This window comes from Solea senegalensis, linkage group LG1 (assembly GCF_019176455.1).
Source record: "Solea senegalensis isolate Sse05_10M linkage group LG1, IFAPA_SoseM_1, whole genome shotgun sequence".
Classification (NCBI taxonomy): domain Eukaryota; kingdom Metazoa; phylum Chordata; class Actinopteri; order Pleuronectiformes; family Soleidae; genus Solea; species Solea senegalensis.
The window spans coordinates 4223996-4283240 of record NC_058021.1 but is presented as its reverse complement, the minus strand read 5'-3'; the positions used below and the strand labels follow the sequence as shown (position 1 = coordinate 4283240).

The following is a 59245-nucleotide window of genomic DNA, read 5'->3' as shown; positions in this document are numbered from 1 at the left end:
TGAACCAAATTGGACTGTGGGCACTAAACATCTGCATAACGGTCCCTACTTCCCAGATGGCACCTCTCGCAAATTGGAAAGGGTATATAGTAGCCCCATGGTTCTCAAACTGTAGTACATGTACCATCAGTGGCACACAAGCTGTCTTTGGTGGTAGTTTGTCTTTTTGAGGACAAGGTTGATACACAGGGACAGTCAAAGACAGAGAGATTGACTCTGGTCATTTAATGAGAGCTGTGATGAAGCAATAAAGTCTCAACTCTTACCCAGCCAGTATTCTCATGATGGTTCTCCAAATCCAGTTCTGTACTGGTCCCATCCACGTTTAAAATCCACAGTGCCGTCTTTTCTTCTCTGCATCACCTGCAATAGATTTCTGTGTGGAGGTGGAAGTTCTCCAATCTAATCCATCACCAGCAGGAGCATAATCAATCATTATTTTTTGGTGATAGGTGATGACACTGATATAAGGTGAGATCGTCACAGTTCCTTCTGACCTACCTACCTACTTATATATCCATCTATCTACCTACCTGTCTGTCTGTCTACCAACCAACCACATTTGGAGAAACTCCTTCATGGATTTGTTGACATATCCACCACATTCACAAGATTGGAGCAGCAAAGATCAGTCTCCACACACTTTCCCTCTACATTGACATTACAAAATGTCAATCAATGTCAGCAAACGATGTTTTTTTTTGTTTCGTTTTTTCTTAGGATGGGTGTATATCTTGCTGTTGCATGAGTGCTGCCTACTTTTGTCCACTAGATGATGCTGTACTTCTATGTGCGCACATACTCCGCTGGTCAGCAGATTGTCGCTGATAAGTTACTTTAATTTTCAAAGAATGAGCATCTGATTTAAAATATTTACAGTATTCGATTCTATTGGGTACCTTAAAGAAATCACATGACTATATTTCACATATGGACCAATAATTACCCTAAATGTGTCATTGTGGTGGTGTCACAATGCCATTTAAATAATGTTTCCAACAATGTATGTAAATGTGTATAATAAATATGAGCAGGGCTCCAAAGCAACAGAATGAGTTTGTGAAAAATATTTAATCAAAAGCCACAAACTAGAGACGTACGCTTATTGGCTCTCTAACCCGTCAATCAAACGTGGGCGGGGTCGGTGGAAGAGGGCTGTGGGAGCGAAAAGACGACAGAGCTGTCAAACACCAACAACCGTCAGAAATAGTATCCCGGCCAGTACGAAACACATAGGGGAGCTTTTCTATGCGAACATGGACAACTTTTCTGTCAGAATTTAACTGTATGGGAACGCGCACTTTTCCATCGTCGCGACTGAAAACTTCTTGTGTGTGTTAGTAGTAGTAGTCTCATGCTAATGTCTGTCACCGTTAGCTCTTGGCTTGGGTCGAGTTTGTTGACAAACTAGCCTCTCGGCTAGTCGCGGAGCTAGCTGCTGCAAACTTTGTCGCTCTGTCGTTACCCTCTCTGGTTTGCGATAAATACTTTCTGACACAAGTATGGGAACCAACTGTTTTTGCACACGTCGCTTTGAAACGAAAGCAGGTAGGTGCAAAACTTTAACTAATAAGTCTTATCACCAAGTGTTTTTGTGATTGTTTTTAATACCCAGTATTGTGTGTAATATGTTACCATAAAGATACCAATTCATCATACTCTTTCTTGTTCATATGACTTGCACAGAGCTCTTTTGGCAGCATTGTCCGTAGTGTTCATGCTTAGTTTTTTCCAACGGTGTCCGCACTATGGACTTGTTCATTACTTAAACCCTTGAAGAATGACAGGTATGCAAAGGCTCACATATCATGGCAGTTTATCAGGTTTAGACGCTCAGATAAGAGGCTATTCATTTTTATTGAACGTGACCTTGCTCAAATACTTGACAGAGATTTGTCTTTTTTTCTAGCTCATAGGAGAAACATGATTATTTAATATATTTGTAACAGTTAGCAGAAACAACGATTAGATATAGTCATACATTTTTACAGGATGTTAAGAGAATATGTGAATAGTTATGGGTTGTTCATTCTTTTCTTCATTCAAACACACAACCAAGTGATTGCCCCTCAAACACATTTACACCCCATTTAATACTGTTGCACTTCAAAAGGCACTCCAAGATTTGCTCAACCTATCATTACAACATCACTTAAGTTTTTGATTTATTGTTGACATTTTCTATTAGTCTGTAATCCACTGGGACACAGCTGGAGAGTGTTCAGGCCCCCGATCTGCTGGTAAAACATTTGGCCTGAAGCTGCTCTGGAGATGTCCCATCTGTTTTGGAGTAGCAACAGGCCACATTTTAAAGACCAAAAAAAAGACCGCCTTTTAAAATTTCACCCTTTTCCATGTGTAGTCTCTTTAGTGTGGTGTGTTAAATACATGCCTTTTGGACATGTAGGCAACGCAGTGTAGTTACAAAATAAATATAGAAACGAACGCTGGTGGCTTGCCCTCATATTTTTTCTTCTAATCATTTGTCTCAGAAAATTGCCACAACATATAAATATAACTGTAGGACTATGTGATATAATTTTATTTTCAATGGTTTAAATAAATTTTATAGTGTGGCCAACGTTTTTATCCTTTATCCTTGTAATTGGGCTGTTTGTTGTCAGTGAATCATGGTGAATCGTGTCTATTTTTCTTTTTTACAGCAGAAGTGGGTGTAAAAATTCTTTTTGGTGGTTAGTACACTGGTTTAGACTGGAAGTATCATTCCAAATGAACACTGGTTAACGTTTGACTCACCCACAGCATCTTTCTAGAATAATGAAGTTCCTTTAGATTTGCATGACTGAAATTTTAGTGTAGGAAGTTTATGTTTAGTTGGCATCAGCTGCTCTGAACACTGATGTGGGTGCATGGGAACAGATGCTTGTATATTTGAATCAATGGTGAATTTTACTCACTGGCCTATTATTGACTCCGCACATGCCAAACAAATAAGTTGATGAAATGTGATGTGTCTCAGTTCTTTCTCAGTCTTGCAATGTTTTGGGACAGGAACGTTAACTTTGTAGTACCAGCATTTCAGCAAGGCAGAAAATGAAGTGGCTTCAGAGAGAAAGAAGAAATAGGAGGAAGAAAAGCCTTTTAAGGATGTTGCTGGGACAGAGAAAGATCTCAGTAACTTGCAAAGGGTCTACTGTCTATGATGTAATACTAACAGAACAAATCAGAATCTGGCTGTGTCAACTCAGCTCTGTTTTTAGGATCCAAACTTATTTAGAACTCTTCTGGGCCAAAAATGGACTTTTGTTTCTCTTTAATTTTAATTAAAATGTACCTGTTTTATATCAACCTCAATTCATGGATTAGCCACAATTTCCCATGTCCTGTGTACACACTCTAAAAATGTCTGCTCACTTACAATAAATATGACTGAATTACATTACTCTCAGTGAAAACGATGGCACGTTTTGTTGCATTAAAAGCAGTACTGTGACGAATGAGTCAAAAATAAATTATGGTTGCGCTTGTCTTTACTACCAGCTTTGTCAAAGGTCATCTCTCTTCACTCATTCTACAGCATCCATTACTTTATTACCTTCCATGCTTAGTCTTAGAGGCTAATTACTTAATTAAATGCACAGGCTTAATCAATTCAAAATTGATGGGGGATTTTCTGCTGAGGGTCAAGGAATGTGTTTTTCAATCTATTTTTATCTACTTTATTGCCTTCCATCAGTATTTGCAAGATATATCTATAACCAGACCCTCAGCATTCCCTCTAGCCTCAAGCACTCCTAAACGTTAGATATGAAAGCCACATTGTTTACAAGTATAAAGACCTTTAACCACAGACTTCCTTTCCTGTTCCCCTTTGTACCCTGCTGATTTTGTTTTGGATGGCAGAAAGGTCCGGGACCTGAGCTATTCTTTGGCTAATCTCCAATATTTGGACAATCGGCCCCTATTACAGCCATTATATTTGGGTCTGTTGAGCAATAATGATTTGTCTCATCCATCCTAATGCAAGAGCTGGTCTGTCACAGCTGCTTTAAAATACCTAAACCTTTCTCCTACAGCATAGGTGTGTGGCATGAATATTAATTGACTTTTCACATCTTAATCTCAAACTAATGAAACATTTTTCATCCATTTTCCTAGGTCTCCAAGGATTTACCACACATTTGTCAAATATGTGAAGTCCCCCTCATCCTGGTGGACTCTACTTACAATCAGTGAGGAACTGGTCCAGTGGGAAACGGGTTAGTTACCGGGAGTGCTCTAAAGAAAAGCCAGAGTCTATGCGTGTGACATATTCCCACTCAGGACACAAACTAAGTAAATTCTGTGCTGTCGTGGAACGATTGGCACCATTAAAACTGTCTAGTCCTCTTGTCATGTGGGTGCATTACAGACAAAAGCTCATATCACCCTCACTGGTATCACCATCTTTCACATCACCATGGATCGGAATAAAAGAAATTCCATCGCTGGGTTCCCTACACGACCTGAACGCCTCAATGAGGACAGAGATACTGTCGGAGGGGTAGGGGTGTGCGAGGTGGGCATGGGCCCGACATCACAGGTCAGTCTTTGTTTTTTAATTTTTAACAGTTAATTTAAATTAAAATTGTGTTTAAATTTAGAGAGATTGTTAGATTATTAGAGATTGGATTATGGGTTTGTGGCTGTGTTGTCCAAGTTTCTCCATCAACCATTTTACCGTTTCCCCATCTGTCTGTGCTGTGCAAATTACAAAATGAAAGGGCAGCAGCACTAATGAACAGTAATGGCTGAACAAATGCTAATGGTTGGATTTGAAGGGTTGAGTGGTTTGCTGGGTTGCCTAACACACAAAAAGTTAATCTGTCTCTTATTTAATTTGTTGTCCTCACGTTGTCATCTGTGCTGTTAAGTATGTGCTTATTTCTGTCTGTCAAGACCGAAAGAATGTACGCTGGTACAAATCAGTCTTCATATCTATTGTTTAGTCCTTTAGACTTTGTCCCACTTACATGCAACACTATCTGTCTGACTCGATCTTATTTTGCTGCACAAACGAGCAAATTATAGCAGTGGTCCTTGAGCATACACTGTGATTTGGTGTGTTTTTACTAGTCTGTGCATATCTTTGTCAGGTGGGCAGGGTGTGGCCATCATCCTACAGAGCCCTTATTAGTGCCTTCTCCCGTCTGACACGCCTTGATGACTTCACCTGTGAGTGGATTGGCTCTGGATTCTTCTCTGATGTCTTTAAGGTGGGTGGAGATCTGTTATTACTTTCCTTTTTATGGACCCTTAAGATATTTTTTTCCTCTTGACTTTGGCTTCAGTCTGTTGTTTGCCTTCTTATCTTGTTTGACTTCTTCTGCCTCTTAATGTGTCTAGACTTGTACTCATTTGACCTGAGGATTTATATCTTTTTCCCTTGTACGTGACAAGAAATTGTGCTTTTGTTGAATGCCTTTTATGCCTGGTTCAGGATAAGCATAAACTTGTTAAGCATGCCTCTCATACACGTGTAGTGAATAAGCTAACCCCCAAAGTAATTTTAGATTTGATTTGACTTATTAAGTTGATTCACTCAAGACGTTTTCCTGGACATTTTAGGTCAAGTTAGTTTCAGCTGGTTCAAAGACATGAATTAAGTATGGGGTTGTTCACCCTGTTACTCAGTCCCCTCCCCCTACATGCATGTGAATGGGACTCACACCAGCGCATTTGGCACCATTAGAGTAGTTTTGCCAGATTAATCCCTCTTCGTCAACATCGATCAGCAAAGAAATAACATTTTCTCATTAGGAATATTATCAAGGGCATCATGACAGCATGGAATCTGTACATGGCCTGTTGTAACCGAGTTGTTGTGTGGGCTACTCCTTTCAGTTAAGCTCCTCTTTTGCTAAATAAATGACACTGACTAATACTGACTAATATTTTTAAGTGGTTTTGGTGTAACTTGTTGTGATAGGAAGACGCTTTCAATAATTAGCACCACAGTTAAATGCAGGGCTGACCTGTTGTTAAAGGGTGAAAGATCCAGTGTTTAACATTAAGGAGGGTTTTTTCGGCAGAAATTCTCATTTCTATAAATTCAGTATACTTGCTTACACATTTACAAACATTTGTTTGGTCTTCATAGACTTAGAAGAAGACTTTTCTTGTAGTTTAGGCAAAGGTCTTGCTTTACCGAGGGGCTGCGGTTTGCATAAATATGTTTAGACAGCACTTAAACACAGAAGAACAACATCATGTGAAGGCCACTGAAGATTTGTGACGCATTGGGGAAAGGAAGGGTTTGTTACAATCTACGTTCTCACCATCATTAATGGTACACACTGGACCTTTAAAAAACAGAATGAAATTGTGGATTAAGGTGTTATTTTGTGCATGTGGTATTTTGATAAATAATGGCTTAGAGTATTTTGAAGACATCAACCTGGGCTAAATCCTGTTATATTTTGTATGTCTTTATATTTTTCACGTCACTGTGTATTTTGGAATTTGAATATAACCTTCACTCATTGGATTCATGAACTGGAGTGACTTTCCTTCTCTATAGTGCCTCTCTTTCAGGCTGTAACTTTTGGGCTTATTGATGTAATGTTGATGCATTGGGTCTGACAGCTACTGTTGGGTGTTTTGCATTTGGTTTGGAAGATCTGAAAGGTCTGTGTTGGAAGCCAATGAAGGCATTTTTAAATTCACATTTACTCTCTGGAAAGCACCCCACTGTGGAGATTCGTCATCCACTGCAGAAGAGTGAACTACAGACCATAAAAAGTACATAAAAAGCAACCTGCGGTTTCAGTTATTGATATCCACATTTACTACATTAGACAAAATGCTTAAAAAAAGTGTTGCTCTATGTCTTGTCTGAAGGCTAAAATATAAGCAAATTATTCTCAGTGTTTATTCAAAGTGGAATCTAATAGACATATAAACATTTCCAGCTTCCTACATGAACGCTGTCACTTAACCACGATTCATCTCGCTCTCTTGTAGCGTAGAGGAGATGGTGGCATAGTGATGAAGAGCACAGTGAGGTTCAAAGGCATGGAAGAGGTGAAGGAGGAGAGAAAAAAGCCTCTGATGGTTGAAAGGTATAAATATGGGGGTTAAGTGGAGGCTTTTGCAGGTTATTGAGTATAAGGGATGGTGGCAGACAGGGGCTGTAGTAGAGTTCTGAGGAGGAGTAGAGGGAGATGGGGGTTTAAAGGTCAAGGAAAAAATGGGGGTTATGATTTCTAGAAAAGTGCAGAGGTGAAATGACATGTTCCATAGGAGGGTCTGCAGGGGTGGAGAGGGAACAAGTGAGTAAGATGCAAGAGAGAGATATTACTGCTACTGTGGAGTGTGATTTGGGGATGATGGTTTGCTGGAGGACACAGTGTTAGGGGGAGAAAGAGGGGGATCAGGAATAAACCTAATGGGGGATGTGAAGACATGGGGGGTTGGAGGAGGATAGACGGATGTGGGGGAGGAGGCCTTCAGGGGAGTGGCCATCTGTTGTTTCTGCTGTCCTGTGGTGGAGACTGTCGGCTCTCGCAGCCAGGCCCCTTCCTTTGAACTTGAACAGAGAGATTTTTGTCTCTGTATGTATGAGATGCAGAGACACTGGTGTCCCCCTAAATGAAAAAACACACTCCACCGTCCTTTATAATTATTATACAATGTATACTGTAGTTATTGTTGATACATGAATATACCACTTCTGCCCTATGGCATCATATTTTACTGATTTTCATCAATACCTCCTATATACCCCATACTGACTAGTCCCAGCTGTCAATTCTCTTTGCTGCTGTAAGTAATATTACCCTCCACTGTGTCACCACTGTGCCGTGGCTGTCATGATGGGAGATGGTCATGTGAACAATGGCTCTCCATTGTTAGCGGATGATGAAAAGCTTCCCTCTGTTATAGTTGATATGATTGACAGGCTACCATATTCCCATAGAAGGATGATTCTTGTCTGAATTGATCTCAGAGAGATTGAAAATGTATAACATTAGAATCATCTGTCATCATATTTTTTTCTCAAATGACGCATAGACATGTTCTTGTATTCCATAACTAAGCATATCACTATTGCACATTTACAGCATTGAAACCATGTTATGTATGTATGTGATATAGTGATCATATTGTATAAATGAGACCGTATGTCTCCTACTGATGTGACAGTCAGCATTCTGAAGGATTCCTTGTCTGAAGCTGTCGATCATGTTTGAATAGACTCTCCTTGCTAAAGGTTAATTACCTTCACTCAGGTCCAAATACGTGTAAGCATTTAAAGGTTTTGGAAATCTTTCTAAATACACTTTAGTTTGCTCTTTTTATGGACTGGAAAAAAACTGCGTCATGATCTATATGTGTTACTTCTGTCAGGAAGTGACTAAACAAGTGTAGGATGGTAGATTATTCTGCAGCAGCTTGTGCTACTTACTGTGGTTTGCGTGTTTATATTTCCTATTTGCATGAGTATCTTCAGAGGAAGTCAAATAGCTGATAGTTTTGTATTGAGTTGTGGCCTCTCTGAAACATGAAGTGAGAAGGTCACCTTTTTATTAAGAGGTGATGGGGCATTAAGAAAAAAAATCCACGTAGGGCTCTTGGTTTTTGTAACTCATTTAAAAGAATAAATAAAAATAAAGCCCCAATACAGAGATTGAGAACGAACAGCTCCTATGAAAATCATAAAATCTTTGAATTTCAGTTCACCCCTAAACACATATTACAACTTGTTCCTACTTAAATGTGTATTATCTAGTATATTTCAGGGTTATGTAGGGCATACATAATACAGGGTATTTTTTCAGTATATTTGCCACCCTTTTCCTACACAGCACCTAAGTTCTACTTTGATTAAACTTCTCCTTTTGCTGCAAGGGACTATGTCAGTTGGAGTTTTGCAAGTCACACATAATTGACGCAATGTGCTCCCTGGCCAACTGGAAATTTGCTCCAAGTCAGCGATGAATCCAGTCACCACAGCCAATCAGAGACAGGGAAGAGGATAGTGGCTGAAACCCCAAAGATGTGCTCATCCCAAATTTGACACAAATGTTTCTGTGTGATGTTACTACATACAAAGTCAATGGGAAGATGCCAGTAGATGAGAATTTCATGTCAAGCCTTGGCTGGCGGTGCAAATTGAAAGAATCCCTGTTAATCCAATCCAGTCCAATCCAATCAACTTTATTTGTAAAGCACTTTAAAGCAACAGTGAACCAGTGCTTACACAAGGTGATAAGATACATCTAAAACGACTAAAATAAATTAAAAGATATAAAGACATTAATACAAATTATTAAAAACAAATCAAATCAAATAAATAAACAAATAAAAAATAAAATTAAATGGAAATAACATCAACAATTTAAAAAGTATCAAAGGCCACTGAAAACAGGTGAGTTTTAAGAAGAGATTTAAAAACAGGCAGGGAAGACACAATCCCCTCTGAGCTGTTAATCACAAATTGTGTGTGTTTTTCGAAAGCCAGTTGGTGTTGGATGTAGATTCAGCTGCATGTCACTATCACTATATTTTCCATAGTTAGCATTAGCCACTAGGTGAGTACTCACGGTTTGTGGTTCATTCATGTATAGCGAATAATTGAACACAAATGGCGCATATAACTTGAAAAATTGCTTTCCATTATGTGTGAGCACACCGCTGGTTTATCAGAGAAGAAGATAAAGAGCCATGACACACTGTAGGTCACACACAGCACTATGTCCAGTGGCTGGTCTGTAGACATAAAATGGGGCTAAAATAGGCCTGGTATCACAAGTCAGTGGCGCCTCCTGGTGCAGGATCATGTAGCATGTGGTCTCTGTCGCTGGTCACTAATGTAGTGTGAGCTCAAAGCAACTGCAAAAGCTCCTGATCACATAACAGCATGTGCTATGTGGAGGGGAATGGACAGTGGTCCACTGACGTTTGAAAGTGACTGTGAAAGGGACAGACAAATGGATAATCAATGGACAGACGAAGGGATACCGATCAATAGATGGACTAATGGGTGGATGGGTGATGATGGATGGGGATTCTGCTGCCATCAGTGTCAGACCGACATCTCAGTGCACAATAACACAACATTGATTGTGCAGTTATGGACTGACACATTAAATATCATGGATGGTCGGCTATGACTGACCTAATTTTTCCACTTCTTTTTATATTCTGTCTTTCTATTCTTCTTCTTTGTGCTTGAGTCACACACTTATTAGCTGTGTTTTTAATTTAATTTAATTTTTAATGATGTATCTGTTGTTACGCAAGCTGAAAAATCTTTGCATCCAGTTAAATATAGTTTTTTTTAAGTACACTTCAGACATTGCAATTAACCATTGTTCAGTTGCATTGGAATGTATTTGCAGCATGTTGAAATGTGCCATCATTTGTGTGCTTTACAGGTACATCATCGCGTGTCCGACCAAGTTATGGCTCTGAAAATGAACAAGCTCAGTAGCAACAGAGCCAACATGCTGAGAGAGGTTCAACTCATGAACCGGCTTTCACATCCAAATGTACTCAGGTTGGTAACGGAATTATTGCTTTGTTCAAAGGGGTTAAATATGAAAACTGAAGTCTGACGTAGATAATATGTGTTAACCTGTTAGGAAAACCACCACACACTAGCTTGACGTAGGTGTTCTTAACTATTGCATTATCAGATATAACATGAGCTATTTTGTATAACCTGATTAGCCCTGTTTCTCTATATACTTTTTAATAGTCTGCAAGGCCAGTTATGTGTTTGTGTATTCACTGGCATATGATTTAATAATGAAATGCTAAGAATAATTCAGAATAAGATCACTATCTTAAACTCACAATGGGCTTATTTTAAGGTTTAAGGTCACTCTGGAACTTCTCGTAATAAAGAGTATTTTGCATTTGTAACATTGCATATTAGTTATTTCCTGGGACACATAGTTCTTTGGTGATATGTTAGATTTATTCTCTCACAATAATCTCACTGCTTTAACCTCTTCTCTCACTTGAGTCTCCTTTCACTTTACAAGTCTGTGGTTGTGACCTGTTTCCTCTTGGGTTGGTGAGAAACTGTGTCAAACACACAGCCTATTAACAATGGATTTTCTAGACTGCCAGCTCCCGTTAAGGCTGGAGTAGATGCCTAGTGGCCAGAAAGCAAGGAGAACTCTTTCTGACTCAGGGGAACAGTTGAAGGCTTTGAACACTGACATCATTATTTTTATTTTTCGGGCTGTCAAACAAATAAAAATAATGTAATTACATGAATACTGAAGCTTGTATTAAATATTTTATTTATTTAAATTCAGATACTATTGTTTAATAGCATCTTTAAGTTTAATCATAGATTCTTTCCCTGGCAACAGATGGAACTTGTCTGCACTTACACTCCTATATTCATTTGCAGGCCATTGGTTTAGTTTTGCAATCAGTGCCTGTGTGCCTTTCTAGTTTTTTTTCTAGTGTTTTTATCACTACTTCATGAGCTGTTAATTAGAGGTGAGACTTAATGCTGCATAAAGATCATATCTTATCACGATACCCAACGCAGTGATTCTGATATTTGTTCAACCGATGTTCGTGCAGTAGAGGAATTTTGTATTTATTTAATATATTGCAGACATGCATAAGGAGTGCGCACAGGCTTCAGTTTCTAGAGCAGTGTTTCATCCAGTTAATGCAAATAACATATCTGGTCTCTCTCTAAATGTTTGTCTTACACTGTCGATGTATGTTCAAACAGTACCATCACCTTGTTACACTTTAATTTGTCTCATTAGCCACATGAAAACCTGCCTTGTTCTCTCGTGGCTTTATAGGATACATTTCTCTGCCACATTCTATGGCATCATTCATCTTGTTTTATTTTATTTTAATGTTGTATTCCATTTGAATTGATTTCATTGCTACTTATTCCAGGTGTTTAACACTTTGTTGATTTTTCCTCTCTGTAAAAAAAACAAAAAAATGAGAGGGAGTGTTTTCTTTTGAACATACACATACATGCAGAAATACCTAACACACACACACACACGCACACATACATGCACAGTTTGTTTTACAATGCCATCTTTGTTGAGCACGCCTCAAGGGTTGTGTGTCTGTCTGTGTGTTAACAAGCAGGCACTGAGGGGGTCATTGTTAGCTAAAATCCAACAAGGACCCATAAAGTTGACCTTTTCATTGCCTCTAGAATTATGAGGGTGTCAGTGCTGCTTGTGTATGAAGTTGGTTTATATGTCTCTCTGTGCACATGCACACATACATCGTTTTCCTTCTGGTTGAAGGAGAGAACATGAGTCAAAGCTCAATCAAAGTGTAAATAAAAATTGACTAGGGAAAACAAAGTATTTTTTTTTCCCATTTCAAAAAAGTTGATAGTGTAAAGATAGCTTTAAAAATGAAATAAATGCATGGTAGAGAATCGTGCACACAGAAGTGATTGCAGTGAATGAAATGCTGTGTTTTTGGAAAGACTGTAGAAATTCATAGACAAGGTGGAAGGAGAAAAGGGGGGTGAAGCAACTGGGCTGCCATTATCCTCCTGTTTACTGACAGTCCCACAGTAATCACTTGTCTGGTCTTGCTCATAGGAATTTTTTTATGTTTTTCCTCTTGAACTTTCCTTCATCCCCTCCCTGTTCTTCATAAACGAGTTTAGTCAAGATGTTTCTACACCGTTTAAATTTAAATGGCTCTATAGAACAGGCGATTGAGCCAAAGAAAATACTGTACATACTGTGTGTAAAGAGGTTTCTCTTGATTCCAAAGACCTGTCTGTGTGTCCGCCTCCATATGCTGATGTAATCCTTTTTTATGGAAATCAACAAATGTCCTATCGTATTTAACAACTCCTTCATTTTGCATATCTTTTGTGCTCCTGTAGGTTCAAGGGAGTGTGTGTCCACGAGGGCCAGCTTCATGCTCTGACGGAGGTACATCACAGACACAGACACACACCATTTCACATTAAAGCTTCTCACAATGACATGTGAGAACGTAGTGTTTCTGCTGATGATGAAAGGTGGTTCCTGCTATTTTTGGGTGAACATCACATCATGTTTAAACACAACAGGGTTGCTCGCCACTCTGTAATTGTGGCAAACCAAAACTGAGTGATGTTGTGTTTACACAATAACACTTAGGCTGTGTATGTCTGTGTGAGGGAGACAGAGGAATGGGGAATTTGATATAAGCGGTTAATAAAATTCCCCGGAGGTGCTTAATGTCACAGCAATACACCATTAGGGTTTCAGTGAGCAATACTTTCTACTTGCACATAGTCTATATTTATCCTACGTATGTGTAACTGTGTATTTGTTTTTGTGTCATTGTGTGTTAGGGAGGCATGGAGAAGTCACTGGTTTGTGATAGCCATTAATAACTCATGGAAATGCTTTACAAACATTTGCTAAAATGCCACTTGCACACTATTCAAATAAGGTCAGGCTTCAGTCACAGAGAAATGAGAGGAACATTAGGTTGAATTTAATGTTATTTAGAATTAACTCATCACTGATAACAGTAAAAACACCTGTATGATTTATTATTGTAGCTGTTCAGTTGAGTTAGGTATTGTTTGAATTTCATCATTTTTGATTTTGCCCAGTTTGCCTGTATTTATGTTCACTAACATAAATATATTGTTATCTTTAGCACAAACTAAACATCTACATTCCATTTTCTGAACATTATTATGATTGTGTGTCATATTTGTTAGTAACCCAAAAAAGTAAGTGTACAGTATAATTCATGTTTCTTCGATCAGCACATAACTTCACTTGAATGCTGCTTGGATTTGCCCAATTAAACCTGTACCAGGACTGATCTAATCAGCATAAAATGGTTCAGTCCAATATTGAGGAGTAAAAATGCTATCCTTACAGTTTTGTATAAAAGATCGATGAACGTACGACATGTATAGATGGATAAAAAACATGTTTTTTTGCATCTTCTTGCCTCGTATGACAGTTGAACGTTTTTCTACTTTTTAACTGCTGGGGAAACAAAATATGTGAATAATTAACTGTATACTAATAATTAGTATAATACTAAAATGCTAGATATTTTCCAGTACATAATCTACCTATCCCTTCTAGCATGGCTGTCAAAGGTATCAAGGGTCCACTGTACCCTTTATATAATAAAATGGAGGTTTAAATAACAAAGGTCCACAAAGCCATGTTCCTTTCCTTGCAAGAATATTTACTCAAAGGCGTAAAGCCAACGGTTAACTACTTTAACTGTTACAAATTACACTGTCTTTACACTTTATTCAGAAATGACATAAAAGTAAGCTGATACCCTCTGCCACAGAGAGTCATTTCTATATCCTGATGTCTCTCAATGCATTCACACATATACTACACAAAAACATGCATTCATGACATACAGTATACTTGTGCATGCATGCACTACAAAGGTTCAACCAGCATCTTAAAATGCATGTCTGTAAACACACTTTCATTGGAAAACACATAACACACAATTCATCCTTCTTAGAAGAAAGAGCACTCTGTTAAACACAGTTAAGATCCTTCACGGCGCACACATGTGTACATGATTACACTGCACAGTCAATGTGCTTATTGTAGCTCTGCCAACAAAGACAAACACCAAGTCTGCAGTTTCAGAAGAGAAGACAGCTCAAGAAATGCACACACACACACACACAAGCGCATATTGTGCGACACACACACATAAATATACATAGGTGCACACTGCGGTTGGTCTTGTTTTCATGCTGCGGGGTAAACAGATCCTGTTGTGTCGTGTCAGGACCTAAAGTGAATGCTCTGACCCTGGTACCAGGCTCTTGCTGTTTTGTTACCTGACCCCCACCATGAGGCCGTGTTCAGAGGAAACGGAGAATGAAGTTATTGCTTGCCCGCGAGCTACCTTAAAGAAATTCACTCTCTCCTTTGCACACACACACATGCAGACACACGCACAAGTCCAAATACTACACAAAAACAAGAATTATGACCTATCCTGCCACTAAATCTGAACACAATTTCCAGAAACATTATAAAATGTATTATATTTTAATGCAAAGTACAGAACGGTTGGATTTTTTGTAATATGTTATAATATTTTACAAGACGTATTTACTAGATTCATACTATTACGATAAGTTTAAATATTGGAGCTGATTGGTTTAGATAATTACTGATTATTATTTATTATCAGCCTAATATTATTTTATTCACACTTTAAATGTACTATACTATAAACAGAAATATTACATAGACATACAGTCATATAGTCCACACCATTGCTGGTAAGTATTTCTTGTGAGCATTGTTCTTTAAAGATTAAGGAAGATTTAACAAAAATAACAAACAAAAACAGAATAGTACATCTCACATCAGTTTACCCTGTTGCTAAACTAATAACAGTACAATCATAATTGGGATTTATGTTTTTATTTTGTGTTTTAATGTCCTTAACACAGCTGTCTAAAGATGTGTAATGAACTTCCATGGAATCTAAGTTGTATAACGTAGTATTGTTATGTTGATAGCAGTTGTATAGGTCAATGACCACATGACTCATTTGTTTTTTTTGTTAAGTGTTGTTATGAAAATACTGAAGCTTGTGTGTTCTCTATTCTTTGTGTTTCCATATGAAGTTATTTAGAGATGTTCAAGAGTTAGGAAATAGAGATGTTCTTTTTCTGCCAAATATCAATTTAATGCTGCTGCAATCATAATGTGCTAATAGTGAGTCATGACCCATGTTAGGATCTTCCTGATGTTTGAAGCTGCTCTCGGCAGCAAACAAAGATCCTTTTGTTTTGAGTCGTTTTAGGGTTTTAACCTGAAACACAGACAGTCAAGCAGAGCCATGTCCAGATTACAACAACCGTATGTTTTTCATTTCCTCTGCACTCCACATTATACACAATCATGGTGAGGTGCTGCTATGGTTAAAACATGTGCTATGTCAAGTAATCACTGCATTATGTCAGTACCTCCAAGAATAGGATCAGGCAAATTCCACAAGAAATGCCATCTCTAAATAAGAGGCTTTCCCCCCTAAATGTGACTCCTATTCAGTTACTTTTAATTTGACAGCAGTTACATGCTTCCTGTAAAGTCTAAAACCATGTAAGATGCATTTTGAACCAGCACATGCCGTATGTGCTGCATATTCATAGTCGGTGTGTGAGTAAAGGCAGCTCCATCTCGATCTTAAATAACATGATAATGGAAGAAAACAGGTTTGAATTGTCTCCAGTTTAGTTGTATCCATATTTTCCCAAAACCCCACTGAGCAGAGAACAGATGTTGACCCCTGTAGCTACCGAGGAATTTGTTGGACAAATGCTGTAATCCTCAGACATCATGAATATATGAGCGTGTTTGTGTGTGAGTGTGTGCGCGCGCACGATAGAACATTTAAAGGTAACAGACTGTAGACTCTGCCTTTTTAAGGGAATGGATTTTAATATGTACGGCACATGCACAGTTACAAAATAGCTTTTTTAATCAAAAACATTGCTTCGTCTCTTAATTCATGAGTCTTCAAGCTTTTGTAAACTAAAAAAATAATAGCGTTAAACCTTTATTCTGTTATGGATAATTGACTGTGAATGGTTACAGAGCTATTAAGCTATTATTCTAAAATTAATTAATTAATTAATACATATACAGGAAAACAATTAGGAAAATCAAAGATATGTAGATGATATGGATAATGTGGATGATAAAACATTTATCATTAAATACATTATATCAGTGCAAAGTTTTTAATTTATCAAATTAGAATTAAATTAGAACAATAAACACAAAGATAAAAAAATCACAAAATTAAAGGCAAGCTAAAAAGATGACATTTTAATGTCTTTCTTAAAAAGGTAATACAGTCAGTACCTTTTAGATGTTATAACATCTTTCTTTGGAGGATGAAGAGGAAAAAGAGTGACGTCCTCCTCTCATAGTCATCCCCCCCTTTGGCCTAATTCTGTGCCTGTCGGTCAAACGAATAATCAAAGCTAACCCTGACAATCTAGTCCCATCCAATCTAGTCCCATCATGGACAACCACTGTTGTCCATGATGTGTGACATGGGATTGGGATTAGTGTGTCTGTGTGCCTGCATGCATGCAGCAAGGTCAGATAAGTTCTTCTGGATCAAAGCTGACAGGTACAGTGAAGGACCCTGGCCATTGAGCTGATTTGCCCATCTGGCTGCCCACTCTTCAGGGGGCAACACTCGTTGCAGCTCTAACTGAGATTAAACATCTCACATTTAATCTGATGTAACCCCAGTTCACTGATACAGTATACAGTGTTTGACTTGCACATTTAACCATTTTGCTCTCTTAAACTGTCCATGCTTTATGTTTTGAATACGGTTTGAACCGTCAATGTTTGTCAAGCACTAACTTCTTGTGCCACAGGTCCAACATTTTTCCCCTAATACATTAGTGTATTGTGTTCATTAAACATGTTCATTAAATTGTGTGTCAATCTTCCTCTCTGTGCAGTACATCAATGGTGGAAACCTGGAGCAGCTTCTTGACAGCAACATACACCTGAGTTGGCCCACCAGGGTGAAAATGGCCTATGAGATTGCCTGCGGTCTGGCCTATCTGCACTCAAAAGGTGTATTCCACCGAGACCTCACCTCCAAGGTGAGCTACTGATTCAGTAATTTACTATGGTCCCACTCCCAGGATGAATGAAGCAACTTATGTCTGTAAAACTAATAATATTATAGATTTACAGTGTCTTGACACATTTGTCTGTCCTTCACCTGCTAACCTCTCTGCAAAGAACAAAGTGTCACTGCTGTCAGACGTGATCATCTGTACCACGCGGCTTCTAGTTTTCCAACTTGACCCAGAGCCATGTTGGCATGGAGTAAGCAGGGAAAAACAGGGACAGTATGTACTCTACTGTAAACCCATACAAGCTTATAGGTGCTTGTCTGCACAAGGAAACAAAAGTTTTTCTAAGTAAACTAGATGTTCACAGGGTTGAATAATATTGTCATAGCTTTGCGAGGTAAGTTCCTCAAAATAATTTAAAGTACAAGAAATGTTTGCACTGGACTGTATTCTTGTATCATAAGTACAGTATGTCAACAAGACTGATAATGTGTATATACTGTATGTATATTGCATATCACATTCAACTTTGGGCTGCCAAATGTTATGTGTTATGTAACTTTGTACAAACCATGTCAGCAGCGCACGTAGTGTTTTGTGCAGTGATGTATCAGTACTGCTCAAACTTGAACAATGCTAACGGCAGATGTTATGCAGTGTGAAGAGGAAGAGTACAAACCTTGTAGAAATACGCATCAATGTTTGCTGTTGGTTCCTGTATTCTGTGTTTGTACACGGAACAGCGATGTACAGTCAACTAATGTTGAACACTTAAATCCAAGTTTGACTAGGAAGTAGAAGTTTGAATGATATTAAACCACAACATGTTTTTTTAGTACCCAAGTGTTGCAACTTCCTTAACTACTGTATATTATGTTTTACTAAACGTAATGTTTGTTTTTTTTCTGTATTCACAGAACTGCCTCATCAAATGTGACGACAACAGCTACACAGCAGTGGTCGGAGACTTTGGCCTGGCAGAAAAGATCCCCACCACTGTGTAAGGAGTCTTAGATTGATTGCTGCTCTACATAAACATACACAGCCGTAGTTGTAATCCAGAGAGAGGCTTCTTACTGTGTTGAAACTGTGGGGAATTATCTTTTTAGCCTCTTTTGGTTCTCTGTTTTTTATGGTTAAATCACAGCTGCCCTCGTGGGCAGCCATTTTCTACAAAACCCTGCACTACCTGCCAATCACAGAACAACACACATACTGTTAGTAAGTGGCTGATGAACAGAGTCATGCACGTCACAGATATTAAAGCCCCAGATACTTTTCTCATGAAGTCAGAGCAGAGAGGAGAGTGAACAACACATGAGTAAAAGCTGATGATGTTCTTTGTCTGCTTGTTTTATAACCACAGAATGATGTGTTATTTATTTTTGCAATAATAAGTTAATTATGCAGTGATGTGGTGGGAGTTGTGTAGTTACTTCACCCCCCGGAGTGGGAGTGAAGTATTGTTTTTGGTGGCTCTGTCTGTCTGTGTGTCTGTGTGTGTGTGTGTGCGCGCTTCCACACTTGCTTGCAATATGAGCAAAAGAGGCTTGTAGAATTTGTGATAGACACACACACGTTGTCCAAGAATTTAGACTCTGACATGGATTCGATTGCCTTGTTGTTAGATTGGTTTGATGTTTTTTTCTGCTCCCTCCTTGTCACAAATTATTGTTATCATTACCACACGTCATTATGCTTCATTATTCTCCCTACAAAACAAATAAACAAGTACAATAGCAGATAAATTATAACTCAAATACTCTGCCAAGCTATACGGTGTTACATGAGGAAAGCCTGTATTAAACTTTCATCCATCCATCTTCTACCACTTTATCCTCCACCAGAGGGTCGTGGGGGGTGCTGTGCCAATCTCAGCTGACATAGGGTGATAGGCGGGGTATATCCTGGACAGTTCACCAGTCCATCGCAGGGCCAACACACATCAAGACAAACAACCATTCACTCTCACACCTATGGTCAATTTAGAGTGTCCAATTGACCTAATCCCCATATTGCATGTTTTTGGACTGTGGGAGGAACCTGGAGAACCCGGAGAAAACCCACGCACACACGGGGAGAACATGCAAACTCCATGCCGAAAGGCCCTCGTTCTAACCGTGGCTCAAACCGTGGCAATAGTGCTAACCACTACACCAACCGTGTGGCCCATATGAAACTTTACATTTATTTTTATTATTATTTTATATATAATTATTATTTTTACATACATTTTCCTTTTACCTTCACATTTTTGTAGCTTTCTGGTGTAGGGTTATTTATAAACACACAGATCAGGTGTTGACATAATTTACATTATGATTTTCTGCTGTAATCTTTTCACAAGTTCAAAGTTCTATCAAAAAGAGGTTTGTCTTCAGGACATTGTGATGCATCTGTGTCAGATGTAAGATGAAAAATGCACGTAACATATCACATATTTTCCTTGTATGTCAGACGTTCTGAAGGTCACCTCTTCTATGGACACACAGGTTACATATTCATGCTCTGATCCAGTGTCACCCAATCTATATCCAAACACAGCTAAAAGCTGCAGAACTGAATGGATTAGAGGGAACATATTTCTTTTGAAAACAAACTTTCAACAAGAGACTGCGTCATTTTTGGCTTGGTACAACTCAGAATTGCAATTACATGTTTACTATAGGGTAACATGGAGCAAGAGGGATATTTCGTGGGGAAAGTCGGGGTAAAGTTGGCTTCCTTTTCTGTATTTGTTTGTTTACATTGTTGTTCTGTATCAGCTTTCTTTTTTTCTCAGTCTGTGGGGTTACTTGTATTGACATTACAAAGGCTTGAAATGGGCACAAGTAGTTTGTTTTTAACAGAGTTAAGTAACAGGGAGGTAATCTAAAGCCTAAACATGTGTTGTTGCTTTTTTTCCCCTCTGACTGCTCTACATTTTCATCAACACACAACATGGACAGGGTCAGGTCAGGTTTTTTTTTTCGTGATGTCAGAAGAGGATTATTTCAAAACAACTTCTCGCCAGAAACATATTTACACACAATTGATGCTGAGTGTGCTTTGACCTTCCTTCAAGCTAGAGACGCACTCTGTGCTGAGTGATTTTACATCAACCAGTAGTGGGGAGTGAGGTCAATATTTTGAATACTCTGGCACAGATGACTTCCTCATTTAGTGTTTGTGATCTGGTTTAAATGTTCCCTATGTATATGTGTTGTGTTCAGTGCAGAACGGGAGAAGCTCTCTGTTGTTGGTTCTCCTTTCTGGATGGCTCCAGAGGTGCTCAGAAATGAACCATACAATGAGAAGGTAAGTTTACAGGCTTTTTGACCTCTGACCTTTGCAACAGTTACTACCAAGTAGTGTTATTAGTTGAGATGGAGTGGTCACAACATAAAACTTTATCAGAATTTTGATTCAACTTAAAGCTGGGGTAGCCAACATGTTTTTGGCATTATTGATCAGTAATTCCACAACAGCTTATCCAAAATAAGGTAATCAGGTGACCTGAGAGAGAACTACTCTGTTTCCACGCTTGGGTGGAATCTGAGCCATAACAGGAACTTTTGTCCAATGACCGCCAAGGTAGTTTAGAGAGAGTGGACACTCCTATTGGCTGATTTATTCAGCAGTTGTGTGCACACATTCCCTTGGTGTACTGCACCAAGCAACGTATATAAAAAAAAAAGGAGAATGAATCAAAACAGTGAGCAGTATTTAAACCTCTGAGACAACTGGATCCAGACTCAAACATAAAATTATCTTTTTTATGAAAGTTTGGAAACTGGAATATTGTATTACAGATGAGAAAATAAAGACAGTTTAGCGACAAGTTCAAACTTTCCAATAAGCAAAACAAATCAAAAACAGACTGTTCATCATTATTGAAAACTTAGAACAATCCAAAAAGAAAGTTAAGGTGAAACATCTTCAACTTAACTCAAGCAGGTCCATTTGCCTACAGCCAGATCCTGAATATGACTATGACCTGTATGAATGAAAACTTTTGCACACAAAATCCAGTTACATAATTCATGGTTGTTTCTCTGTTTGTATGTCAATTCATGTGTCTCTCTGTTTTCAGGCTGATGTCTTCTCTTATGGAATAGTCGTGTGTGAGATCATCGCAAGAGTCCAGGCAGACCCAGACTTTCTACCCCGCACAGAGGTGGCTGCTCATCTGACCTCACTGTTACCCTGTCACCTTATAAAACTGTTTTCAATACATCCACACATTTGCTTGCTTTGGATATGTGTTGATCTCTCACTATCTGATAATCTGGGAAACATTCACATGACTCAAAGTGTGCTGAAAGCGAGTGTTGATATATTCAATGTACCTTATCTCCCGTCTGTATCTTTATCTCTTATCTCTGTGAGGCAGACATGAAGTATTTCATGGGGAAGTGATACAGTACCTCAAAATAATTTATATGTACTTAATTGTGGATTATCTTTAACTCACCGCATGTTGTTTTATTAGCAGCCAAAACCTTTTGTTGTGGGAAATGTGTAAATGTCTGGTCTGCTTAAATTAAAGTGGGGGTAACATTCACAGACTAACCTTGGATGCATTGCCTGCCATGGAGACCAAAGTGTCAATTCAAAAACACGATAACTGTTAGATAGGATCATCCCCCCTGCATTGTTGTGTGGATTGTGCCTTTAACCAGGCTTAGGAGCGAATCCAAGCATAGGAATTGAGTCTGTGGTTGTTAGTCCACATGGCAGTCAGCGGGATCATGTCAGAGGGATTAGTTAAATATGAAGCTTGCTTTGGCATCAGAAAAACACACTGTCCAAATTCTGATGGAGCTCTGTCCTGAGTGGTAAATAAGAATTTCCTGTTGAACTTTTTAACGATTTAAACCCTCTCTCCCTTCTGAGCAGAACTTTGGCTTGGACTACCACATGTTCCAGCACATGGTTGGAGACTGTCCACCTGACTTCCTCCAGCTGGCTTTCAACTGCTGCAATGTGAGTCCACCACTCTCCTGTACTGTATGTTACCATGCTTGATTTATCCATTCATCCATTATCTATGCTGTTTGTCCTCTGAGAGTTGCAGCAATATTTGGGTCCAGTTCTAGTTGGGTTTGGTTCTGCAAGCGGTGCCAGCCTGTGAGCTTGTATAGTATTATTTTAGGGCTTACCACAGCAGATCACTTGATTTTTTTTTTTACAGTGATCTGCACATTGGCTTTGGCAGAGATTTCCTTTTATGCCAGATGCCCTTCCTGACGCAACCTTCTCATTTATCTGGGCTAGGGACCAGCACTAGGAGTACACTGGATATAGCCACCTCATGGCTGGGGTCAATTTAGAGTCAAAATCAATGGGGAGCAATGAGGATGATGTGCCTTTTTTGTATAGCCGTCTCACGTCTCCATGTATGTGTATATGACCATTGTTCCATACAAAACAAGGGTGTGCATCAGTTTAGCTTTCCATGCATGTGTTCTCCATTCTCGTTCCATTCCTGTTGTGCAATCTCTTACCAGAAGTTCACCCCTGAGCTGTGCCAATCTCAGCTAACGTAGGGTGAAAGGTGGGGGTCGTGCCCTGGACAGGTCGCCTGTCCATCACAGGGCCACACATAGAGACAAGCAAACATCCACTCTCACACTCACAGTGTCCAATTTACCCAATCTTGCTTTTGAGCTCTGGGATGAAGCCAGTCTTTCTAGGGGGAAAAAACATACAAAGATGGGAAGAACATGCAAACTCCACACAGGCAGGCCCCAGTAAAACCAGGAACCACTGCACCATGCCAACCCTTCTCTGTAACAGTTTTAGTCAAATTAGAAGTGGTGATATTCTTGACTTGGCTGCCTTTTTGTTCTAGGATTTTTTTCCGGTTTCCTATTTTGTTTCCTTTTCTTTTTTTGAATTTCTTTAGTACCTTTAATTCTGTTGCTTGGAAAAAGAGAGGTACTATCTCATTATATGAATAATCTGATTTAGCAGACTATCCAGGGGGTCAGCCTCCGTTCTCCAAAAGCTGGATCAGTTACTTGGCCAACTCAGCTTTTCACAATGCTCATACATTCATTTGTTGTGAAAGTAATTAGCTAATGACCCGGGGAGGAATATTAAGCACGTCAAACCATATTAAATATGTATTTTGCACAAGCTTTATCCAGTTACGCTGTATTTACATAATTCCTTCATTATCTGCAAACTAGAATAGTGATTTCTTTTTTCCCTAATGTAATTACAAAGCACAGAGGATGAGCGCATTAAAGTTTTTGGAGCACCCCTGTGATCCTAGATTCCATTCCTTCTCATTCTCCTCTCTTGTTGCTTTTCTCATATTTGTCTTTCATATCTTCCATCTAAGTCTTTCACCAGAGACCCCAAATCTTAATTTAATTTTTTAGTGTTTCCCTCAGACTCTTACACCAAGCAGCCGAGTGTTCTTAGGATTTAGGACACATTTTTGTCATTTGTTTTTCTACTTTTTTCTTTAAGCCTCTTTGCAGCTTACACACACACATACATACACACACAGGCGCGTGCGCACACAAAAAACCCACACACACACACCATCTGATCAGTCTGTCTTATTATTCCTCTCAAAGTTAATTAGTTTTTGTATTAATTATATTAATATCAGTATGTTAAAATCCACATATTTTTGCTTTGCGTCATGAAAATCACAGCACAGTTTGTGGTCTCAGAGGTTTTTAGATAAACAATAAAGCATACAATTAAAGTTACATTGTTTCTGTTGACAAAAGACCATACACAAGCAGAATAATAGCAACAACAAAATCAACAAAGTTATGCACTGCAGCTTTAAAGTAATTCTGTTTTGTTTTGTTTTTTTGAGGATTCAAGCGGATTTAATCGGTGTGTTTGCATAACTCTGCCATTCATTGTTTTCAGTGTAAAACCAACCTATTTTCCAGTTTTATGTGTTTATGTAAATGACAGTGTTACCTACTATTTATGTTTCATGTAAAATTGTTTTAAATGGAAATAATCATCATGGAATATGTTTTACTTCCCTCATTATACTCTACATTACTCTATCATTCCTTTTTAATATCTTATTTTTATTATTGTTGTTATTATTTTCCGCAGATGGATCCTAAACTACGTCCGTCCTTCACAGAAATTGTCAGGTACCTGGAGGAGACTCTCGCACACCTTAAAGTTGAAGAGATGGAGCATGAGTGTGTCCCACTTAGCGGGGACAACGACAAGAAGACCATAGTTAAAGGTATCAGAGCTGCACTAAATCGACCAGTGGGATTCACCATTTCAGCTGTAGTTTTACTGTCAGTGAAAGTCCACTCCTGTTGTTTACAAGAAGTAGATTCCTGTAAATGGAAAGTGTTATGAAGGGGACGGGGAACAGAAGCCTGCAGCGCTCATGGCTTTCCACCTCTCTTCACCTCTACACACAGTACAGGCTCGGCTTGTGCTTTTAATCTAGTCAGTCGGACAGTGTGAAGTAGTCAATATTTGATTTGTTGTCCAGTCGGTGTTCAGTTTGACAGAATCGCTTTCCTCTCCAGTTACTCTCAATGTTGACTACAGGTTTTTCCAGTTACTCTGTAACAAGCAAAACAGCTAACAATATGCTCTCCCAACAAAAACTTGACTTTTATCAAGGAGAATAATATCCCCACTTCTAATTTTTGTACCTCAGTAAGTTAATAACAGAAAGTATGTACCAACAATTATCTAAGTGTCTGTATCACACTTAAAAGAACACAAGCGCTGGCCCAGAATCACTGTTGGGTGGTGATATAAACTTAATCTCGCCTTGAAGACGAAAACACAACTGAGATAAACAGTCCTATTTTAAGATACTTGATCCATGTAGGCCCTGGTTCACTTCTAATTTGGTCGTGTGTTCAGACGCCTGCATGTCTGACTGTCATGGAGGCAGTAAATGCATTTGTTTAGCCAAACGGCTCCTACTCTTCAGGACAGGGCTGTATGGAGAAGAAGACCCTGGACATGAGGCGTCACAGGATGCAGCATGACAAATGTGCTTTGTTTCACCTGGATCATGATGACACTTACAGAACATGAAAACAGCCTGAGCCTGATGTCATGGGAAGTGTTGGTCGTGTTGCTGCTGTTTTGTGGAAATCATGCTGAGTTCATGGTGGTTTAGGTTTAGGATTATCATGTGATGAACTTCCTCAACCCCCAGATCTGTTTATGTGCTTTTTTTTAAACAAACTTTGTTTCTAAAGAGTGTAAACAATCACTGAGGGAAGCTGAGGCTTTTTTTTAGTACTTTCCCCACACTATTGCTTAATAATAATAATAATAATAATAATATTAATGATGATAATAATAATAATAATAATATTATCATCATCATTATTATTATTATTATTATTATTATTGTTATTATTACAACAACAAATTGAATCTCCTCTAATGTTAAAAAAGAATAGTAATTTAAGGAACTTGTAGCCTTGAACCTTATGCAGGATTAAGCCTGTATTGACACCTAGTGGTTATATTAGATTTTTACTTGTGAAAACAGAAAAATATTTATCTTAGTGGGATAACATAAACCAATAGACTTACAGCTAGTATGTTCTATTTATACAACACTTGGGAATGAGCCAAAACCCTTCTTGTTCATGTTCATTCTTGTTTGACAAGAGGGCTGGGGTTAGGAGGAGGTGGTATATATCTGTTGCCTTTTCCTTTTTTTTTCCAAAGTGAACTATTGAAATCTTTGTCCCTTTCTGTTCAAGGTGAGAAAATCCAAGGCTTCAAGCGAATTAACCCTCTTGGTCTCCCGGACGACAAGATCCCACCAAAATCACCCCGTCCCCGGAGAAACATCTGGCTCAGCCGCAGCCAATCAGACTTCTTCTCCTGCAAGCACATGAGAAAAGTCAACATCCAGGACCCGTACTATGACCCCCCCAACACTCAGCGAGCCTGCAAAGCCCACAAGATCAACCCGTTCACTGCCCGAGAGGACCTGTGTGGGGGCAAGGTCAAGTTTTACGACGTGCCCAGCAAGTCTGTCTTCTCATTGGTGTTTGACCTACACTCTCCACCGGGGAGTGCGTTCAGTAACCAGCCATCTGCTTATGGGGCTGCGGGAGCTCCACAGGAGGCATCTTTCTACTGGCAACAGCTGCCAGGAAGACAGTGTCACTCCTTACCAGTGTCTCCTCAACTGCCCCGCTGCGAGGTCTTCAACCCTACTCCTACTACTACTACTACTACTACTACTACTGCTGCTGCTGCTGCCATTAGCTCCAACAATAATAGCGCTCCTACCTATAACTCCAACCAGGTGTCCACAACACTGCCAGGTGAGGTGACCGATTATAGATATAGACATTGAAAGAGTTTTATGTTCATTTGTGGAATTTACACTTTCAGAAAGCTTTAAACCTAAATCATCTAAATGGGATGTACCTTGATTTTCATGTGGTTCAAGTTGTTGCTTTTGCAGGTACACAATGTTTGGCATATCAGTAGGAAGCAGTTAAATCAATATGCAAAGTAGGCAGCTTTGCTCTTAAAAAAAAGTGACCAAAAAACAACTCTCACATTCACACTCATGGTCAATTTTGAGAGTCCAATTTGCATTATCCGCAAATCTGCATGTTTTTCCCCACACACCCACACACACACACACAAGGGGAGAGCATGCAAACTCCATGCAGAAAGGCTCTTGTTCCGAACGGGTCACAATTTACCTAAATTTATTTATTTATTTATTTATTTATTTTTTACTTTTTTCTCATTGTTCCTGCCTCAGTGATGAACTCCAGGTCTGACGTCGGCCCGACAGGAAATGACATGCAGCAGAAACTGTTGGTCAGTGGCTGGGCAAAGAAATACGTTGTGGTTGAGATCCCACCTTACTGCAAGCAGAGAGGAGGAGAAGGAGAGGAGGATAAAGAAGAGGTACAAGGTAGGAAGGAGGACTTGTCTGGGGAGAGCTGGACTCTAATGACACCCAGCAGCGTGAGAGACAGTGGGGAGGCAATGGACTGCTCCTGCAGCCGGGAGGAAGAGGAGGAACAAGGAACAGGGACAGAGACAGACACCGGTCTAATGTAAAAGTTTTGGTGGGGACAAAGGCTGGGGGCTCTGACTCCTCACTGTGAGGACGTGGACAAGGTTTTATGGACAGACTGGACACATTTCAAACTTTTGAAAGAGTGGACCATAAAAAAGAAGTGGAAAAGTACTTGATTTGATCCCTCAAGTGAAAGTATAATGTTATGTTTTTCAAGCGCTCAGGTGTGAAAGACTCACATAAAAGCTTTTATCTCCACAGCAGACACTCAGAGTAGAGATTATTTTTGTTAAAAGGTTGTTTATATTTACTACTGTGAGGTGATGTAGATTGTTTTATCCTTAAAAGTTTTGTATATTAGACATCTTGTCTATAAGAAGGGTAATAAGCCCCTTGTGTTGTGTTTGTGCAAGTGTTTTGATACCTTTCTTTTGTGCTTTGTTGGTCTAATGCTATAACTGAATCAAAAATTGGAGATGATTTATTATAAATGTGGCCCCGAAGGTCATGGTAAAATATTTAACTCTCCCAACTCCCAGGTTTAAATACATTTTAAATTTGGTAAATACTTGATGAAACAGCGGACCATTTCTTTTGGTCGTAAATTAGCCAATTTAACAATCAAAGCACAATATACAGCAGTACTGTTGTAAAGATGTGATATCCAGAATATTTTTGTATTTAAAGTGGCTGTATGAATCAAAAATCAACGTTTTTTACCGGTTTTAAGTTTCAATGTTATCAATGCAAAATATCCACAATTCATTGTGAATGAAATGAAATGAAATGAAATACACTATAACGCCAAAATAAGTTAAAGACGAGTAACTCTTGAAACTTTCCTTGTTACAGATGAAAGATTGAATTCATAAAGTGAGGGATCCGCTATAGCCTTACTTGGTCTGATTTTATTTATTCTTTTTTATGATGATGAATGTCAGCAAATGCTGGCAACCATTAGCTCTTCCTGTGTAACTGTCATTTTGTTTGTCTTCTTTTTGCAACCATTAAATGAGACTGTGTGCCTCATAAAGCCTCCCATCACTTAGGAATGAGGTAAGAGGCTTCAGTGTGCTGCCATGTTGTCATGCCCACTTTTGGCCACAGTGAGCCACTGTTCTGTAGATTATATGCACACGAATGTGGGAGCTCAATCTCTTGTGAATGATTGAGTGAAGAACTGTTGTGATATAATTTTTTTCCCATGGTTTTTGTGCTCAGATGATTCTCTGATGTCACTACAGTGTGCACTTCATCACATGACCTGCCTTGCACATGTGGTTAAAATGAGGCCAGTCGATGAGTGTAAGATTTTTAAGAATATCTTGTTTCTAATATCTAATTCCACAAGTTTAAATTCCAACGACGCACATTCAATCTGAAAATGTTTTGTTCTGTCACACATTATTTGTATATAATACATTTACATTTCAGGTATTAATAATCTCTCCTTGACAAAATATAACTCAAATTCAAGAGTAAAAAAGAAGATTGTGCATATTTCCTTGACAGTATATATATGTCTGGTGAAGGTGACTGTTGAATATCCCTCACCTTAAAAGAGCGTTGGAGAACATATGTAGCCTTCACTTAACATCTTAAGATGTTTGCTTTGTCCATTATGGTCTATTGTAAGCACATGGTGATCTAAAATGGCCTGATTTTGAGATAAAAGGTCAAATAAATTTCATGCAATCAGGTGATTATACACTTATAAAAAAAAAACCCAAAAACACTTTAATTTCTGCCAAATTAAAATAATTCCATCTTAACTTTCCAATTGGACCTGATACTGTGAACATTATCTTATCTGGTTTGTGTCATTAGTAATTTGGCCCCTGTGACCTCCTGTACTTTTTATTCAAAAAAACTCGAGCTGAATATGTAAAACACAAAAACGAAACGAGTGTTAAGACTTCCTGTTTGATTGTCACTGTTTCTGTCACTTCCTGTGATTCACAGATGTGGAAGAGGTGAGATTTCTGACACAGATGAGGCTTACAACTTAAACTTAAAACTTAAAAAAAGCACTTGTACCATGTTGGTCTCTGCTCGAGCACTTGTGCATGTACGATCTCAGCCTGACCACTACAACAGGAACTTAAAGGCACTTGTTGTGATTTCACACAACTACTTCTCACTTCTTTTTCTATGCAACAAATGTATCATGTATCACAGTGTTCTACAGGATAAAAGATCTAATTTGATATTTCAGAGAAATGTTTTTTAATGTCTTACCTTTGTACATTTGTGAAAAAAAAAAAAGCAGTGTGGAATATGTGTTGAGATGTTTTTGCCTAAAATAACAAAGCTTCAATGAATGTGTCTCTTGTTTGTCCTCAGTTCTTCACGATGACCTCGCCAAGATAAAATGTTTAATTTTTGCTTTCATGTTTGTTTTTCTAAGTTCTGAGACTCGAGTTTTCATGTGGATTCGTCATGTGATTGGTGATCCGGATTTTACATCCAGATGAAGTTCCCAGATGGTTTGTTTCTGATTTCAGGTAAGTTGCACTAATAAATATTACACCAGTCTTCTCAGACCGGCCATTGACAGTTGCAGTGCTAAAATCTCTAATGATTTAATGACCTTTTCCGAAACTTTAACACAATTGTAATCTTCAGTGGATGGATTACACAAATTGAGGACCAATATACTAATATGAACATTTTTCTTTTCACATATCATTTTATTTGACCTTTCCTCAATGAGGAAGTCCCTTGAGACAGAAATTCCTTTCATGAGTGAGTCCTGGCCAAGATACAGAATAAGACGGTGATTAAGGAATAGTGTCCTCACATACTGTGTCCAGCAGCGTGCACTCTATGTTGACTCCTCTAACAGCATCTGCAGTTCAGTAAGAGTGTGTGTGGAGTCATACAGTCTACAAAGTAGTTTTTTTTTCTGCCTCAACTACATAGCTTTGTTACAAGTGTTTGATCTCTTTAAATATTAATCTAAAATTAATAGAAAAGATGACAATAACTGGCGATGCAAAATATTTAATATTGGGTGAAGACATCTGTGTCATTTATCCAAACTCACAGTTCACTGCTACTAGGTAAACAGAAAAAACACACAGCAGAACAGAGTTTATATGTGCTTATTTATATCTGCCAGTGTCCGCCCATCCATTTTTCTTCTACCGTTTATCCGAGGTCGGGTCGTAGGGGCAGCAGCTTTAGCAGAGAAGCTCAGACTTCCCTCTCCCTGACCACTACGTCCAGTTTTTCTGGGGGGAATCCTGAGGCGTTCCCAGACCAGCTGAGAGACAGTCTTTCCAGCGAGGCCTGGGTCTCCCAGTGGCACATGCCCAGATAATCTCACCAGGGAAGCGTCCTAACCAGATGCCTGAGCCACTGTATGTGTAAAAATCTTCCCAAAAGCGACCCAAAATTTGTGTTCGATACCAGTTCCAAAAAGCTATATGGGTCGGAATCTATTCCAAACCAGGTCCAGGTCTGGAAAACACTATAAACAAACAATATAAATTACAATATATTAAAAACAATTTTATCAATATATTCCCAGCTCCTGTGAAAACAAGGAATGTTTCTTTCAGTCAAAAGTCAGTGTGCAGTTTTCTGATGGGATTTGAGGCTGGAGCGCTGGGTGAAGCACTTCCCGCACAGCGAGCACTTGTAGGGTTTCTCCCCACTGTGGACCACCGCGTGTCTGATGAGGTTGCACTGCTTTGTGAAGCTGCGGCCGCACTGCAGGCAGCTGAACGGCTTCTCCCCCGTGTGGCTCCTTAGGTGCTCTTTGAGCTGACTGAAGCGCATGAAGCTTTTATCGCAATACGTGCAGCTGAACCTCTTCTCACCGATGCCGGACCTCCACGGCGCCCTCATCCTTCTCACAAAGCTAAACCCGCTGCGGTTGTGCCCGCAGAGGGAGGAGGGCGCTGGATTTGGCACCATCACGGGAGGAGCAAAGTCTCTGTAGTGATGCTGTGACTGTTCAGGAATCGAGCTTTGTTCTGTGGAGTTGAGCTGAGACAAAGCGGCGAGTTCTTCATCTGCGTTTGGTCTCTTACATCTGAATGTTCTAACTGGTCTTTTCACTTGGGCAGAGTTCACCAATACAGAATGTGGTTTTGTCGTATCATCTAAATGCAGTCCACTTTGAGGTGTGAACCCGGTGGGACTCTGCTCAAACTGCTGCCCGTCATAGATGAAGCTTGGATCACTGGCGTCTCTGCACAGACTGGACAACCACAACTGATCATCACCTTCCCCTGTCGCAGACTTTTGATCCGCCTCCGTCAGAGCTGCGTTTTCATCAGGCTCTTCCTCTGTCTCGTGTTTCACTATGAGTTCGATCTCATTTTGGTTTGTGTTCAGCTGCTTGTGCTCAGGCAAACTGTTGTTGGAGTCGGCTGTCAGGGAAACGAGAGAGTCTGGGTCTGCCGGCTCTTCAGCTCCGGAGTAACAGTCCATGAAGTTATCAGTCTGCGCAGCTGGTGATGCTTTGAAACACAAAGATCCAGTTAACAACAGCAAATAAACCACCACATGATATAAGTGACTCAATGAGGGGTTGCAGGGGATTGAAGAGTAACTACAACCCGAAAACAATTTATTTCAGGTGAGAGAACAATTATATAGGTGTTATTGATATCCACAAAACAGTTTAGTGTAGAGTATTTGATTATTTTGTCCAAATTTTGTCCAAAAACATGCAGTGGTTAATTGGAGACTCTACATTGGCCATAGGTGTCAGTGTGAGAGTGAATGGTTATTTGTCTCTGTGTTGGTCCTGTGATGACCTGGTGTACCCTGCCTTTCACACTATGTCAGCTATCCCAGCAACCCTCTGGGAGGATAAAGAAGTAGGCAATGGACGGTTGGAAGAAGCTACTGCCCAGCTATTGCATTAGTGTTATGTCAGAGGCTCTCTCGTACAACTATTATGTGTTTAAATCTGGGTCACTGTCTGTGTGTGTCTGTGTGTGCGTGTGTTCTCACTCACAATCACTCAGTTTGTTCTCAGAGTTCTTCCTCCACACGTCATCCTCTGCACACTCCTCTTTGATCTGTACGTGCTCACCCTCATTTGTGGGCTCCACATCTGCACACTGTAACGCCAGCATCAACATTAATACATGACACACACACACACACACACACATATAGTGTGTAGTCAGATAAATACACAAACAAACCCACCTACACCACCAGAGTTTTACATGTATGTACAATAAACCAACCATACGGTACGATGTGTATGATAACTAACTGGAATTTAGATAAATATGAAATACATTCTATAAATGATATTTTGATAGAAATACAATTACTGAAAATCAATTCATCAGATTTTCATCAGATATCAGAGCTACTTAAAGAGCTTCTTTTATGGTATTTATATGATATGAATGTATGAGTGTTAATACCTGCTGTAGTTGATCTGGAGCCTCAGCCTGCATGTGTCTGTCCCAGTCTGCGCTCTGTCTCTCTTTGTTCAAAACTACTTTGACTAAAAGAGGAAACCTGTCAGCTGCTGGAGGGTCAACCACTGAGGAGGAAAAAAGAAATATTCACATGAAGCAATGTCTTATACATTATTGCCTAATTAGATTAATTAATACAAGCCAAGTTGATTCTGTCTTCACAGCCATGACTTCATCTACAAACATCACATACACAATAGCGAGTAACTGACGACGCCAGCCTTTTACAAAGTCCATTGTGTCTGTCGTCTCCCATGTTTTTAAAATCATTTTTTAATTTTAATACGTGAAATGTCATCAGAAATTGTTATTTTGATGTCTGTTTCTCACAAAGTTGGACTTTTTTTCACCGGCCCCCTACTGACCAAACTAGACCCTCAGTGTCCCCGAGGTCATTCGAGTTTGAGACCCCTGGGGTTGAGTATCAACAGAGCGGTCTGCAGTTACATTATCGTATTTAAAAACAACATATATTTCATAGCATTTCACTAATATCTCGAATCGCAATTATTTTGGTCAAAATAATCGTGCATCGTCTCTCCACCCACCTCTGCTCCTCCGGGCCCTCCTCACCCTGCTCCTCCTCAGCTCTGCCTCCATCGTCTCACACTTGCTCTTGAGCAGCTCGATGTCCCTCTGACTCTGGCTCACCTCCAGACGCAGCACCGCGCAGCTGTCGTCCACGCGCCGGTTTATCTCCGCCACAGCCGCCTTGGCCAGGACCTCCATGACGGACAGCAGCTGGCTCTGGAAGCTGCAGTTCTCCATCTTGTTTCACCGCCACCTTCCACAGACACAGATTAACGTGTTCACCCGTCCTCGCGTCAGTGTGGCGCACTGTCAGGGCGAACGTTCACGCGGTCACAGCGCTGTGTTCTTTATCGTTGTCACAGTAAACGATTTACTTGTTTGTTGTGTGTCGTAAATTTCTTCCGAGGAGGGAACGGACTGAGCGACGGAGGCTGCTCGTTTTGGGCAATGCCGCACTCCGTACGGGCGGTGTCACCCCCGCGCGACTTTCACTCACCTGAGTTATCTATTTTTACGAACTTATCCTATAATCTTCCGCCACAAGAAATTGATATTTTATTGAAAAAATGTTTTAACGTCAGTCTAGTTGTTAATGCGGCGTTGTTCCCGCCTCCCTGGGCCACGCAGTAACATAAAACAGGTTTACATCAGTAAACGCCTCGGTGACACGTCATTACCGTAACTATGCGATCATATGCGCACCCTTTGCGCCTATAAAAAGTAGTGCCCAGTTTCACCGTTTTCTTAAATGAGCGTGCAATTATGTGCCACAGCGTCACTAGAAACACGTCAAAAAGTGTTGCATATTCACTGTTTAAATTCAAATTCACACTTTATAAGAAAGTAGTGCCAAATGTCACTGTTTGCACCAAGAAACTGTCTATATTAAGAACCAGGAACTAACAAAGGTGTAACCCACATATGCATAAGAGAAAGTAAACTGTAACCACATAAAGTTACAACACCCTTGATCTGTACTTATGAACGTACACAAAATGCTTCACTCATTGTACTTCTCTCTGAGTTACAAATCAGATTTCTCCACCAAAGAAAGCAGTGAAATCACCCTTTAAACAGACTAAATAAACACAGACTGTCACAAAACGTGTGATGTTTTTAATTCCACACTCTGTCATAGGTGTGTTGTGTGAAACACCAGGTAATGTTATCATCTTGTTCTCTGCATTAGCCGGGATGCTTTTGTAACTATTATCGTAGTTTCTTTTATGTTGAGATTTCCAGAGGTGTTTCAAGCGTTTTTGAGGGCTGTATGACAATGGGACCTTGGGGGCCCAACTGCAGAGGTGTCAAACTAGTGGCCCCCCAAGCCATGACACGTGGTTCAACAGTTTTCCATGTTATTGTTTACTTCATTTTAGATTTATTTCTCTGTTTTGTATACCTCTTTCAAAATCAAAACAAGCACTTTTACTTTTGTGTTATAATTTTAAGATCATATTGCCCACCTGCTACTGAACATTTGTTTTTTTTTCCACCAATTGGCCCTTTCTTGACCAGACTAGATGCTCATTGGCCTCCAGGTCATTTGAGTTTGACCCCTGTTTTCGTCAATTTCAGCATGCATGATGGTTCACTGTCACTCCATTCTAACCTACATCATCTGAACAGAGCCATCGTTAAAGTACGCAATAACAACTGTGCTTAAAAGTGCTTGTTTTGATATTGACATGTAATATGGAACCAAACCACACTTCCCATACATAATAACATATTTGTGATGTAATATGTATCTATTTATATCAAAAACAGAGAAGTATATCTAGAATTAAGTCAATAATAGCGTGGAGACGTGGTCAAAATGGCTGCTATACAAAAATCCTAATAGCTACAGGAAGATTAAATAACATTTGACCAACGTTTCAGTATAATCTACCTACAAAGATCGTTGCGCAGCACAAAATGTTCTTTGGTATTCATGAATGATTTTCAGTCTAAATCAGGAAAGGGAGACACACAGAAACCGTGGATTGTGATTCTCATTTCTCCTTCTGCTGCAGAAGAGTCTGCTACGAGAGTTCACATGCATACGTAGTCACATGTATCTTGTGTTGGTCTCAATACATTTCCATGGAGACAGAAAGCTTAAACAGAGGGCTAATGACCTGTACGGCCCATATAATCAACCACACTTTGGGCCCCAGGAGATGTTAGTGATGTTTCGTGGCTGCAACGGTCATATGTTGTATTTTGTGAGTCTTTGTTGTAGTTTGTGGTTTTCTGTGAGGGTGCTTCTAGGTTCTGGTGCCTTTATAGTACTCCACATGGTTCCTTAGTACGTGAGCACATTTTGTCTTTAGGCTTCAGTTGAACTGACCTGCACTGACCCGGAGCTTGACCTGCACTGACACAATCACAGCAGATAAAGGGAAATAGATTGAATGCACAGATACACTGAACCGATTTCCCTGTACTGGCTGACTGTGCAGAGGCGGAGAAACTGCGAGCCACATACGAAGAGAAAGCACAAGAAAAGGAGAGACACTCAGGAAGTTAACAGGGGAAGTTTGGTGGTTTATTGCGTCATCATTTTATGCTGCTTCTTGCGTGCCGATGCAGAGCGAAGGTAGGAACATGCTCGTATTTGCCTCCTAACTTGTTTATTTTCTCAACTTTTTACCCTAAAAAAATACTTCTCTGAAAGCGGAAGAGTAGCAAGGGATGCTGGAGGACAGGAGAACAGTGGCAGGTGTCAGGAAGATGGAGGGGGATGGGGAGTGAGTTTGAATGTATGTATGAGTCTGTATGTTCAGGCTTCAACTTCCGCTGCAGTGAAAAATGGGCCACATTGGCCATGACAGGCAGACGAGGCGTACGGACTGGGCCTGGAACAAAGTCAGTCCTCAAGCCGGAGTTTAGATTGGACGTTTACGGGGGTCAACCAGCCAGGGAGAGAGACAGTATGATGTGACTGACTGGACTAAAACATTTACAGCCTCATTTCACTGAATAGGAGAAGTACAGAGGCAAGGGTGTGGCCTTTTATTCGAAAACATAAATTGAGGTGATCAGGGGGAAGTGGAGAGCCACCGACGGAGCAGTCGGTGCCATTTGTTTTTTTTGATTTTGGATGACGTTGTTCTGCAGCACAACAGAACCCATTTGTTATTTCTGCTTTTGCAGGGTGGAAGGAAAAAAAACAACCAAATATGTCCTTGTACGTTAACGTATGAACTCGGAAGCAGCCAACAACATGCACTGAAGTAAAGGAAACTGGAGCAGCAGCAGCAGCAGCAGTTGGAGTACAGTCAAATCTGTTCAAATGAGCGCGACCTCTACAAAGTCACTGTCATGTTAGCAGAGTCGGTCAACTCATCGTCCAGAAAGTTAGAGTGAAAGTCGCAAGCTTGAGCAGCTCCAGGTCGTCGAGCCGGTCTGAATGTGAGGTGGAAACAGCAAACAGGAAGAGATGCGGAGAGTCCGGAGAAGAGGGGGTAACAAAGAGAAGGTGTTTGGATGTGATCTGCTGGAGCACCTGAACGCCTCCTCCCAAGAGAGTAAGTAAATGTCGCCCACCCCCCAAAACAACAGAACACTAAAAAAACACTAAATTGTGCAGATAAATAACCATGCACGCTCAACATGGCATCTGAATGACCACAGTGTCCATATAACAGTGGCTTTATAGATATGGATTTACTTCATTTATTGATAAAGTGTTACATTAAGGGGTTCTGTGAATATTTGCTCATACCTGATTAACTGAAAAAATAAATCTTAAATTGATTCAGAGGTGTCAAACCACATGTGGACCACCACTGAATATCATAATGTACACAGGGCCCATGACCTCACCTTCTTCAGTATGGAGGACCGAAAGGGACAAAATTAAATAAATAAATAAATACACCATTAAATCATTCATTAAATGTGTCATTCAATAATTAAATGTGTCATTAAATAATTAAATGTGTCATTAAATAATTAAATGTGTCTTTAATTAATTAAATGTATTAAATGACACATTTCATTATTGAATGACACATTTCAATGATTTAATGGTGTATTTATTTATTTAATTTTGTCCCTTTTGGTCCTCCATACTTCTGAACACAGCGAGGTGATAGAATATAGACAGAATATGATACTAAATATGTTTAGACATTCAGTCATAATTATCACATTATTAAATGCATTACATTCAATATTAAATTACACACAAATTGGTTGGTTATCTGTCTGTCTGTCTGTCTGTCATTCTTGTTGTTCTTGTTGTGTGATTTGTGTGACAGTCCCTCAGGTGTTACGATGCTGCAGTGAATTTGTGGAGCATCATGGCATCGTGGATGGAATCTACAGGTTGTCTGGAGTGTCGTCCAACATACAGAAACTAAGGCAAGTTTTGTGTTTGTGTCTCTTTGAACCCGTGTCTGTAAATGTACGCTCTAAACTCTCTGTTTTATTCAGTTTTTAGTTCGTTTGTTTTTGACATTTTTCTGATTGGCCCACAACCAGGGGTGAGTTTGAGGGAGACGGGACTCCAGATCTGAACAAGGATCTGTACCTGCAGGACATCCACTGTGTCAGCTCTCTGTGTAAAGCTTATTTCAGAGAACTACCAAACCCTCTGCTCACCTACCAGCTGTATGACAAGTTTGCTGTGAGTGGTAGAGCCACACACACACACACACACACTGTAAAGAAACAACAATAACAGCCATTAGCGGCTGCATCTTGTATTAAGTAGTCCCATTTTCATGTTGTTTACAACTGCTGGCTACTATGTGTGTCATATATACATGATTGTGCTGGAGTATAATATTGCTGTCTGTGTCACAGGAGGCTGTTGCCATCCAGCTGGAGGAGGAGAGACTGGTGAAGATCAGAGATGTGCTGAAAGAACTGCCATCGCTACATTACAGGTATTTGTACTGCACATACAGTACATGAAGTACAGACAAGGAGTTATTTGTGTGTTTTACATTACGTGCTGGACCTTTGAATCTTCATCGTCTTTCCTTCAGGACTCTGGAGTTCCTGATGCGTCATCTCGTCAGAATGGCCTCATACTCCTCAGAGACCAACATGCATGCCAGGAACCTGGCTATTGTCTGGGCCCCCAACCTGCTCAGGTGAGCTAATCTCAGTGTGGGACGTCTTCTGTTCTTCTACCTGCCAAGTTTCTTCTTTCTCTTATCATTTTCAATAAATTCATCCATCCTCTTCCCTTCCTGCTGTGTATTTAGTTGTAAGTCACTAAAAAGTCCATTAATGTGTATGTAAAGGTCAAAGGACATCGAGGCCACTGGGTTTAATGGTACGGCAGCCTTCATGGAGGTCAGAGTTCAGTCCATTGTGGTGGAGTTCATACTCACACACGTCCCTCAGCTGTTTCCTGAACAAGGTCAGACACACACACACACACACACACACACACACACACTTGCTTATATGTCCAAGTGAGGTCCCTTGGAGGCATTCTTACCCTAACCCAGTGGTTCTCAAACCTTTTCTGTTGAACCCCCTATGGACGAAGAAACTTCCCATGGCCCCCCGACTCTAAAATGTGTCAAGTATAACATTTATTGAAAGTAACATCAATATTAGAACAAACGTTTCATTTTTCTTTCAATAATTTGCTGTGCAAATACCATTTTTGCTTCAGCAATACAAATAACCTCAATATTTTCAAATAAAAATATGAAATGTGCGATAATAACTATAGCAACCCAGTTTTTTTAAACAATAAATACATTTTGATAACAAAGAATACTTTAACAATATCAATAATTTGCTGTGCAAATAACGTTTTTTGGTCTCTTAGTCTCCTCCTCCCGCCCCAAAGTTTATAAAAAAAGTTGCCCTAACCTTAACCATCATAACCAAGTGTCTAACCTTAACCCTTACCCTGACCTAAGCCTGATTCTAACCCTAACCCTAAAACCAGGTCTTAACCGTGAAAAAGCACTCTGAAGTAGCAGGGCCAAGACAAAATGTCCCCACAAACATATGTTTGCACTTTATTAGTCCAACACGCACTCATAGCACACTTACCTTTATCTCTTTATCCCTTTCCTCTTCCATAATCAGGTGTACCCAGTGAGAGGAGGAAGTCCCTCCCCTCACCAACCCCAGCAGCCAATCAGGAAGAAGCATTTTTCAAGCATCCTGTCAACTTTGGAAACATCAGTCCAGGGGATGGTCCTCTGCCCATAAGACCCTACCATGCAATTATTGAAGGCACAGACAAGTAAGTAGAAGTTTATCCTCTCCTATGAATTTAGAATGATTCATGATTTTAGGTCATGTTGTAGTTGTAAAACAGTTTTCTCAGTGTCTGTGACTTGTTCACACCTCAGGAGGAAAGGATCTCTCAAAGGCAGGAAGTGGATGTCCATATTCAACATCGGAGGACGATTTCATGACCCACGGCGAAGACAAAAAAACTCTTCTACTAAAGGTACAAAACCTTCTCCTGAAAATAATACTATATGTTTATAATGTAGTATTGTATTTATCATTTTAGTGTTCATTTTATTGGCTGTTGTTTAATGTTTCAGTGTGGTCAGATTACACAGCTGATATACACTACATGTAAATGAGAGTGTGCTGCAGCCACCTGAATGCACTCATTATGTCCTTATTACGCTCTTTAAGTCTAACACGTAAGTTTCCCTCAGGACTAATCTTAAATCTTGTGCATGTATTTAAATCTATGTTTTGATTTTCTGTTATCGTTACAGAGAAAGACAGGTCCGCTCTGAGACCGGCACGGAGCATGGACTCCCTCAGTACGCAGTCATATCCCCATGAAGGTGCTGCTCCTCTCGCACAGATCACAGAGGATTTTCTGATTCAGGATCATTAAATGCCTTAAATATTTCAACATAACCCAAAAGTTGACACCAATTAGGTACCAACCTGCAGAGTCTTGTTAGTAATTCTTGCTCAGGTGTGCAAAAAGTGAGATTAGCATCTAATCTAAGGTGGTTTAAAGGCCACAATCTGAGCAGAAATACTGAATACAGTCTTATATCATTCACTTATTGATTTACATTCTATTTAGTTTTAAAAACATGAAAAATAGATGTTTAAAATAGCATATATAACAACAATAGTGAACAACATCTTGACATACAGTAGCAGATGTACACAAATTAAAGAATATAAAGCCTAATTTTTATATTTAAACATACATTTTGAGAGAAAGTAATTCTCTTAATATTAATAAATCCAGGAATCATTTATTGGTTAAAATTATATATCTAATTTAAACGTACATCTGATTTAAACACATTTTTTTTTGGTCTGTTTAAGAAAAAAAAGCATTTTTGACACTGGATTATTCTCTCTTTTGAATTGCAGGACCCAGGAATCCTTCACAGCTTCCACCCTCTACCAACACGTCTCCCCTCATCACCCCCTCCCCACAGGCAGGCTCAGAAGTCGGATTAGGGCGCAGTGAATATGCTGTGACATATCGCAGGGGCACAGGGTTAGTAACTGGAGGGACCCAGGGCACATACACTGCTCTGGACCCTGAGGGTTTAGGGGTCGTAGGCAACGAGGCCTTCCAGTCCAGATCCCCGGGACTCTCCACCAAAGCTGGGCGACGAGCAGCCATGCACATCACGGGGCCCACCATGGTTACTGTGCCACTACACATCACCTCTAACCTGGCTTTAGGAGTGCTGCAAGGGCGTGGAAGTGACAGAGTCGTCCACCGTGGCAGGGATAAGGATGGAGGGGGCAAGGCGCACGGGAAGGAGGGAGAAGGCAAGGTGGAGGAGAAGGAAAGCAGAGAGACGGAGGTGGAGGGAGGGGGGAAGGTTAGGGAGGAGGAAACACTCAGGGAGGGAAATGTGGACGTGGACGGTGAGGAGAAGGGTGAAGGAGCAAAGGTGGAGGAGGAGAAGGAAGAGAAGGAGGAAGAGGAAGAGGAGGCGAGAAAAGATGATAGATGGAAAATGGAGTTGACTGCAGGTGCAGGTGTGTCCAGCAAACAAGCCAAACGGAACAACTCCAACACAAAAGATGAAGATGCTGCAAATATTTACCAGGATGATGGATGCTGCAGTGACTACATGGGTAAATCCATTCATACTTCATGGTCAAAACACTAATAGATTTGCTTCTATTCAATTAGATGAATTAGATTTATTAGAATTATTAGCTATTCTGCTGCCCATGAACTCACATCAGTCACGTGAAACAGAATTAGAATTAGTTATTTTTGACCCCAGGGAGTAATGGGGGATTGGGGGCCTTGCTAGGGGGCATCCCAACAATTCCCAACCATTCTTTTCTTATTATTAATACTGTTATCATCATGTTCTGATGCTTTTTTTCGTGCAAATTTCAACAATTCCTGAATCAAAACTTTTGTTCATGACATTCTTTCACAGACATGAAAGGGACGGAAGACGCCGGTCCTGTGCCGGCTGACACTCAGCCTGAGGACGTTGATGCTTCTGATGTCCTCAGCTCCACTGAGGTGGGAGAGGACGACCAGGAGCTGTTTGGCTACGTTCAGGACAGCTTTGAATTCCTGGACCACATGGACTGCAGCGGCTCCTATCAGGTCTGTGTAGTTCCAGCTGTTCCAGGTTCAGCTTTGTAAATCAACACGGTTTTTATTTATTCCACTCTCTGTCTTTCTTTTCCTCCTCAGGTGCACGAGTTCTCCGTGGAGCCTCCTGGACACTCGGATGACGAGTATGAAGTCATGGAGCAAGCTCAGGATCCTCAGCATCCTGCGGATCGACAGACACATCAACCACACACGCCGAGTCAGCATGAGTTAAAGCCACACCGGCCGCTCAGCCTCGACCTCCACAGCAGACACACTAAATCCCTCAGCTTGCCTTACATGACCTCACCTGTCCACGGACCGGAGGAGTCTTCCTCTGAAGAGGAGGATGTGGAGGATGACAGTGATGATGATGATTATGGCAGCATAGAAGAGGAGAGCATGTTTATGAAAAGCCTTCCTGCTGATTTCTATTTCAACAATCTGAGTCAGTTTGAACTGGAAAATGAAGAAAGAAATGAAGACACTTGCACGATTGACAGACGCCCTGTCCATGACACGATGCACAGCGAGGAGACAACGGCACAAATTAATGGAGACCAGGAACAAAGAGAAAAATATCAGGACAGACTGGAGGAAAAGCAGATCATGAAGAAGGAAGAGGAAAACGCACACAATGAGCAAGAAGTTCAACCGGAGGAACATGTGCAGAGGTGAACGTTTTACATTACTGTACATACACACATCTGTACCGCTTCGCTTGTTATATTCTCAGGCTCATGGTTGGAAACTTATGTCAAACACAGCTGACAGGGAATTAGACGCAAGGTATCAGCCACATTCGGGACAGAAGCTATATTTCATGTCTTGTCTGGGACACTGTGACCAGCAACTGATGCTTTTAGAAAGATCTTGCTGCATAACTAAGTTAGCTACATATAAACGGATAGTCCAGGTGTTTTTAAAGCATGGTTGTATGAGATATTGATACGTTATCAAGACTTACATCCTGTGTGTGCCGCAACATGCACCATTGTTTGCACACACACGTTAAAAGTCAGATTTTAGTCGGACTAAGACAGTATATACCTGGATTATGAAGTCTCACCTTCTCACCGTCCAACTCATCTTTTGCTGTTTATGAGCTGATTCTCTCTGGCGATACAGCGCCACCTACAGAGGCGGAGTCAGACCTACACGGGGCAATACATTGATTTTCTCCTTTAGCATGTATACTCGGACTCTACAGGTTGTCCTTTGGCCTGTTCCAGTCGCACTACGGCCTTAGCTCGATTAAACTGTGCATGTAAACTGCTGACAGGGACTGATATTAATAGATAATGATACTGAAGTTTTTTCACTGCTCACCAACAAATGAAGGAGCATTTAACCTCCTCAGAATAAGTAAATCACACACAACCCCTCTATCAACTGCAACTGTATTGTAAAATAATGTAGGCTTTAAAACCTTTAAAAGGTGCACACATTTTCTTTATAATAATAATAGTGAAATAAGTAAAATAATAAATAATATTATTAATAAAATAAGAACCTCAAAGTCTCATTAATCAATGAAAAAAAAGAAGAACATATCCTCCCTGAAGTCCAAATTTAAACTGTGTCTGTTTGTCATCCATTTCCAGCACAGCAATAGAGGACAATGTCCACACCATGGAGGAGGGACGAACAGACAGAGAACAGCCTTCCAATCCAGAACAACACTGCTGTGTTGAGTTTCCACTGCCAAGCAATGACGAATTACAGATTATCGAGGTTGACGAGGGGGAGGAGAATGTGGACGATGATGACGATCCTCCCGCTTATGATCCACCTTGTCACGTAGAAGAGGAGTCCAGAGAACTTCCGTGTGATGGACAGGAAACAACAGAGGGACACACTGAGGACAGGGAGGATAAAAGTGTGAAAATAGACATTTTGTGTCAGGAAATGGCTCTGGAAGTACAAGAAAGTGATGAGAACCTGAATGAACGTCCTGCTTTAGGAGGACAGGAAGGGACAGCTGAGGAGAAAGGTGAAGAAAAGACGCAGGAAGCTGTTAAAGAGGAGGACAGTGCCGGTGCTTGTGGCGGTGGAATTTGGGAGCAACTTGAGGACGTTGTGTGTGAAGTGATAGAGGATGAAGAAAGTGAGCTCGTACAGAGGGAGGCTGCCTCTGGAGGGGGGGATGAACAGAGACTGAATGATTCAGGGGGGGAAATAGAGCAAGTGGAAGGAGGTGGGACAGACGAGAGAGAAGTTAGAGGACAGTTAGAGGGACAACCACCGGAGGCGACTGAAGAAAATCTCACAGAACCAGAGATGCAACAAGACTTGAAAGAAAATGAGACTTGTTTACCAGAGACAAGAGAACGACTAGAAGCAATTCAAGGGAACAATGAGGCACAGTGTCACGATAGAGATGACGTGGTTGGAAAAGAAGAAAACGAGAAAGGCAGATGTGATGAGAGGCTTAGAACGTGTGCAGATAAATGTCAAAAAGAGCCCGAGGTTGTGAAAGTGAAGTGTGAGGAGAGAGACAGTCGTCAAGGAGGGGGAGGCGTGGGCAGGAAGCTGGTTATCTCCAAACACCCAAGGGTTTACCAGGTGAAAGCTGTGCCAATTGTTCCGCCGAAGCCTCAGCACTGCAAACTTACTGCTCTGACCCTGCGACAGCAGCAGCAGCAGCAGCAACAGCAGCAGCAGCAAAGAGACAGAGGAAGCAGAGAAATCCCACCCGTCCTCCTGGCAGAGCAGGTCAAAGTTTGGGACGCAGCAGAACATGGGAGAGACGGAGGAGGCGAGAGGTGGAGGGAGAGGAGGGACGAAGGCGCCACGAGGGACACAAGCAGAAACAGTCCCCTGAGCATGTGTTTCGACGAGGCCGTCGCTATAGCAACCCTGAGGCGAGAAAAGGAGAGGGAGTGCGAGAAGGAGAAGGAGAGGCAGAGAGAGTGGGCAGGTGAAGTGTAGTCTGTTTGTTGACTTAAACTGATTATTGTGTGCAAACTCAAACATCACACAAAGAACAAGACTGTACTTTTTTCTCTCTTTATTGTATCAGATTTTTATTTCTGTTTAAATTACAACAATAGTTGTGTCTATGAAATGTCTGACATCTTCTTCCTTTCTGCCACAAGACAATAGTTTTTGGATGTATTTTTATTTTTATCTTTATTGGCTGTCAAGAGTTGACAGAGAAATGAAGATAAGGTGTGGGGCTCCCACACCTTATCTCAGGTTTCCCTGGCTGGACAGCTGCAGCTGTGATGCCTGGCTTTTAATTAAATAAAACTTGAAGTAAACACACAGTGAGGCTGGATTAAACTAAATGCTCCATCATGTATGAAAACATCTTAAAAACCATCAAACCATCTGGATAAACTGCCCTTTTTTCCTTTTTCTAAATGATGCATCGATACACATCCCACCATTGGATTACAGAGATTTGATTTAAATAAATAAATAAATAAATAATCCACCGATGTGTATATACAGTATTAGTATATGTATATATATATACATATACACAGTATTTGTATAAAGCAAAGTATGTGGTTCGATGGTTAAAAAAGCAGGGATGGTTTCATTTTAGAGATAAATATAATGTGGACATTTTTGAATTATGTGAATAAAGCGATGTTTTCAAGATCGTGTCTGTTTTTTTTTTTTCTTCCAATGTTTATGACATTTTAAAAGTTATATTGATGGGAATTGGATCTAATGGTGAGACAGCAGACTCCTCCAATCACCTGTCCCATTCCCAAGCATGTCAGGGAACTACGGTGGCCTCTGCGTACCAAAAAAGATAATTCCACTTCAAAACACAAGCTCTCATCCTTATTCAAAGTACATTTTAAAGGCTTATTATACACTATTATTTGCAGTATTTGCAACACAAATTGTACACACTAGACCTTTATCACAGCCTTAATCTCTTGCTTTGCTCTTTTCAATGTATTTAGACCAAATATCACACATTAAATATGACTAACACAGATCAGATCAACAGTGTCACAGTGTATTATTACAATAATTGTTATTATTATTATTATTATTACAATATTAGACATGTAACAGAACACAAACATGTTGGTGTTGAAAACATTACACATTTATTTAAAAAACATTTTGTGGTTAGAAGAAAATGTATATATTTTTATGTAATTCTATACAATACATATCTTTACCTTACTGGTTGACAGAAGATGTAAACATAAACCATAAAATATAAACAAACATGGAAGCTTTGATGGTTTACTGAAGGCTGCTTCTAGATGTGTTCATAAAGTAACTATTATACAATAAATGCACTCCTCTTTATTATTCATTAAATTATATTATAATAATAATTTGACTTCTGTGCAAACATAATAGCGTACATTAGCTATAATGGACGGTCTAACCCTTGTGTGTTTGTAGTTACATGAAGGTGCTGTTCTCGTGTATCGCCGGTAGGAGGCGTCAGTGCTAAACTGTGCTCAGAGCGACAGAGAAGAAGAACCACAACAACATTAAACAAATAGCTGGAAAACATTTTCGCTCCCTCACAGAAGGTCCAGCTGGTGAACGCAGCGTGAATACAGCTCCTCTGATTCACGACTTAAACTCGGCACGATGTCGTTTCCTTCCACTTTCGGCTCACAGGTCGCCGTCGTCATGGACGTGCTCGCCAAAGCTGCGGTGGCCGAAATCACGAAGCTGGTGGAGGAGGGGACGGTGGTCCTGCGCCTGGAGATGTGTCGGAAGGACAACGAGATCCAGGAGCTGCAGAGAAGTTTGAAGATGATGGAGGTCGAACTCTGTCAAGCTCAGGGAGCAGCTGAGAGCCGAGCTGCAGAAGAGAAGCAGGAGCAGATAACTGTGGGCACCCAGTTCTCCTCGAAAGGTCTGTCACACCAGACTTCATTCAAAAATGCACTAATTCAGAACTCAATCGCTTCTATGCGTCGGGGCTTAAGTAGTAAGACAAAAGTAAAGATTGTCATAGAATTGTTGTTGTCTTCTCTTAGATTCGGCTTCAAACTGACTGGATTATTTCAATCTAGTTTAGACTGTTAGACTGATTAGTGCAATATTAATTCTTGATTAACTTAAGGCAATTACTGTGTTGACATTTGGTAACAGAGCTGCATTAAACCTTTTTTTAAAAAGCTATAGATGAATTAAATGCACAATTATGACTGGCCAATAGTAACAGCATATATTGTATTTTAACTTTATTCAGTAGCAATGGGTTAATAAATACCTATATGTTAAAACAGTTTGATGTGTAATACTAATAATAATTTGTTGTATTATTGTATAATATCATTTAAGATTTGTTGTTGTTTTATCCCGTGTACACTATTTCTATTTTCATATATTGTCTACATGCCTCAGTGTGATGGTGTAATTTTAAAACAGGCCTAAGGAACAAAATGTCATTTAAAATAATTATTCAATTTAAAGACAAACCCGACCAGACAAAACTTTCCATTGCGTAATTATGGAAATTTAAAAAACTACTAAAGCAAGTAGCTACTTGGCTACTAAAATAAGATTGGACCCACTTTTAGTATGTAGTCTCAATAAGGTGAGTGAGTGTGTGTGTGTGTGTGCGCAGGTAGATAAGAAATAGTTCTGTTATACTGGTGTTTATACATGTGTTACTCTCTTTTTTTTTATCTCTGAAAAGAGATTAGAGTTTCGGCAAATTGGACTCCATTAATCTGAAAAGCAAATATTAAAGGTAGAATGTTGCCGTGTGAAGGAATAATAAACAAATATCACCATGTTTTGTCAGACATGGATGTCATCCAGTAAACCAGGCAAGTAAATAGCCGTTGGGTTGTACCGGGAGTTAATTATCGTGTTCTCGTTTTGTTGACATGAAATTGAATTGAATTGAATTGAATTGAGTTGACTTGTATTTACAGATGCAAAAGAAGAGATGCAAAGGTGTGCCAGGTACCTGCGACCACAGCCTGAGCACTCGGAAGACGACGATGGCGCGAGGCTCACGGTGAAACACGAGCCGGCAGAGAAACGAACAGTCCGGGAAACAACAGACGACACTGCAACTGCAGCGGCGGATGTTTGCTCAGCCGAGCGAGACGAGACGATCTGGCCTTCGGCTTCTTGTAGCATGTTTGAGAAAAGCCCGGTAACAATGCAGCAGCACGTGCAGATGTTCCCATCCTACAGTGAGCAGTTTTCCACTCACGGAGATGCAGAATATTCCTATAACTCTCCACCAGCTGCAGAAGAGGAAGGTGCAGATGATGCATTTAGCGTGCCGATAAAAATAGAGGTAGACATTCAGCCAAGCTGCATGGGAAGTTCTTTTTCAGAGTCTTTTCATGATGAACCATTGAGCCATGTGTCACACCCTGTAGTCAGTGAGAACAGATATCTGCAGTCCGACCCCCAACAGGCCAGGCTATCGCCAAACGTGCCTCACGTGCAGAGGCCCAGCGCGGACACTCACGATCGCATCCACAGTATGAGCAACCTGCGCGTGAAGCGGTTCATAAATGTGTGGAGAGCAAATCCGAAACTCTTCACCTGCTCTTCTTGCAACAAGAGTTTCCCTCGCTTGTCTCAGCTGGAGGAGCACAAGGCAACTCACCAAACCTTCAAACCCTTTAGGTGCCTCGAGTGCGGCAAGTCTTTCACCCAGAAGACGCGGCTGAAGTCGCACCAAAGCGTGCACACGGGGGAGAGGCCTTTTAGTTGCAAAATCTGCGGCAAGATGTTCTCGAGGCAGGACAACTGCATGAGGCACGAACGCTTCCACAGCGGCCTGAAGCCATACAGCTGTGGGCAGTGTGGTAAGAGCTTCACAGTGCTTGCTAACCTCAGAATGCATCAAGATATTCATCTGCAAGGAAGGTAACTCTCAGTGACTTTCTATAAAGACTTGAAGGGGTTTTCCGCCTCAATTATATATTTTTGTCTTGCCAGTGTGCTTGAAGAGTTGTCATGCATATGAACTTCCCGGCTTTTTGTTTTGGCAGCTGATCTTGGTAGGTGGTTGTTGGCTTAATACTAATTTCACTCCTTTTTCAGCTCTGAGGACACAAACACTATGTACACACATGTCACCTGAGCTCCACAGTGCTGTTAAACCAGAAACACTGTAGCCGCACCTCATTCTTTTATAAAGTCTAAATTCTTTACCCGGTGGATACTAATAAAACAAACTAAATAAGGGAGTGTCAGGGTTATATGTTGTTCTTGATTGTCTTCTGACCCTCACGGCCTTACACACGGAGGTCACAGCCATGTATCTGCCAGTCACATTGTAGGCCCTGTAAGAGAAAGCACAAAATTAACAAACACTTTTACCAGATTTCGAGACAAAGCAGGTGGGTGCAGTCGTGATGAAATAAATGTGTGTCGGAGAAAAGAGGGGGCTGGATGCAGTGTAGGAACCTATGCATTAATGTTGTGTTTGGCTGCAACTAACAAGTATTTTCACAATCGTTCAGTCTCTCGATTATTCTCTCTATTATACAATTAGTTGTTTTTGGTCCATAGAATTTAAGAAAAAGAGGAAACAAATAAAATAACACACACAGAACTCTGTACTCATTATGAGTCCTGGCTTCATTTTGCTCCCAAAAAGAAGTTGCAGTGTACTTTTTTATTTTTAGTTCAAACAGTTTCATTTAAAAATAATTGAGCAGCCAAATTAAGCAGGAATATTTTTTTCAAAAAATCACTGTCCATCAGTTCCAGGCCTCCAGCTGCCCTCCTCCTCCCTTTTGTGCCATAGCCAACAGGAGGCTCTTTCCCGCTGTACCAAGTGTAGTGAGCACCGTCCACACAGACTGCGCTGTGAACACTCTACACCCCACCTCAACTGGAGACAGCCATGATTGCCACCCTTTCTCTCTGCACTACATGACAAGGTCTTGGTATCTTTGTCTCTTCCTCTCATGGGCCTCCTCACAACCGTCAATTCCTCAAGGATGACCTTCCTCGGTTGCTCTGAGCAGATGACTAGGTCAGGCCTCAAGGTTGTCCGGACGATAGCTTCCCCTTCCTTCATCTCCCATCCTTGCGCCCCCTAAAGGATGTTGGCTCTGGTTCTCTTTGCAGAAGACGGCTGTTCCTCCCCTGGTGCTTGTGGCTTGTGTGGTTGGGGTCTTTTTCTGGTCTTCTCCAAGACAGTGAGCACTTGGTTGTGCTGCCACAGCCAGGATGAGGTACAATTCTGTACAATTAGAATTATTGTAATTATTACTGGTGTGGATCCAGAGTGGGTCAAAACTGATGGTATATGCAAAATGGGAGTGAGACACATAATGCTCCACGATGTGGTCAAAATCTCTCTGCTACCACTTCATCCACTCATACCCCGATTTGCTTGTGTATGAATATATCTTTTGTGTTTGTGTATATATATATATGTGTGTGTGTGTATATATATGTATGTATGTATGTATGTATACATATACATATATACATGTAAGTGTATAAACATGGAGAAATTACCTTTTTTGTCAAGGGTTAGGGTTAGGGTTATAAAACGTGCACTATTTTTTTTATCTATTTAATGAATTATTTGCATTTGTTTACTTGTGTCCCCACTTGTCAGTTATTTGCCCATACATTTTATGAGTAAATGAATGTGGTAAATTCATGTTTTTTTTGGGGGGGGGGTTTACACATGAAAAGTTGATAAACTTTTCCTGATTATGATTAAGTTCAACAGTGCTAACCAATGGCCTAACTTTGGGGGTAAGATCCATTAGTAGCAGTCTTATTTGGACTTAACTTGAAGTTCTTGTTGCAATGACTTGTACTTGACTAGTTTTACTCTTTACAGAAATTCCGTTGCGCGCTTTGACTGGTCTTTACGGTATCCATGTCATCACTTCCGTTAACGAGACCCTGCGCTTTGTACTGATTAGTTGATGAAAACAGCTAACGGCAACTAACAGTAGCCGCTCAGAACTGCTTTAACTGCAGTCTGCGCGTCCACCTGTGACTTAGGTTCGGTGAAGAGGTTCGGCAGGGTCGCGGCCTCGCGTCCGGCGCTCGTGTCACGTGTCCGGGTCTTTAAACTTGCGTCTTCCCCCTGTTAAGTTGGCCGCTCCACAGCGATGCTGAGCAGCGTTGCTCTGCGGGCTCAGGTCGCCTCCATCATCGATGCCCTGTCCAAAGCGGCGGTGGCGGAGATCTCCAAAGTCGTGGAGGATGGCATGGTGGTGCTGCGGCTGGAGATGTGCCAACGAGAAAGCGAGATCAAGAAGCTGAAGAGCAACATCGAGCTCCTTCACACGGAGCTGAGAGCTGCTCAGGACAGAGGGGGGGGAGGAGGAGGAGTGACCCTGCGACCTGACAGCCGCGGGGGGGAGGGTAAGATGGACCTGGACATAGACACACACCACAAACACTCACTGACCACACACACTGTGGACTGTTTTAATCTGGGGTTAACGTGTACTCAAACACACTCAAAGTTTTAGGCACTGAAAGAGGTTTTACAGTGGCGTGCACTGATATTTCAGGGGGCAGGGGCTCAAGGGTAAACAAGTGCACCCTCTCCAATTGATATATTAGCTTTTGTGAGGATTTTTTTGTATTTTTACACTACTTAAAAGCCAAAGTAACATGCTTGAAAGAGCTTAGTGATGCTATGGTTGGTTTAAATGTTAGACGTCTTTCCTAGCTGCTATTAAATCCCACAATTTACTCTACATCCTGTCTACCTCAGTCGTAGTAGGTGGGTATTTTTAAAAAGTGAGGTTTTCTTCCTCCAGATTTACAAATAATCCAGTCCACACACAATACATTTCTTGAAAACATTTTTGTCCACTTGAAAACACTCAATCCCTCGTTTAAGTGCTGTCAAAAGCAACTATGACTGTGGAGCCTTGTCAGCCAATCACGACACCGATCAGGTCACGACCTGTTATGGTAGGCCAGTGACAGCAGGAGTGTTTCTTTGTTTGTGTACGCAGTTAGCAGTGCTGGTGATGTCACAAGCCAAAAAATAGTCTTTCACCTTCCTACAAAGACGCTCGGTACGTTTACATGCTGTAGTCAGACTAAGACGGGCAATAGGACAACTCGAGTCTGAGTATACGTGCGGAGGAGAAAATCGATTTATTGGCCGTGTAGGTGGCGCTGTGTCTCTCTATAAGCTTCTGTGTATTGAATCAGTTTCCTGTTGACTGTGCTGTGGTTCTGCGTGTTTCATACCTGCTGTTCATGTTAAGCGTGATACAGATTAAATCAATTATTGGCTCTTGTGGTTGCTGCTGTCCGAAGGAAGATGCTGCCGCCGTACGATATCTGGTTGCAGTTTAAACGTTGTCTTCTTCTACTTCCGAGTCAAAGACTGGGGAGGAAATTTTAGTGCACGTGCACATGACAAGTCCAACTCCAGTCCGACATGCAGGCATAATTGTACTATTATCCAGGTCCGACTAAGACGAGTTTGAATTATTCTTTTTTTTTTGAACACCAGTTGAATTGTTTGACATTTTACCTGCACATGTGCCTTGATGAATAATCACACTCCTTGTTGTTTTCCCCGGGTTGTCATTTTTTCTCAAGTGTAATAATCTAGTTTATGTTGATAAACGTTTTGTCATTGTCTTCCCACAGGTGGTCAGAGTGGCACTGTTGACGAGAGGACCTCACTGGATAATGTGCATGTTGAAAAGGACGCCAGCAGCCTGTCCATATCTGAGATCAAGGTTAAACCTGAACCCGTGGGTCAGGGGAGTAAAGAGATCAGAGGGCAAGCAGATCAGCTGGGAGAAGAGTTGGCTGTGTTTGAGGGGAACAGTGGCCAGTGGAAGTCAACGAATCAAAACGAGGCAGGACGTAATGACTCAGATTTTTTGAAGTTAAGGCAGAACTCCATGTCATCTCTGCCTGAATCCTCCCTGGACCCTGGACTGGCTGTGCCCTGCAGCAGCTCCGGTGGGTTTCAGCCCAGCCCGTTCAGCCGAGGGTTGCTGGGTTACAGTCAGTATCGTAACTTGTACAACACGGCGCGAAGGCGGACGGTGAAGAGGCTGATGTTCAAGAAGGGCTTCATCTGTCCCTACTGTGGCAAATGTTTTGAGCGTGCCGGACACCTCGAGAGACACAAAAGGATTCACACCGGCGAGAAGCCGTATCGATGTGAGATATGTGGCAGGCGCTTCAATCAGAAATGTAGCCTCAAGGAGCACATGAAGATCCATAGAAGAAGTAAGTGAAAACCTACCCTTAGACATGGAATAATTCACTCAGATTCACTCTCTGCAGGCACATTTTATTTATTTATTTTTTCTCAAATCAGATATTTTCAGCCAGACTGTCCGCACTGTTAATTGATAATAACCAAATCACGTTTATGTTTCCAGACAAAACCAACCACACGGGTTGCTCGGGTTGCTTTAGTAATAACATAGGCATTTGTCAAATCATTTTAGTTTAAAGTAACTTTAATTATCAGGTTCTGGTGGCAGTCTTAACAATACAATTGCTGACGTTCCTGGTTAAAACATGTGTGTTCTATTTTTTCAAAAAGCCTTATTACGCCAGCTTTATTCAAGACATACTTGAACATTACTTATGCATACTGCGTCCTTTATTTTTTTTCGGTGGCTCTGTCTGTCTGTCTGTCTGTCTGTCTGTGTGCGTGCGTGCGTATGTGCGCTTCCGTACTTGCTTGTAGTATGAGCAACGGAGGCCAACAGAGGCTTATTAGAATTTGTGATAGACACACACATCAGGCACATGTTTATGTATGTTGCCCATGAAATTTGACCCTGACGTGGATTTGAACATGCGACCTTCTGAGTCTGTTACACATATAGGCCGACAGAGGCATGTTGCGTGAATGGGGTGTCTGCCATCTCTGATTGCCTTGTTACACACGACGTCAAAGTATTAAGAAATATAGCCAAGAGCTTATGAACGTCTATCTGTGCAGCTAAAAATGAAAATAAAAAAAGACTCCAAGTTCTGGGTCTCTTTCATACGTATACAATTCATTCCCTAGTTTGTTTTTGTCTGTTTTTGCCCCGTTTTATTACTCACCTTTTACTTTTATTACTCATGATTTCCTAACATCGTATATGAGCATGCATCTGGGTATACATGTCAACATGTATATCTTTAGCCTTGAATGTGGCTGGTAATCATTTGTGATGACTTTTCTCTACTTTATACAGGTATTGAGCCCAGGCCAATTGAGGTGCAGGAAGTCGAGGTGAAACGGATTCCTGAGTTAAATCTTTGTGCTGATACCCATCAGCCTGAGGAAGAGAGCCATGTCAGTGCTGAGAACAGCCTTTCCAAGGAGGAGGACATTCTCCCAACACCTGTGCAGGTCAAATCTGAGCCGATGGAGGAGAAAATAACACAAGCACCATTCCATGGCTTAAACGAGCAGGTGAGGGAAGGAGGAGTAGACAACCTGAGTGAGAACTTTCCAGCGTTTGAGAGAGACAGCCAGCAGTGGATGCCCAGACTACAAGGACAAAACAACGCGGAGATGAGCGGCATAGAATATCTCAGCAGCTCGTCCCAGAACATGACATCCTTCCCTGGGATTGCTCAGTTGCTCCCACCGCCAGTCGAGGCCTCTTGTAGCACCTTCTCGTTTCCGGGGAAACCATACGGAGAGCTCGGCAACAGCATGATCTCGCAAACGCTCTACGGGTCTTTGGACACGCTCCTGATACAGAGCGAGGCGGGTTTACACGGCATGGCGGAGGCCTCGCTGAGTCACGCCCAGCCGAGGAGAGGCAGGCCTTCTCAGATGTTCAAACCAAAGAAAAGCTTCGTGTGCTCGTACTGCGGCAAGATCTTCGAGCGCGCCGGCCACCTCGAGAGACATTTGCGGATTCACACCGGGGAGAAACCGTACGGCTGCCATATCTGTGGGAGGTGCTTCAATCAGAAAAGTAGCCTCAAGGGCCACATGAGGACGCACAGAAATGGTAAGAGTTATCACCAGATCAGAAGATCCATCCTGTAGTTGATGAAGTGCTATCACACATGATCCAATGCCCACGTTGACCTCTTCAAATTGCTTAATTTGTCCAAATCTTCATACTATAATCCACTCTAAAGTGTCCCGGTTTCTCACTTCTTTCAAACCATTTACACATATTTGGAAGGTGGTTTTGTAGAAGGAATGAAAACACCAGGGGGCTTCAGCCCACGTGTAGGGATAAAGCATCACTGCTTTGTACTGAAGGAATGTTTTCATAAAACTTCACCGTTGCTGTTGCTTTGTCTTTGTAAAGGGGAAACTGCAGATGTGCTGGAGCCTCATCACCTGATGTTTACGCTTCCTGACAATCACCCGCTGGAGAACCTGGCTGAGCCAAAGTCTGATCTGGCAGCTTTTAAGGAACAGTTACCAGGCAGGGAGGTACCCGGTGGACAAACGGTCATGGTGAAGGTGGAGCCAAACAGGGAGGATTTCCCGACTCTAAGTCAGGCGCGTCTCGACAACGGCACGACAGCACCAGACCAAAGAGAGCTGTGGACGTCTGGGATGGAGGGAGAGAGCGGCGACGCCATGGTACGAACTGTCCGAGTACTTCCCCACGACGTCAAGTATCACCTCAGTCCTGCAGCAGACGGCGAGCAGCAGGAGCAGCAGGAGCAGCAGGAGCAGGAGCAGGGATACACGTGCACGTCACCAGGCAAGGACGTGCCTTTTCTACACGACGAGGAAAAGAAGGACATGATGCACGGCGGCCAGTATTCGGTGATGGCGATGCAAAGAAGCACAGACATGACTCTCACCTCCGAGTTCCAGGATCAACACATCACGCGGGAAGTGGTCGTGAGCGATTACGGCGCAGTCGGCCTTGACGCGAGCCGAGAGGGTGCCGCGTTTGAGTTCAACATGTCCGCCGCGCCAGGAAACCGCGAGGACGGCTGCGTTGGTGACGCCACCAGACATAATTGCTTTATTTGTTCAGGTTGTGGGCAAAGCTTTGACAGTTTCAGTTTATTTCAGCGGCATCAGTGTCCAAATATCACTGAGCAAAGCTAAAACTGAATCACAGCACTGGTAAATAATGATGAACCCAGATCAGTGTGTAAAATAAGTATTTGGCCGATAGCTGACACAGATACCGATAATTATTATTATTTTTCTCTTTTGTGGTTGGAGCACAAAATCATCTTTATTAATAATAATACACGTGGTACAAGATAGGCGCTTCCTCTCAACGTTCCCTGTATGTTAGTGCTTTGGTCGATGTGCTCCCTCTGCTGGTAATATTCCTAATTACACAGCATGTCAGGCCCGAGAAATTACACTCAAAGAAAGGAAAACAATTCGTTTGTTCTAAATACTTAACCAATTTAAAGACAATCTTCTATTATAACAAGCCTTTGTAGCCTCTTGTTCAGCTACTTATTCAATTAAAAGATATTTATTTTAGTCGAGGTCATCTGATGTTGGCTAACACTGATTTATGATGCCAATTTTCTTTTTTATTGATAGTTGATAATGTTTTTGGTCGATATTTCCCCTCATCCATTCTAATCTTAGTAACTTTATACATGATACACAGAATTGTTTGACTTCTACATATATATTTTGTATATAAAGCTTTATATTTTCAAATTCACGTATGAACTAAATATTAAACACAGGAAACGGATATTAAATATTAGGGGTGGGAATTGCCAGAGATGCCACGATACGATGTTATCATGATATTTAAGTATCTGTGAAATCTATATATACTCACACAACAGGACTGAAACATCAATTATGGATTTTTTAATGCTAATCCACAAAAAGCTGAATGCTTATTTGTAAAATCATGTTAAAAAGTTAATGTACTACATTAATACATAATTATTGGCTGAGAATACAGTTAAAAATGGTAAAAAATCGTCCCGAGTATTCAAGTCTACTTCAATTTTTCGGTTCACAGAGCCCAGATAAACATTGGTGTCTGTATCAGTGAATGTTGCTTTACTTTACTTTTGTCCCATTTTATTTTACATATTTCACATCATGTTTTGCTGCTACTTTGACCTGCTTTTTTCATCTCCTCTGTTCAAGAAAGAAAGAAAGAAAAGACAAAAAGGAAAAAAAACATTGTCCTAACTCTTGACTTACTCTCTGATTTGTTTGATTTAAATACAAAAAGTACATTGCACTATTGAAGGTATTTCACACAGAGCCACGCTGACTTGTTTTCCTTTACATTGACCAGTAATGAGAGAAAAGGCTTTAAGCTGAGACTTTGATTTATATGGATTGAAAGTCGATCGAAAAGGATGATCATTTTTGTGCAGAAAACAGTTTCAAAACCTGGGTTAATATAATGGTTTTCCATTTTTTTTACTAAAGTGTGAAGGAGGGTTTTTGTGAAAAATGGTCTTTAGTCAGACAGACAGTTTATTTATTGTCCGAACTGTAATCAAGATAAGTTTTGATAAAGCTTTGTAAACCACACCAATGTCTGTGGATTCACATTCACTGCCCTGTTTTGTAAAATCGCTTTATTCTGAGGGTGGTGCAGTGAAAGTACACAGTATTACAGTATTTTTAAGTTGTTACCAAATTGTAATATTCAGTACGAGAATGTTATCCCAGTACCTCAATTTACTGTTGCCTTCAAAGCTGCTTATAAATACTGTACGTCGTCAAAACTTTAGCACAGTATTTAAATTTAAATCAGTGTCACTAAATTTGACAAGTAGCTGAGAATTTAGAGAATGAAAGCCACGGAGTTTAAAGGGATAGTTATATTCTGTAAACTTCTCACACAAGATTCCATTGAGAAAATCCTCATTTTTAGCTTGCAGGGAAACGGGAGCTGCTGTTCTACTGCTGCCTCTTTTTTGTAAATAAATAACACATTTGGAGTTACTGATGGAGGCAGATGTGGATCAGCAACTCCTGACTTGATATAAAATCACTGATTTTCTCTATGGACTTTGGTGCCGAGGGGTGAATCTGTTTCCTTGTGTCCTTGTGCATTGGAAAAAAAACCCTGAACTATACCTTTAAAAGCTCATTTTATGTTATGTTATGTTGTTTCCTCTGAAGATTATTTATTTTTTGGAGAAATGTGTTTTTTGCGTACCATGTCATCGGTCGGATAAGAAAAAGAAAGTGTTAATCATTGGAAAAGTGTGTGTCTGTGTGGAAAGTCATTTAAAGTAAGAGTAGCAAGAGTAAATTGTTCATGTTTCTGACGCAGCTGTTCAGGTTGGTCGTCTCGTCGGTGACTGACATGAAGAGGTCATTGAAAAAGAAACGTGACAAACTAAATACTCATGCTAATCCGTCTGGAGAGCATCTGTCAGCGGCTGATAGAGTTACGCAATTACACTCAATGTGCCTACATTTTTCACACGGGAATAAAATCCCTAATCACTGCAGACTTATTGACTCTGTTATTTCTTTTCAAAACATCATAATTATCTTATTTATATATATATGTATATGCTTTTTTCCCAATTTGCTTTGATTAGGTGGATGGACAGACTTCCAGGGAGGTGAGGGAGTGTTGCACAACATTTCGTTGTTTGTCTTTCTGCATTTTTAAATAAATTAAAATGAACTGGATTTTGGAGTGGTGTAATGTTATTGATATATAAGAATGTTAAATATGTGGTGTACATGGTTATAGTAGTTTTAGTTTTGACTTTGTTTTTAAAATGAGTTAGATTTTTCTTTGGTAGGTTTGCTAGTTTTTATTTGTTTTTTGTAAAGGCTTAGTTTTATGTATATACATACATATATACATCTATATATACATATATAGATGTATATATATATATATATATATATATAAATATATATATATATATACACAGATATATTCTCATTGTGCTTCTTCTCTAATTGTCTCTGCATTTTTTCCCTTTTAGAAATCTTTTTGATTCTGGAATTGATGCACATCCAATCCATTGTCAAAGGTCCAGTGTGTTAGAATTAGTGGCATCTAATGGTGAGATTTAAAACTGTAACAAATGGAGGACTTCTGCTCAACACTTCCGTTTTTACGGTAACTACGGTGGCCCGCTCACACCAAAGAGAGTGTTGATGTTCTTCACTTATGAGTTCCGCTTCCATTTCACAACATGAAATGCACATTCAGTGCAGTGGCCTTTGTAAAGTAAGATTATTGCTTTTATAAAATACTTTTTCCAAGTCCACAAAACAACAAAAAGCACGTGCACGTTTCCTTCCACAGTCCAAAAACATGCAGATT

General features: G+C 40.5%; 5 protein-coding genes across 7 annotated transcripts; 4 read left to right on the top strand and 1 right to left on the bottom strand.

Annotated features, from left to right (window-relative positions):
* Window positions 1-1151: 1151 nt before the first annotated feature.
* Window positions 1152-29902, top strand: tesk2 (testis associated actin remodelling kinase 2). The gene is made up of 13 exons (XM_044035174.1): window positions 1152-1548; window positions 4120-4543; window positions 5097-5216; window positions 10380-10501; window positions 12848-12896; window positions 17453-17599; window positions 18493-18575; window positions 20788-20872; window positions 21648-21731; window positions 22454-22540; window positions 24650-24788; window positions 26293-26865; window positions 27318-29902. Exons 2-13 carry the CDS (start codon window positions 4421-4423, stop codon window positions 27620-27622), a joined length of 1917 nt encoding a protein of 638 aa, XP_043891109.1. The 5' UTR covers window positions 1152-1548; window positions 4120-4420; the 3' UTR covers window positions 27623-29902.
* Window positions 29903-30568: 666 nt separating this feature from the next.
* si:ch211-155e24.3 (uncharacterized protein LOC100150696 homolog) lies at window positions 30569-34071 on the bottom strand. Of its 2 annotated transcripts, XM_044035190.1 has the most exons (5): window positions 33583-34071; window positions 32978-33099; window positions 32554-32659; window positions 31142-32050; window positions 30569-31074 (listed from the first exon to the last, which is right to left on the bottom strand). In XM_044035190.1, the coding sequence occupies exons 1-4, from the start codon at window positions 33800-33802 to the stop codon at window positions 31152-31154; spliced, it is 1347 nt and encodes a 448-aa protein (XP_043891125.1). In that variant the 5' UTR covers window positions 33803-34071; the 3' UTR covers window positions 30569-31074; window positions 31142-31151. The 2 variants fall into 2 exon arrangements, with proteins under 2 accessions (XP_043891125.1, XP_043891117.1); XM_044035182.1 differs by having other exon boundaries at window positions 30569-32050.
* Window positions 34072-36080: 2009 nt separating this feature from the next.
* On the top strand, window positions 36081-45699 carry si:dkeyp-68b7.12 (rho GTPase-activating protein 30). The gene is made up of 14 exons (XM_044035172.1): window positions 36081-36149; window positions 36707-37080; window positions 37816-37918; window positions 38039-38183; window positions 38363-38445; window positions 38548-38655; window positions 38809-38927; window positions 39614-39773; window positions 39883-39983; window positions 40267-40338; window positions 40889-41611; window positions 41929-42104; window positions 42195-42766; window positions 43697-45699. The coding sequence occupies exons 2-14, from the start codon at window positions 36993-36995 to the stop codon at window positions 45021-45023; spliced, it is 3777 nt and encodes a 1258-aa protein (XP_043891107.1). The 5' UTR covers window positions 36081-36149; window positions 36707-36992; the 3' UTR covers window positions 45024-45699.
* An 842-nt stretch (window positions 45700-46541) lies between these two features.
* On the top strand, window positions 46542-49247 carry LOC122771545 (zinc finger and SCAN domain-containing protein 21-like). Its single transcript, XM_044029176.1, has 2 exons — window positions 46542-46938; window positions 47969-49247. Exons 1-2 carry the CDS (start codon window positions 46668-46670, stop codon window positions 48925-48927), a joined length of 1230 nt encoding a protein of 409 aa, XP_043885111.1. The 5' UTR covers window positions 46542-46667; the 3' UTR covers window positions 48928-49247.
* Window positions 49248-50573: 1326 nt separating this feature from the next.
* LOC122771521 (zinc finger protein 236-like) lies at window positions 50574-58596 on the top strand. Of its 2 annotated transcripts, none has more exons than XM_044029153.1 (4): window positions 50574-51398; window positions 52662-53246; window positions 54215-54985; window positions 55295-58596. In XM_044029153.1, the coding sequence occupies exons 1-4, from the start codon at window positions 51143-51145 to the stop codon at window positions 56053-56055; spliced, it is 2373 nt and encodes a 790-aa protein (XP_043885088.1). In that variant the 5' UTR covers window positions 50574-51142; the 3' UTR covers window positions 56056-58596. The 2 variants fall into 2 exon arrangements, with proteins under 2 accessions (XP_043885088.1, XP_043885081.1); XM_044029146.1 differs by having other exon boundaries at window positions 52653-53246.
* Window positions 58597-59245: the final 649 nt, after the last annotated feature.

What these genes read in the sequence shown, in the direction of transcription:
- si:ch211-155e24.3 (XM_044035182.1), bottom strand. Translation starts at nt 33,802, where the DNA reads ATGGAGAACTGCAGCTTCCAGAGCCAGCTGCTGTCCGTCATGGAGGTC. An exon ending in CTCCAGATCAACTACAGCAG is followed by an intron (nt 32,660 to 32,977) that starts GTATTAACACTC and finishes CTGGCGTTACAG; the next exon opens with TGTGCAGATGTGGAGCCCAC. An exon ending in TGAGAACAAACTGAGTGATT is followed by an intron (nt 32,051 to 32,553) that starts GTGAGTGAGAAC and finishes TGTGTTTCAAAG; the next exon opens with CATCACCAGCTGCGCAGACT.
- tesk2 (XM_044035174.1), top strand. Translation starts at nt 4,421, where the DNA reads ATGGATCGGAATAAAAGAAATTCCATCGCTGGGTTCCCTACACGACCT. An exon ending in GAAAAGATCCCCACCACTGT is followed by an intron (nt 18,576 to 20,787) that starts GTAAGGAGTCTT and finishes TGTTGTGTTCAG; the next exon opens with TGCAGAACGGGAGAAGCTCT. An exon ending in GGTGTCCACAACACTGCCAG is followed by an intron (nt 26,866 to 27,317) that starts GTGAGGTGACCG and finishes TTCCTGCCTCAG; the next exon opens with TGATGAACTCCAGGTCTGAC.
- si:dkeyp-68b7.12 (XM_044035172.1), top strand. Translation starts at nt 36,993, where the DNA reads ATGCGGAGAGTCCGGAGAAGAGGGGGTAACAAAGAGAAGGTGTTTGGA. An exon ending in GAACGCCTCCTCCCAAGAGA is followed by an intron (nt 37,081 to 37,815) that starts GTAAGTAAATGT and finishes TTTGTGTGACAG; the next exon opens with TCCCTCAGGTGTTACGATGC. An exon ending in ATGCTGCAGTGACTACATGG is followed by an intron (nt 41,612 to 41,928) that starts GTAAATCCATTC and finishes ATTCTTTCACAG; the next exon opens with ACATGAAAGGGACGGAAGAC.
- LOC122771545 (XM_044029176.1), top strand. Translation starts at nt 46,668, where the DNA reads ATGTCGTTTCCTTCCACTTTCGGCTCACAGGTCGCCGTCGTCATGGAC. An exon ending in CACCCAGTTCTCCTCGAAAG is followed by an intron (nt 46,939 to 47,968) that starts GTCTGTCACACC and finishes TTGTATTTACAG; the next exon opens with ATGCAAAAGAAGAGATGCAA.
- LOC122771521 (XM_044029146.1), top strand. Translation starts at nt 51,143, where the DNA reads ATGCTGAGCAGCGTTGCTCTGCGGGCTCAGGTCGCCTCCATCATCGAT. An exon ending in TGACAGCCGCGGGGGGGAGG is followed by an intron (nt 51,399 to 52,652) that starts GTAAGATGGACC and finishes GTCTTCCCACAG; the next exon opens with GTGGTCAGAGTGGCACTGTT. An exon ending in CATGAAGATCCATAGAAGAA is followed by an intron (nt 53,247 to 54,214) that starts GTAAGTGAAAAC and finishes TACTTTATACAG; the next exon opens with GTATTGAGCCCAGGCCAATT.